Source organism: Cynocephalus volans, chromosome 9, assembly GCF_027409185.1.
Source record: "Cynocephalus volans isolate mCynVol1 chromosome 9, mCynVol1.pri, whole genome shotgun sequence".
Classification (NCBI taxonomy): domain Eukaryota; kingdom Metazoa; phylum Chordata; class Mammalia; order Dermoptera; family Cynocephalidae; genus Cynocephalus; species Cynocephalus volans.
In genome coordinates, this window is record NC_084468.1 from 147,143,672 (window position 1) to 147,215,760 (window position 72,089).

General features: G+C 44.7%; 1 protein-coding gene and 2 pseudogenes across 1 annotated transcript; all 3 read left to right on the top strand.

Moving 5' to 3' along the window:
- The first annotated feature begins 995 nt into the window (after positions 1–995).
- Positions 996–17,187, top strand: LOC134385827 (spastin-like; annotated as a pseudogene).
- A 34,699-nt stretch (positions 17,188–51,886) lies between these two features.
- Positions 51,887–54,205, top strand: LOC134385828 (putative tripartite motif-containing protein 61). Its single transcript, XM_063107506.1, has 2 exons — positions 51,887–52,399; positions 54,170–54,205. The coding sequence occupies exons 1-2, from the start codon at positions 51,887–51,889 to the stop codon at positions 54,203–54,205; spliced, it is 549 nt and encodes a 182-aa protein (XP_062963576.1).
- A 3,300-nt stretch (positions 54,206–57,505) lies between these two features.
- LOC134386737 (U2 spliceosomal RNA) lies at positions 57,506–57,624 on the top strand (annotated as a pseudogene).
- The last annotated feature ends 14,465 nt before the right edge of the window (positions 57,625–72,089 follow it).

A 72,089-nucleotide genomic window follows, 5' to 3' on the forward strand; every position in this document is an offset into this window, starting at 1 on the left:
TAGGGTTGTTGGTGGGATTAAATCAGATGGTATAAGTAAAAGTATTTTGTAAAATGGTAAAGTAGGATGCAAGTATAAGGGCTTATAGGTCTCCTGAACATTACTGCTTTTCTTTTTCACAGTTAAGAGATTACCAATGTAGAAACAGCCCTGGTGGTCCTCCAGGAGCAAAGAACAAAATGAAAACTGGCAGTGATCCTCATTCAGCCACATCTGGGGGGTGCCAGTTGCCTAAGGAGGTGAGTCTCAGCTGGTCAGACTCCTGGGAACGGGGCTCAAGAGACAGTAGAGGGTAATGGTAAGCATCATGGAAGAAGTGTCAGGGACTGGGTAAGAAGACTGGGTTTGAATCCTGCCTCTCTGCTAGGAATATGATTTAGGACTCTTTTCTGAGTCTTCTCCCTTGAAGCTACACACAAAAGACGGACCATGAGCTTGGCTATCTCACCGGATCCAGCTTCAGGAAGCACAGGATGATGTTGATAACACCAAGTTCCAGGGCTCAATCCCGGTACTGGCCACCACCAAAAAAAAAGTACAGGACAAGTGCTGCTCAGGAGTGGAGGGACAATAGGGGAGAGAGACGTTGAGAAGTGGGCACAAAGGGGCTACAGGAGGAGGGCCTGGTCCAGGTGAGGCAAGAAAGACACTTTTTTTTTTTTTTTTTTTTTTTTTGTCGTTTTTTCGTGACCGGCACTCAGCCAGTGAGTGTACCGGTCAGTCCTATATAGGATCCGAACCCGCGGCGGGAGGGTCGCCGCGCTCCCAGCGCAGCACGCTACCGAGTGCGCCACGGGCTCGGCCCAAGAAAGACACTTTTGCCAGCTGATGGGGAAGAAAGGACACCAGAGGGCTTAACCATTGGGGGGACAGAGCGTCCCCACATGCGCTCTAATCTCTTCTAGCCCACATCATACATCGGGGGGAGGCCTTTGTGGCATTAGTGGGGAAGCCTTTGTGACATCAGTGGGGAGGCCTTTGTGACATTAGTTTACATGAAGGAGCTGGAGGTACGTGCTCCTGCAGGCCAGTCTCTTGACCACCTCCCATGGTGGAGGCTGGGTGCCCTGCTGCCAGCTAAGACAGCCCCCACCCCTAATGATTGCTCTCTCTACCTCTCCCCCTAGACCTCCTCCAACTCCTCCTGTCTGCACACTCCTCAGAGCCCGTACCTAGATCTGGCAGTAGCCCGGTACTCCAGTTAGGTTGAAAACAAACATCAAAGGAACATGATCCAGGAATTAGTAAGAGTCCAGTGGGGCCCCCTGATTCCATGCTGCCAATCCTGGGCTCCAATTTCCCCTTGGGACTCTGAAGAAAAGGGCTGGGGGCCCCTGATGACAAAGGAGAATGGGGTGCTGGGGGGCCTAGGTCTCAGTGGGAGGGACCCCAGACCACACAGCATGGCTTTCTGTTGCTGCCCTGTCTGCCTATTCTCTCTTCTCCAGACACCCCTGCTTGAGTCCTCACCACACATGCCCTGGGCTCTCAACCTGCTGGAAACACTAGGCTGACTGTTGTCAGAAGCCCTGTGTTCCCACCCTGACTTAGTTCCTGCTTTGCTTTGTCTTTGGTTTTGGACAGGCCACCTCTCCTGCCTGGGCTTGAGTGTCCTGAGATAGAATTAGAGGGTGTTGAAGGTCCCTTTCAGCTCTAAGAATGAAAGATTTCTAGGCACACTTGAAACATCAGGGAGACAGGGATCTTGCCTGTCCTTTCCATTCCTGGATCCCTGCTATTAAGAACAGTCCCAGTCCCATAGTGTGTGGTTCATGGTGAATACATGCACCTTTGTGAATCATAAGCTGAGAGAAGAGTAGTCTTTCCTTTCTCAGCCTCCATTTCTAGAGGTTTCTGTGGCTGTCTTTTAAAGAGAATCCAGATTCAGATGTTCAGCTCTGTAGCTGTGAGTGAAAACCAACAAAGACCCAAATTCTCTTTCCTTGGGAGTTTGAGGAGAGTTTGTCAATTTCCGTCCCCATAGGGTATGTGAGCTTTTCCTTGAAAATCCATTCCTGTCTGCTGCCCACCACTCTGGTCTGGGGAATGGAGCTGAGGGGGACAACCTCGGTCACTTTCCTGTGATTCTCCACACAGAATAAACAGCACCAGGAAACTCTGGATGAACTGGAAAGAGGAACATGATTTCTTTGTTCACTCATTCTGTGTCTGGAGGGTTTGGGGAAAGACTCAGGTGGAGAGGCCACAGGCTTGTCTTGCCCACTCCCAACCTGGAGAAGGCTAACCCCTGCACCCCTCCCCCCCGCAGCCCCACAAGATCCCTGAGAATCTGGTCTCACTGGTGGGCCTGTCCTTGACCATTGGTGGCATTCCTGGGGCCTGTCCCTTGCTGTTGCATCTCTGCCTCCCCAGTAAGAGATGTTTCTTTCCTCTTCCTATAGCAGGAGAGTAGGTGTCAGCAGGTGAACTCCCCACAGGAACAAGTGCAGGTGAGTGGACTGTATGGCTTCCCTCATGTCCCCTAGAGAACCTTCCTTTCCCTCTCTCAGCACCAATTTGGCTTTTCTCCCAAAGGCTCAGATTCAGATCACTGATGTCTTAAGAGCCCAGGCCGATGCTCACCATGTGGTCTGGCAGAAAGCAGGTGTGAATCTGGGCACTCTTCCTCCCTCAACCTGGTGCCTTGGCAGGCCTTCGAGGGAGTCCTTTGGGCTCCATCTTGACCTCTGTCATTCCAGGGAAGTGTGAACATCTGGCGAGCTGCCTGTGCTCACGTGAGTGCAGATGAAAGAGCTGCAGTGGAGTCTGACCACTATCTCTGCACAACAGAAGGAGGCGGAGAGGGTGAGCCCAGCCATCTGCCCTCATGCTTGAGAATGGCCTGAGAGAATTAGATAGACCTGGATGTTCACATCCGATCTGTAAGTGTTGTTAGCACTTAACCTCTAATACTTTGTATTTCATCTACAAAATGCAGATAATAATAGTAACTCCCTCCTATGGTGGTTGTGAGGATTCAATGGATTGTTAGCATGGTGCCTGGTGACGTGCTCAGTACAGAGTCAAACAATGGTGATGACAGTCTTAACAATGGCAACATGACCTGATATCCCTGGGCCCCTGTCACCAGCTGTAAATCAGATCTCTTTCCCTGCCTCTTCCACCTTTACTGAGTTCTTAGTAAAACTAACTGAGAACATGGGATTGGAAATGCCTTGAAAAAGATGTCAAGTGTGAATCAGGGGGAGGAAATGTTACTGCTGAATAGTTGCTGTAGGTGTCAGTGTTAGCGTGCCCTGACTCCATCTTCTCCTTGCTGAATCCTGACTTCACCTTTCTGTATTTGCAGTCCTACTGTGACTTGAAGAAAGAGTGAGATGCTCTCCACCTGCACTTGGAAGACAACAGGTAGGAGGGGGACAGTGGAGGGCAGGTCTGGGGGGCTTCCACACAGGTGATGTGGTGGGAGATGGGAGGATACAGATGAGCATGATGAGGTGAACGCACAGGTTTCAACATGTGTAGAGCCAAGCTCTGGCCCCAGCTGTGCCAGTATCTCACTGTGTAGCCTCAGGCAATTCATGTCCACTCTCTGGACTATCACTTGTGACTCTTGGTTCCTGGGATCCCCTTCCCATGCCATGGTCCTCTGGTTGTGTGGCAAAATCAGTGCATTGGTCACCAAAGTGGTCTTTTCTGTTCTTCATTCTTTCTATTCTCCACCACCTCTGGCCACAGGAACAATGATGAGGACCACAAGTGTCGCCAGTCCCAACTGAAGAGGAAGTGTCAGGTCCTTGTGATAGAGAAAGCAGCCTTGAAGCTCCAGATGAAGAAGCTTGAGACATCCAGGTTCCTGCCACAACAAGTAAGCGGCTGCAGCACAGGGTTTTGGTTTTATGGGGGCGGGGGTAGAGAGGGAGGTGGCAGCCTGTCCTGTGGCCGCTTCCTCCATGGCTCATGCCCCTGTGCTCTGGGCAGGTGCACGCTTTGAGGGAGGAACAGGACCTGCATCAGGTCCAGGAGCTAGACACCTGCTTGGCTGATGTAAGCAGGCAGAAAGGTAAGCTGGGGCTGGTGTGGCCTAGGAGCAGGTGGGGGGAAGAGAAAGAGGTGTGCACCAGCAGATGGCAAGTCTGCTCATCTGAGCCTCAGTGTCCCCATCTGCAGAGGGGTGGGGTGCCCATTGTCAGCCACCCACAGTTGCCTTGAGCACAAGAATGAGCAGAACTCTATTTGAAAATGGTTTGAATGATTGACCATCATCTGGGCATGAGGAATGAGTAGACATTAAGCCATTATCTGGGGTGAGGCTGAATTAGGAGCTGTGCATCAAGAAAAGGGTTTTGTGCAACTCCAGAAACCAGAATCCCTTGTCATCTGATTCTCAGCTGAGCCTCCACCCACAGAGCCTCCAGCAGGGCCCAGTGAGGAAGAACAGCAGCTGCAGGTGGAGGCTGAGCAGTGGCAGAAGCAGCTGGAGAGCCTGGTGGGTCAGCTCTGGGCTCAGGTAGAGGACAATAAGGGTCTGAGCCACCTGAACTGGGAGCAGGAGGAGTGGCTGCTGGAGCTATGGTGGGCTGCTGGGCTCTGAGGCAAGCAGCACAGGCAGCTGCCAGAGGGCACACAGCACCACCATGCCACCACCAGCTGCATGCTGTCCTAGGCCCGTGAGGTCCAGGAGCAGCTAGCTAAGCTCTAGACTGGCTTCATCAGACTGGTGCTCCACCTGACCTGCCAGCCTGCCCTCCACACTCGACCCCTAGGCTTTTGTTTCCCCACCTGTAAACTGGGGTGGTGGAGATCTCATATAAAATGGTACCTGGGAAGGCACCCTGTGAGCCAGTGCCCTGTGCCCCCTTCCCTGTGTCATGGGTGTCCAGCTGCATCAGATGGCCACCGATTGCTTCTCTCCATCCAGACCAGTTGGAACATGGAGGTCACCAGTGTGCTGCAGTCAGGGCAGCATGTGAAGACAGAGCTGGCTGAGAAGTTGTGCCAGAAAAGAAAAGAACCAAAAGAAAAAAGGAAAAAAAAGAAGAAGAGTTAAACACCGAGAAGGAGAAAACACCCAAAAGGAGAAAATATCCCAAAGAACAAAACACCCATAAAAGGAATAAAACACCCAGAAGAAGAAGAAGACACCCAAAGGAAGAAGAAAACAGCCTAAAAAAGAAAACCCCAAGCAGAAGAAAACACACCAAATAAGAAAACACCCCAAAAAGGAAATCACCCAAAAGAGGAAAACACCTCAAAAATGAGGAAAACACCCCAAAGTAGAAAACACCCACAAGAAGAAGAAAACACCCAAAACAGAAAAACCCCAACAAAAAGAAGAGAACCACAACATAAAGAAGAAATCCCCACAAAAGAACCCCCAAAAGAAGACAACCCCTACAGAAAGAATGCCAAGAGAAGGAAGAAAGATCCCCCCAATACAAGAAAACACCAACAAAAAGAACATCCCCCCCAAAGAAAACTCTAACAAAAAGAAAACCCCCATAAAAAAAGAAAAAAAGAAAAACAAATAGAACAAAAGCCCAATGAAAAGAAAACTCCAGGGCTGGCCCATGACTCACTTGGGAGAGTGTGGTGCTGATAACACCAAGGCCATGGGTTTAGGTCCCTATATAGGAATGACTGGTTACCTCACTCAGGAGAGCATGGTGCTGACAACACCAAGTCAAGGGTTAAGATCCCCTTACTGGTCATCTTTTAAAAAAAGAAAAAACTCCAACAGAAAGAACAAAACCCCCCATGAAAAGAAGAAAAGCCCCCCCAAAAGAAAATTATACCCACATGAAAACAATAAAAATCCTCAAAAAGCCCCAAAAGAAGAAAACCTCCACAAAACAATACCCCAACAAAAAGACGAAAACCAAAAGAAGAGTGCCAAAAAAAGGAGAAAACAAACAAAAAAAAGAGGACAGAAAAATACAAATCAAAAAATACAAAAAAAAAAAAAAAACCTGAAAAAATACAACAAAGAAAAAAAGTAAGAAAAAACAAAACAAAACCAAAAACAAGCAAACAAACAAAAACCAGAGAGAAAAGCAAACAAGAAAAAAGAAAAAAAATCATAAAAGAGAAACCTAAATAAATAAATAAATAAATAAAACAAATATAAACAAACAAAAAAAGGGCTGGCCTGTGGCTCACTTGGGAGATCATGGTGCTGACAACACCGGGTCAAGGGTTAAGATCCCCTTACTGGTCATCTTTAAAGAAAAAGCAACAACAAAAAAAGAAAGTAGCAGGGTGCTGTTACCAGTAGTCCAGTCTCAGGGGCCCATAGAGGACGACCAGTACAATTGGTCCTTTCAGGCCAGGGGTGCCATTAGTGCCAGGGCCTTAGAGGCAGTCAGTCCAGACCAGGGGGGCCCTTAGCATGAATGCAGGACAAGGGGGCCATGGACAGACCAGTCAAGGGCATTTAGGGGTCCCCTTAGTGGAAGGGTGGTCCCTATGGCAGTGGTCCGCTAGGGGCAGGCCAGTAAAAGGGGGCCATGTGGCAGGCCAGGCCAGTGGGTCCTTAAGCATGACAGGCCAGGCTGGCTCTTAGCAGTAGGAGGCCCTTGGCAGCCTAGGAGCCAGGGCTGCCCTTATTGGGAGGCAAGGGCACAGGGGCCCTAGGGGCAGGCCAGCCATGGGAGCACTTAGTGAAAGGCAAGCCCAGGCAGGACAGAGGTGGCCCATAGTGTCAGGACAGGCAAGCAGGGCCCTGGTGACCGGCCAGGACAGGCCAGGGGGGTCCTTGGCTGTGGACCAGGCTGGGCCAGGTGGGCCCATAGTGCCAGGCCAGGCCAGGCCTGCAGGATCCTAAGGATAGGTCAGGTCAGGCCAGGGTGGCTCTGAGGCAGTGGGTCTCTGGTGCATGCCTGGCCAGGCCCACCCTTAGTGGCAGTGGGGCCATTAAAAGAAGGCCTGGCCAGGGAAGCCCTTAGTGGCAGGCCAGGAAATGCCAGAGGTGCCCTTAGTGGCAGGACAGGTGAGGCCAGGGGCTCTCCTAGAGGAAGGCCAGGCCAAGGGGGCCCTACGGGACTCTTTCTTTCTTTCTCTCTCCCTCTTTTTCTTTCTTTCTTCCTCCTTCCCTCCCTCCTCCCTTCACTAACCTTCCCTAACTTTCACTAGCCTTCCCTTAACTTTCCCTAAGTTTCTCTTAACCTTCCCTTAACCTCCTTTAACCCTTCCCTAACCTTCCCTTAACCTTCCCTAACCTTCCCTCCCCTCCTCTTTCCTTCCTTCTTTCCATCTTTATTTTGGGGCTCTTTCTTTCTTTCTTTCTTTGCTTCCTTCCTTTCTTTGCTTCCATCCTTTCCTTCCTTCCTTGTTTCTTTTTCTTTCCTTCCTTTTTCTTTCTTTCCTTGCTTCGTTCTTTTTCTTTCCTTCTTTCCTTGCTTTCTTCTTTTTCTTTCCTTCCTTCCTCCTTTCTATCTTTCTCTCTTTCTTGAGAGCCCAGGGGGACATCAGGCCAGGGGACCCCTTACTGGAAGTCCAGGCCAGGCCAGAACAGGGGGCTACTTAGAGGCAGGTCAGTCCAGGCCAGAGGGGGCCTAGGGGGGCTCTTTTCTTTCTTCCTTCCTTCCCTCCTTCCTTCCTTTGTTCCCTGCCTTCCTTCCTTCCCTTCCTGCCATCCCTTCCTCCCTTCCTTCCTGTCTTTCCTCCCTTCCATTTCTGCCTTTTCTTCTCTTCCCATCTTACCTTCCTGCCTCTCCTTCCCTTCCTCCTGCCTCTCCTTCCCTTCCTCCTGCCTTTCCTCCCTTCCTTCCTTTCCTCCCTTCCTTCCATTCCTGCCTTTTCTTCCTTTTCTTTCCTTCCTTCTTTCTTTTTTTCTTTGGGGGCTCTTTCTTTTCTTCTTTCCTTCCTTCTTTCTTTGGGGTCTCTCTCTCTTTTTCTCTCTCTCTCTCTCCTTCCTTTCCTTCTTTCTATGTTTCCTTCTTTCTTCTAGCCTACCTATGTTCCTCCTGGCCTACCCTGCCACTAACAGGCAGGAGGCCCTCGTCTGACCTCCCCTTGGGCCCCCAAGAAAGAAAGAAAGAGCCCCCAGGGCACCCCCAGCCTGGCCTGCCTCTAAGAGACCCCTGGGTTTACCTGGTCTGTCCTGCCACTAACAGTGCCCCTTGAATTTCCTGGCCTGCCACTAATGGTCCCTGGCCAGGCCTGCTAAGGGGCCCACTGCCACTATGGATGAGCCTGACCAGGAGTACAGAAGAGACCCACTGGTTGGGCCTGCCTCAGGTCTGCCATGGCCTGCCTCTAAGAGACCCCCAGGGCAGGGCAGGCCAGTCCAGGGGGTCTCTTACAGGCAGGCAAGGCCAGGGTGGCCATAGCACTAAGTACGCCAAGGGTGCCATGAGCCAGGCCATTCAAAAGGATCCTTAGTGGCAGGTAAATCCAGGCCAGATGATCTCTTAGAGGCAGGTCAAGGAGGCTCTTAGCACCAATACAGGCCAAGGGGGCCCAGGGACAGGCCAGTCAAGGGGGGCACTTAGTGGCAGGTGGCCTTATGGCTGTGGTCTGCTAGGTGCAGTCTAATAAAGGGGGGCCCTTTGGCAGAACAACCAGTGGATTCCTTGGGCAGGATAGGCCAGGCTGGCCCTTAGCAGTAGGAGGCCCTTCACAGCATGTCTGGCCAGGGCAGCCCTTAGTGGCAGGCGAGGGCACAGGGGCCCTAGGGGCAGGCCAAGCCATGGGTGCCCTTAGTGGCAGACCAGGCCAGGACAGAGGTGGTCCAAAGTGCTAGGCCAGGACAGGTCAGCAGGTCCATTGGGACAGCCCAGGAGAAGTCAGGGGGACCCTTGGCTCTGAGCCAGGCTTGGCCCAGCCATCAGTGTCTGAGGGACAGTCCAGGCCAGACTAGAGAAACCCTAGGGGCAGGCCAGGTAGGGCCAGGGCTTCCTTAGGAGCAGGCAATGCCAAGTTAGGGGGCACTTGGGGTAGGCCTGCCTGGCCAGGGGTGCCCTAGTGGCAGGCCAAGCCATTCTAGGGTGTCCACAGAGGCAGGCCATGGCAGAGGTCCCTAGGAACAGGCAAGGCCACTGGGGCTCTTAGTGCCAGGCAAGACTCTAGGGGCAGGTCAGCCAGGTGACCCTGTATAGTAGGCCTGGCCATGGAGGCCCTTAGTGCCAAGTATTCCGTTATAGCCACACAAAATGGACTAAAACAGAAAATTAGTACCAGGAGTGGGGTGTTGCTCATAATAAAAACTTGAAAATGTGGAAATGGCTTCGGAACAGGGTGTTAAGAGTTTGGAGGAGTTTGGAGGACTCAGAAGAAGACAAAAAGATGAGGGAAAGTTCGGAATGTCTAAGAGACCTATTAAATGGTGGTGAGCAGACTGCTTATGAAATATGGACACTAAATACCATTCAAAGGAGGTCTCGGATAGAAATAAGGAGTTTATTGGAAACTGGGGCAAAGATCACCCTTGCTGTGAACTGGCAAAGAACTTGGCTACATTGTGTCCATGCCCTAGGACTTTGTGGAAATTGGAACTTGAGTTGTGAACCAGAGTATTGGGTGGAAGAAATTTCTAAGCAGCAAAGCATTAAGGAAGCTGCATGACTACTTGTAAGAGCCTACTATGAGTTCTGGTGGCAAAGGCAGGACATAAAGCCAGAATTTAAAAGGGAAGCAGAGTGTAAAGATTTGGAAAATTTGGAGCCTGGCCATGTGGTAGAAAATCAGAGTGCATTTTCAGAAGGAAAATTCAATGGTGCTAAGATTAACACAAAAGAAAGGATCATCAAAAGGAGGAAAAGGTCCTTAAGGCATTGCAGAAGCCTCTGGAGCCACCTCTTCCATTTCAGGCCCAAAGATCTAGGGAGACAAAATGATCTTGGGGAACTGGACTGAGGAGCCCTCCATGGGCTCACTGTTCAGGGCCACATTGGGAACCTGTTTCCAGCACCAGCATCCTGGCTGCTTTGGCTGCTCCAGCTGTGGCTAAATTGGCCCGAGGTGTGGCTGGACCTGCAGCTTTGGAAAATACAAGCCAGAAGCCTTGGTGGAGTCCATGTGGTGTCAGGTCTTCAGGCTCACAGAATGTCTACGCTCAGAAGACTTGGGAGCCTCCACCCAGATTTCAAAGGATGTATGGAAAAGTCTGGGGGCCCAGGAAGAGATCTGTCACAGGAGCAGAGTCACTTCAGACATCCTTCACTAGACCAATCCCAAGTGGAAACATGGGGTCGAAGTTGCAGCAGAGAAACCCCATCAGCATCATGTCTAGTGGAGCCATGGGAGCAGGATCACCATGGAGACCCCGGACCTGTAGAGCTACAGAACGGAACGACAGCTTGGGATTGCTGAAGTGTGGCCTACAGCCAGTAAAACAATAGGAGCAGAGCTGCCCAAAGACTTGGGGACCTAATCCCCACACCAGCATGCAGAAGATGTGGAACATGGACTCAAGGAATATGATTCACCATCTTTGAGATTTAATGCCTGCCCTGCTGGATTTCAGACTTGCTTAGAACCCGATACCCCTTTCTTTTGGCCTATTCCTCCCTTTTGGAATGGGGTATGTACTCTATGTTTGTCCCACCACTGTATCTTGGAAGTAGATAAATTGTATTGATTTCACAGATGGGACTTTGAACTTTGGACTCTCGAGTTGAAACAAGTTAAGACTGTGGGGATGAAATGAATGTACTTGCATGTGAAAAGGACATGAGTTTTAGGGGACCAGGGGCAGACCATGCCAAATTGTATTGATTAAAATTGGTGGTCAGGTGTGTGATTCTGGGGGCTTTAAAAGAAGAGCACATGAGAGTCTCTCTGTCTCTGCTCTCCCTGATTCCAGCATCTTGCAATGTGTGACCCCTGGGTCACTGTTGCCACCACCAGATGGACTTTGTACTTCCTAGCCTCAGAAACTATAAGCAATAAATTTCATCTTTCTTTGTAAATTACCCAGTTCCAAGTATTTTGGCATAGCAACACAAAATGGACTAAAACAGGGGCCCTGAGGCAAGCCAGGCCAGTGGGCCTACTGTGTGGGTCTGGACAGGCCTGCCCTTAGTGTCAGTGGGGCCCTTAGCAGCAGACCTGGCCAGGGCAGCCCATAGTGGTAGGCCAGGAAAGGCCAGGGGTGCTCTTAATGGGGGGGGGCAGGCCAAGGGGCCCTGAGGCAAGCCATTTGAGGGAGGTCTTTAGTAGCAGGGCAGGCTAGGCCAGGCCAGGGTGTCTTTAGAGGTAGGCCAGGACAGGCCACAGGTCCCTTAGCACCATGCACACCAAGGGGGCCTTAGGGCAGGCCATTCAAGGAGGCCCCTTAGTGGCAGGTCAGGCCAATGCGGGGCACTTAGAAATGTTTTATCATTTATACTTGGCCAGAAATTTTTCTTTTTCATTAAAGTATCAAACTTATTTATGAAATGTCTATTTTAATAATTATCTTTATTTTTGTAGTTTCTTCAGAATCTACATTTATATTTTTTTCCACTCCCCCATTTGTGTATTTTTATTTGAGTCAAATTTAGTTCATTAAAATAAACACTGAAAGTTAATACATGGTTTTTGTTTGATTTTTATTATTCAAATAAACCAGCTTTCAGACTTATTAGTATGTCAATTCTGTCATTTTCCCCTCTCCTGATAATTTGGTTACATTTTTTTGTGTTTAGTATATCTATTCTCCTATGAATCTGAGGGGTTTTTTATTATTTGCTTATCTTCTTATGATGAACAAATAGTTTTAGAATATTTTGATATTTATTGTTTAATAATGACATGTAAGGGTGTGAATTTGCTTTAGAAAAGAAATTGGGGGCCGGCCCCATGGTTTACTCAGGAGAATGTGGTGCTGGGAGTGCTGAGGCCATGGGTTCAGATCCTATATAGGGATGGCTGGTGCGCTCACTGGTTGAGCATGGTGTGAACAACACCATGCGGAGGGTTGCGATCCCCTTATCGGTTAAAAAAAAAGAAAAGAAAAGAAAAGAAATTTGACTTTATATGCTTCGTTTTAGCAATTTAACTATGATGGAATTTAATATGATTTTCTCCTCTTTTCTTTTATATTCCCAGTTGGGGGTTGGTTCTTTAATCTGTGGACTGAATTATTATACCCATTTTAGAAAATCCTCAGCCATTACACCTTCAGTGACAGCTTTTGCCCCTTCTCTCTCCGCTCTCAGTCCCCCTCTGAGTCCAGTGACACATACGCAGTTGTAATGAGGCTCATCCATTTCTGTTTCTTCTGTCTTCCTCACGGAAGGCCCTTCAGGGACTTGGATGGAAATTCTAGTAGGTCACTGGTCAACCATGAAAGACTGTGGCAAATCCACTTGTGACCTTTGGAGGTTTCAGCTTGCTGCTTTAGCACCCACACCCTGCAGCTTTCAAATGTGGCAAAAATCTTGAGGGACCAATCAGTAGGCCCTGTTCTTCTGGGGTAACATTATCTCCGAAGCACTTTGATTCGGGTAGATTTTACTCTGACTTTTAGGGACACATGGCCTGGCTTCTCAATCCTCCATGTTCATCCCCAGAGCACAGAGAATGTCCTGTGGGAAACACCGACTGTGTCGGTGCTTCTTGAGTTGTGTGATCTCTCATGCCAGCACCAGCCCTGAGTGACCAATTAATACTTCCCCGGTTTCTCTGTCCCCCACCTGGGCCAAGTGTGATCATCAGTCCCTGCTGAGAATTAGCACAAGCCCTGCCCTAGAAGTCTCCTGCTCTGAAATTCCAATTCATATAATTCTTGTTTCCTCAACTCTATTATGCCCTCTGGTTTACACAAAGATACACGCTTTGCTTTTTTGTTCAATTTGACATCAGTGTTGAAGCTCTTTTCATTACCAATAGGTGACTTCCTTAATTTTTATAAAAGTTAATGGTATATGTTTATGTAACTGGCCATAGCCTGAGAGGCTCATAAACAGGTTACTGGTTGATATGTAAACATACTAGGAAATTTCTGTAAGAAGAGAATGTTTGCTAAAATCAAGCTTTTGTTGCAAATTGCATTATAGAATGTCACCTTGCTTTTCTTACTGAATGTAACCAGCTTCTATTGTTAAACTTGTTAAACTGTACTTAGCAAAAACCACCTATGTTCTCTTCCTGTAACTTCCTGGTCTGGAGAATAAATGCGTGAAGAGAACCTCAATTCGGGGTTAATTTCCCAAATGGAAGGAATGACTCACTCTTGAGGGTTCTGGGAGATTAACCCCTTTTTCAGGACTGCTCAGAAGAGATGGGCTTTGAGTAACCTTGGTGGCCCCGTCACACAGGGGAAAATGGGTGACAAATCTGTGGGAGGCAAAGCAACAGGGGAAAGCTTAGTGTCTTCAAAAATGACGCTAGGGGCTGGCCGCATGGCTCACTCAGGAGAGTGCGGTGCTGGTAGCGCCGAGGCGGTGGATTCGGATCCTACATAGGGATGGCCAGTGCACTCACTGGCTGAGCATGGTGCTGACCACAGCATGCTGAGGGTTGCGATCCCCTTACCAGTCCAAAAAAAAAAAAAATGACGCTGGGAAAAGTACATACCCACATGCAAAAAAATATAGTTGGACCTTTATTTTGCGTTGTATTTAAAATTTACTCAAAATAGATTAAACACTTAAACATAAGAATTTAATCTATAGGGCCACCCCATGGCTCACTCGGGAGAGTGTGGTCCTGATAACACCAAGGCCACAGGTTCAGATCCCATATAGGATGGCCGGTTAGCTCACTGGGTGAGCATAGTGCTGACACCACCAAGTCGAGTGTTAAGATCCCCTTACTGGCCATGTCAATAAAAAAAAAATTTATAAAACTCATAGAAGAAATTATAAGTGGAAAGCTTCACAAATTTGAGCAAATGACCAAAATAAACATTTTTCACAAAAAGATATACAAATGACCAACAGCTATACAAAAAAAAATGCCTAACATCACTAATCATCAGAAAAATGCAAAGCATGCAAACCGTGCAACCAACAGGGAATTAGTATCAAGAATACACAAGGAACTCAGACACCTTAACAGTAAAAAAAAGTAACCCAATCAAAACATGGGCAAAGGATTTGAATAGGCATTTCTCAAAGAAAGATATGCAAATGGCTAACAGACACATGAAAAAAGACTCAGTATCACTAAGCATCAGGAAAATGCAAATCAAAACCACATTGAGACATCATCTCACCCCAGTTAGACTGGCTTGTATCAAAAAGACAGAGGATGATAAATGCTGGCAAGGATGTGGAGAAAGGGAAACCCTCCTACACTGCTGGTGGGACTGTAAATTAGTGCAGCCATTGTGGAAAACAGTATGGAGGTTCTTCACACAACTACATATAGAACTGCTATACGATCCAGCAATCCCACTGCTGGATATATACCCAAAGGGATGAAAATCACTCCCATGTTTATCACAGCTCTATTTACAATAGCCAAGAGTTGGAACCAACCTAAATGTCCATTGTCAGATGACTGGATGAGGAAAACGTGGTAAATGTATACAAGGGAATACTACTGTGCCATAAAAAAGAATGAAGTTCTGCCATTTGCAGCAATAGGGATGAACTTAGAGAAAATTATCTTAACCCAGGCAGAAAGAGAAATACTGCATGCCCTCACTCATAAGTGGGAGATAAAATAAATAAATAAAATATAAAAAAGAAAGAGAGAGAGATACAACAATCACAATAACATGTTGAACTTTCAAAAGGAGAGAACATGTAAGGTTACCAGAGGTGGCAAAGACAAAGGCAGAGAGGGGATTTAGGGAGAAATTGGCAAAGGGCCACCAAAAAAAAAGATTACATTGTGTACTGTTGAGTACACAAGGATGAATTAACATATGAAAATGAATCAATAGAATACGTCACATTTACATAATAATGGGCGATAACTACATACACCTTAATTGATTTTTAAATGTATTTGACAAAACTCAACACTATTTAATAATAAAAACACTGAGCAAACTAGCAATAGCAAGAAACTGCCTAAACATAATAAAGACCGTGTATGAAAGAGCCACAGTGAACCTCTTCCTCACGGGTGACAGACTGAAAGGTTTTTCGTGAAAATCAAGGAAAAGGCAAAGCCGTCCTCTGTCACACTTCTACTCAACAGAACACTGGAAGTGCCAGCCGGAGCAACGAGGCAAGGAAACGGGGAAAGGCTTTAACTTGGGAAGAAAAAATTAAAATTACCACCATTCACAGATAATTCGATCTTCTAGGTAGAAAGACTTAAAATTTTCACAAAATAAATATCAGAACAAATAAACAAATTCACCAAAGTCGCAGGACATGCAGTCCACACACAAATCAGCTGCAATTCTACACACTCACGGGGAACAATCAGAAAGACAAGTACAAAAACAACCGCATTTACAATTGCACCAAAAAGAACAAACTGTTTGTCACCTTAGAGCGGGCGCGCGGGGTCTGTGGCCGCCGCCGTCGCTTGGTCGCCGTGGGTCTGCGGGCGGCGGCGGCGGCGGTCGCGAGGCTGTGAGCGAATTCTCCGGGCGAACGAGGGAAGAAGCGCAGCCCCCGGGTGGCGCCCGCTCCGCCCGCGTCGGGCCTCGGCGACAGCCGTGTGACGGCTCCTCCCGCGGTTCGCCGGCTTCGCGCTGCTGCGCTTGGTCGCCTTCCGCCGTGTGGCTCCGCCGGCGCTTCTGCGCGCCCCACGGCCGCCAGGAGGCGCTCTCGGGCTGCCCCGGCGCCGCTGCCCTGGAGGCCGAGCGCGTCCCAGCCTCCCCCGAACAGGCCCCGAGTCCATCTCCATTGCCCTGCGCGTCGCTGAGGACGAGAAAGCAGGACAGAAGGAGCGAGCTGTGCGCGGAGGGAGAAAGGTTCTGAAGAACTAGAGAAAGGAATAGCTGTCCTCATGACGGGACAAGGCCAGCAGCGTGCAAGAGCGAGACGCCTTCCAGCCAACACGATGATAACCACATTTGGTTCTAGAGAAGCTGCAAACGGTTTTGCAATTTTCCAAGTCACAAATGGACGTCTCTAATGACAGTGCTAACTTGACATGCCGCAGTGGACATGTCCAGTCAGAAAGTGGAGCTGTTCCGGAAAGAAAAGATCCCTTAACACACACTGGTCATTCACTGCCTCGTTCAAAACCAGTTATGAAACCTGGATCCAGAGGTCTCCAGGCCACCACAGAGCGCCCAATTGCAGTCGTTCATGCACGGCTTCTGGAGTGAGACGGGGCCTGGTCCTGCCACTGCCACTGCCACTGCCACTGCCACTGCCACTGCCACTCACAAGGGCACTCCCAAAACAAATAGAACAAATAAACCTGCTACCCCTACAACTGCCGTTCGTAAACAGAAAGACTTGCGGGATTTTAGGAATGTGGACAGCAACCTTGCTAACCTGATAATGAACGAAATTGTGCACAATGGAACAGCTCTTAAATTTGATGATATGGCTGCTCAAGAGACGGCAAAACAAGCGTTGCAAGAAATTGTTACTTGTGAAGGAATCGTTATTGTCTTCCTTCTCTGAGGCCTGAGTTGCTCACAGGGCTTAGGGCTCCTGCCAGACGATTGTCACCCTTTGGTCCACCGGGAAATGGGAAGACAATGGTGGCTAAAGCAGTCGCTGCAGAATCTAACGCAACCTTCTTTAACGTAAGTGCTGCAAGTCTGACTTCAAAATATGGGGGAGAAAGAGAGAAAGTGGTGAGAGCTCTTTTTGCTGTAGCTCGAGAACTTGAACCTTCTATAATTTTTATAGATGAAGTTGATGGCCTTTTGTGTGGAAGAAGAGAAGGGGAGCACGATGCTAGTCGACAACTAAAAACTGAATTTCTAGTAGAATTCGATGGCGCACGATCTGCTGCAGATGACAGAGTAGCTGTAACGGGTGCAACGAACGGGCGCAAGAGCTCGATGAGGCTGTACTTAGGCGTTTCATTCAACAGGAATATGTGTCTTCACCAAATGAGGAGACGAGATTACTTTTACTTAAACATCTGTTGTGTAAACAAGGAAGCCCATTGACCCCAAAAGAACTAGCACAACTTGCTAGAATGACTGATGAACACTCAGGAAGTGATCTAACAGCTTTGGCAAAAGATGCGGCGCCGGGTCCTGTCCAAGAACTGAAACCAGAACAGGTGAAGGATGTGTCTGCCAGTGAGATGAGAAATCACCGACTCTCTGACTTCACTGAGTCCTTGAAAATGATGAAACTCGGCATGAGCCCTCAGACCTTGGAAGCGCACATCAATTGGAACAAGGACTTTGGAGATGCCACCGTGTAAGGAAATACCTTTGTAAGCCTGCAGAACATTTTACTTTAACAAGAGCAAAACATGATCTTCAGTGTGTAGTTATAGCTACAGAAACTCAGCCTAAGTTTACAGGACATTGCAGAGTCTTACAGTTATTTGTACCAAATTTGAAGATGAACTAGAAAACAAATTTAAATAAAAGATACAGTAGGAATGGGGGGGGGGAGTATTACCTTAGCCAAGGAAGTAAAGAGCTTGTACAAGGAAAATTACAAAACATTGCTGAAAGAAATCAAAGAAGATTTAAACAAATGGAAAGACATCTTATGTTCATGAATTAAAGACTTAATAATGTTAAGATGTCAATACAACCCATAGTAATTTACAGATTTAATGCAATCCCTATCAAAATACCAACAGTTGTTTCTTTATAAATGTCAATAATAATAAATCTATCCTGAAATCCACAGAGAATCTTAAGGGACACTGAAGAGCCAAAATCATTTTGAAAAAGAAGAATAAAGTTGGAGAACTCACACTTCCTGATTTCAAAACTTATTGCAAAGCAACAGTAATCACAACAGTGTTGTCGCACTAGCATAAAGACAGACAGGTAAACCATTGGAAGGAATAGAGAGTCCAGAAATAAACGTCACATACATGGGCGAATCATTTTCACCAATTGTGCCAAGACCATTCAATAAAGAAAGAACAGTCTTTTCAACAAATGGTGCTAGGAAAATTGAATATCCACAGGCAAGAGTGAAAGTGGACTCTTACCTAACACTGTATACAAAAATTAATTCAAAGTGTATCAATGACCTCCTATGTAAGAATTAAAACAGTAATACTCTTAGAAGAAAACAGAGCAAAACCTTCAGGAGACTGGACTCACAATGATTGTTTGAATTTTTTTGTGTGTGTCAACAAACAAAAAATAGGTAAAATTACATAAAATTGAAAACTTTTGGACATGAAAAAACATTATCAACAGAGTATATTGGCCACCTATGGAATGGGGGCAGATGTTTACAAATCATATATCCAACAAGGGATATTATATCCAGAATATATAGAGAATTTTTGGAAATCAATAACAAAAAAGCAAACAACCTGATTCAAAAATGGGCAAAGTTCTTGATCAGACACTTCTCTGAAGAAAATATACAAATCACAATTAAGGACAAGAAAAAATGCTCCACAAAATTAGTTACTGAGAAAATAACAATTAAAATCACAATAAGATACCACCACATACCCATCAGAATGGCTACCATCGAAAAACACAAACAAAAAAAAAACAAAGAAAGAACAGAGAAAATATCGGTGAGGATATAGAGAAGTTAGAACACTTGTGCACTATTGGCGGGATGTAAAATGGTGCAGCCACTGTGGGAAACAGTATGACAGTTCATTAAAAAATCAAGTATAGAGTTTCCATAGCAGCAAATTTTCTTCTGGATATATTCTCAAAATGTTTCAATGCAGGTTATCAAAGAGATCGATAGTTGTGTGCCCATATTCAAAGCGGCATTATTCTCAGTGGCTAAAATGTAGGAAGCAACACATGTCTATTGAAGGACGGATGGATAAACAAAATGTGGCATAAATACGTGCAGTGGAATATTATTTAGCCATTAAAAGAAAGAAATTCTGACATATGCTACAATTTGAATGATCCTTGAGGACATTATGCTAAGTGAAATAAGCCATTCACACACTCATAAAGAAAACTCTGTTGTGTGACATTATTCTATGAGGTTTGTGGAGTAGACAAAATCACAGAGAAAGACAGTAGAATGGTGGTTGCCGGAGGCTGCAGAAAGGTGGGGCTGAGAATTGTTTAACGGGTAGAGAGTTCCAATTCTTCAAGATGAAAGAGTTCTAGAGATGAATGTTGGTAACGATTGCACAAGAACATGAATGTACTTTATACCACAGAAATACATACTTTACAATGATTAGGACAATAAATTCTATGTTGTTTGTATTTCACCACAATACAAACAAATAAGCAACAGGAAAAAATCACAGCACTGCTTCCAGGAAAGAAAAGATACAGAGCTTCCAGGTGTCCTCTCAGTGGACTTGTGAGGACAGTGCTCTCTTCTCCCAGCAGTGATGTGCGACAATACACGCTGAGTGCTGTGAACCAGGGAAAGTCACCAGAGCCTGAGGTCTAGAGATTTTATTGGACTTTGGTCACACGGACCTGGCTGACTGCTTTCATGGCTCCCCTTAGTTTCCAGATGCTCCAGAGGTCAAACTGATAACCTGTGGTCTAATGTCTTCAACATCAAGTGGCATTGTCACCCTAGGTTGTATAGATGGACCCAAGGCCCACAGGCCAACAAAGACACTATTATCAGGCAGGACATTCCAAGGGCTTTTTGGGGTTACCTCCCAGGAGTCAGAGGCAAAGGGTAAAGTGAATCCTTTACTGCACATCCACAACCCTAATTACCCCTCTTTTTTTAATTTCTAGTCTCCTATAATATCACTGAACTAGCCTATAAAAGTCGATCCAGGCCTGCCCCTAAACTGGTTCCCATTCTAGAGCAAGAAACCAAATCTCTTTATATCATGCACCTGTGTCCTTAAATGGTTGCTCCTCCCCTGTGTTACGTCAAATAAGCAGGAGGTCATTGATCGGAGGGTGTCTCTGTAACTAGGAGACAAAGTGCAACCTAACTTAGTACATAAACAAAGTGAAAACTTAACCCAGGAGTATAACAAAAAGCTGACTCCTGGCCAATCACAGGCAGCCAACCAGAAAAACCTAGCAGCAACCAGTCCCGCTATCTCTGTACTTTACTTACATTTTCTCACTCTAAATACTCACTGCCCAAAGTTGCTGAGCCAGTCTCTCTGAACCTCTTCTGGTTCTGAGTGCTGCCCAATTCGTAATTGTTTTTTGCTCAGATAAATGCTGCTAAAAGTACATTGTCTTAAATTTTTCTTTCACCACCTCAGAAGTCCTCTCTGACATCCCAGCATCGTCACTTTCCCCTCTGTGCTCTCTCAGGGAGCTGAGCACTTGGTGGTGTTGACCCGGGGGGTGGGGGCATCTTACATTCTGTGTGCATTATGACTGTGGACCTCATAAGAGACCCTCACTAAACAGTCATTGTCGCAAATTAAAGAGCTGGGCTCCTGGGTATGTGTTTAGGGTATGTTATCTTGGTATAAGTACGTGACTTCTCTGAGCCTCTGTCTGCTCATCTGCAGGTGCTGGTGTTGTTCTGACTCTCAACCCTAAAGCCAGATGATGAAGAAGGCCCTTGATAGCAATCGTGTCGTTCCATGGCCCCCGCCTGCCATTCCATGGAAAGAACAATGAGATCTGTGCTTCTCACACGGGTCTTCAGAAAATCTTTGGGGAATCTTTGTCAAAAACAGCTTCCTCCTGCATATGGGAATGGAAGCTGGTACAACCACCTTAGAAATCTTCGGCACTACCTGCTAAGTTGAATATACACACACCTTAGGGCTCAGCAATTCCATTTCTTTTCTTTTTTTTTCTTTTTTTTTTTTTTTTGTCGTTTTTTCATGACCGGCACTCAGCCAGTGAGTGCACCGGTCAGTCCTATATAGGATCCGAACCCGCGGCGGGAGCGTTGCCGCACTGCCAGCGCAGCACTCTACCAAGTGCGCCACGGGCTCGGCCCAGCAATTCCATTTCTAAACGTTGAGTACGTAGAAATATGTACAAATGTGCAGCAAAACACATGTGCAAGAATCACTGTAGCAGCATCACTCCAAATAGAAAAGTCTGAAAACAACTCAAATGTCTTCACTACTCAGACAGCAAAGTGCCATTCAGCAACAAAAGTGCTCTCGAATACAAAACAGTGGACGAGTCTCGCATTCATTATATTGAGCTAAGGAAGCCAGGACATAACGTGTAATCTCCTTTGAATAAAGGGCAAAAGCAGTTGGAACTAATCTGTAGTGTCAGAAGTCAGGGCAGTGGTTTTCCTTGGGGAGGAGTGTAGGGTCATGATGAACAGTGGCAGGAGGGGGTTTCTGGTGCTCGGCAAGGTCCTATTTTTTTTATTGGAGTCGTGGTTCGAGAGCTGTGTTCTTGTTGTGATGTCACTGAAGGGTGCACTAATGAACCCTACGAAGTTCTCTATGTGTATCAGACTTTCACGAAAATGGCATATTAAAAAAACACAAAAACACATCAGCAAAAGGCTTCTGTCATCTTTCCATATCTACTTGATAGTTGGTCCAGGTGAGATGTGTTCTAGAAGCTCCTAGGTGGTCATCATGGAGCCACTTCTCCGTTCATTACCTGGAAAAAAATCGAGTCAGCAGGAAGCAGACTGGAGATCATAACCGCACTCGACCAACTGAGCCACCTGCGGCCGGGGGCCTTGCACAGAGTAAGAGTTCAATAAGATATCACCTTCCTAAGGCTTCAGGCTGCAGAAGCCCTATGGCCATTCACCACACACTCTTCCAGTTTACCAGAACAGGAGGTTACAGAGTGTGCTTTGGATCCAGGCAGCCTGGATTTGACACCTGGCTTTACCAGTGACTAGCTCTGACCTTAAATGAGTGAATCCTTTAACCTTTCTGTGCTGTGGTAATAAGCGAGTTAAAATGAGCTCTTGGAGCAAAGAAAGTGCTACATATGTACCTTCTAGTATTATATAATCACATAATCATTATCATTTTTATTATTTGCAGAGAAAGCCAGTAGAACGCAGACTATGCTGCAAGTCACTAATTGATGTCAGTCAGGTCAAAGTATGTAAAAACACTCATACCACACGTTCATCCAAACATACAGACTCAGAAAGAACACATACACACACACACAGAGGCGTGATCAGAAGTAGAACTGCCCCTCCCTGTGACTATTGCTTTCTCCCTGAAGACGCTACTGGGGAAATGGCAGGAGTGGGTACAATTGCTGGGTGAAAATGCAGAGTAAAGAAAGTGTGCTTCTGCAGGTGTAACACCGGGGGACAGTTGCCCAGTTATTGTAGGACACGATTTGCAGAAATGATGCCATTTAATCTCTATTGCATTCTCACTGCTTTCTTGGCATTAGGTACAGAGTAGAGAAGTGAGTAAGAACCATGTTGAAAACCCAGATCTTTAACTGCAGACCTGGAATGCTCTTTCCAGCACATTCACTGCCTCCCAAATGGTGATGCTTCAAAGGATGGATAGCAATGGCCGCTACTGGCCAGGTGCTAGACTTAGTAGACACACACACAATGTTTAAGTCTCTGATTGCCCTTTTTTCCCTTTTCTCCACATGGGAGATGTTTCCCCAGAAATACAATGAAGATTGAACATTGAACATGCAGTGGGTCACCTCCCCCCATGTTTTTACATCTACACATATATTTCCTGCTCACATCCACATAGCCATCCTTACCCAGCGTGGCTTTATTCCCTACAGGAAGTTCATTTTGCATGGGGGAGACAGATTTTCCACCCTCAGGGATGAAAACAGACCCAAAAAAATCCATTCAATTGTTCCACTTTAAGTATATCTCCTGGACTGCACCCCTTTAAGGGTTATAATCATCATCCCTCCTTCACACGGCCACCAGAAACTCTCTCTTTCCATCTTTCATTCCCACCATCCCACTCATACTGCTCTCCATGGTGTTTCCCCAAGTCCCAAAGACACTCCAACTAAGTGCTCAGCAATATGACTTCATCCACCAGCCCGTTTGCTCATTCCGTCTGTTTTCTGTTTTCCTTCCTCTTCCACACACTCTCCCACGCCTGCAGTCCCTCAGATTCTGTCCTTGATATCTTCTCACTTTACACGAGCCTGCATGGGGATCTTTTGCAGCAGAGCACAAAACTGTAATATTCCTCATTCCTCTGCTCTGATTCAGAGTGAAAGGGTCTGGGGTGGTAAGAAGGAAAAGTGCAGAGGCCGCTATAGAGCACGGGAAAGCAAGTTGAGGAAGATGGACACGTTGCTTAAAAAAGAAAGAAGGCTCAGAATCACTGCTCTGACTTGGTCCCTTTATAACTTTGTTCTCAGTCCATGGCCGCAGCCACGTAAGGATACCGTGCGGACAACTGCCCTTCTGATCTGTCTCCTGCACGTCTCATCCTTCCTTCCTTCCTTCATTCATTCAAGGAACATGTTCTGAGTCTTTCTGCTGTGAGGACAGTGATAGCTTCCTCTTCTTTTTATGTCTGGTATAAAAGCAGAAGTTATACTTACAGTTTTAATATATTAGTGAAATTTATTAATAAAAATCTCTTTTAGATGGAGATAAATACACTAATGTATGACATCAATAAGAAGTCACCTGTAATTCCCACTTCACTGTCCAAACCTCTCCCATGGATTTGTGCATAAAGTTTCCCTATATAAGAATTTATACTTTATTCTTATACATTTGTAAGCCTATACCAGCATATATTACTTTAATTTAGTAATGTCTGGTGATGTATTTAGGAAAAACAAAAAGGTACAAAGTATAATATAACCATAACCCACATCTACATGTTCACCACCCAATTTAAGAGACAAGAAACTACCAGTGTAGTTGGAGGAACGACCATCCTGACGTTGGTGTTCATTCCTACGTACTCAGTGCGATGCTCATACCGAGGTATTAATACTGTAACGTTTTTAATACAGAATGTACTTTTCTGCAAAAAAAAAAAAAATTATTGGAACACTATTGATTATACATATCTGTGGGGTACACAGCTGATTATGTTTTTATCCAACATTATATGGGCAAGATTTATCTGTAAATATATCGCAGTTGATCCAGTAGGGACGATTTATCCATTGTAGATATTTTCTAGCTGTGATTCTTTCTTCCTTTTTCTTTTTTTCCCGTTACAAGTGATGCCTCTGTGACATCCTTCGGCAGCTATCTTTATGCAGGCAGGTAAGATTTCTCTTTGGTATATCTGTAGAGGCCGAGTCAGAGAGTAGGGAAATCTACTGTTTTGTTTTTTTGGTTTTTTCTTCTTTTTGATGATTGGTACAGGGGTCAAACCTTTGATCTTGGAGTTATTAACACCACGCTCTAACCAACTGACCTAACTAGTGAACTCAAACCATATTTTCGTATTTGTTAACCAACCTCTTCCTCCTTCCCCCTCTTCTAAACATGTTTAACCACAATGCATACTCTCCACACTCCTTGTCATGGCTGTGACGCAAACCTCTCCACTGACTCCCCATGCAATCTTCAACAGAGTCTACTGTCCTCAGGAATGGGATGTGTACAAGTAGATTTACCTTGAAGAATTCAAAGAGGTGATGAGTTTCATTTTTGGCAACACACAGAGAAAGTACATGTGGAATCAGAATCTTAGTAGGGAAGTAAAGGAGGCCTGAGAACAGGCTTTTATAACTCCTTACAAATTTGTAGAAATCTTGATTAGGGACAATATAACTGGCAGAGGTTCAAGAGAATTTTCTCAGCTCTTCATTTTCAAGGAAACTCCTGACTAATGTCAAAAGACAAACTCATAACAAATTTAGTTTCAAGATCTCATTTGGCAACACTCCATTCCATAAAACAAAATAGCCATTCCCAAGAGTAGGAAAATCTTCAACTTACGTAGATATGGCCATACTGTTCTCCAATATAGATGTACCAATGTGCACTGTAAAGAGCAGCATGGAAGTAGCCTCACTGTTTTCTGTGAATGAGCAACAATATGTGTATTCCACCTTTTAAAAATTTTTGCCAGGTTCCGGTCAAGATGGCAGAATGGATGGTCCCCAGCATCTCTCTCACGAATCAAGCAATTTACAACTATGAAAATGTAGCAATAGCCAAGCTGGGGCCGCTGGAGCTCAGGGGAAGAGGAGGAGAGACCTATGGAGTTCATGAAGGCAGAGAAGCCACGACGAGAGAAAGAAAAAACTGCTTAGAGCATTTTGGGCCATGGCTGCTTTAAGGCTGGAACTGCAGAGTGCATGGAGCAGGAGCCAGCAGAAGCTACAGCGAGCCCCTCCAGAAGGAGTTGCTTGGAGGCGGCAGGGGAGAAGAGGGCCTTGGTGGCCCCCAGGACAGCAAGACCACTAATAAGGTTCCCATGGACCCACACAGGATCAAGGAGCCAGAACAGCTGAAAATGGGGAGCCATTCAGAGGCCAGTGATTTGTCACAAGGGACCAACACAGGGCCCGTCCCATGGGAAGAGTTTGGAGTATAGGTGGTGGGAGAGACGGGCCCAACCAGAAAACACTGGGGCACAGCAAGGACAGCCAATCCACTCCCCAATCAGCACAGGACCACTCAGAGGAGACTGGTCAGGAATACAGAATTGCATGGAGTGCAGTTTGATGAAAACATTCAGGCCCAGATCAGAGTTTCTACGCAACTCAGGTGCACCTGGCCTTCCAGAGCCAGAAGTACCTACAATATCAACCATTAAACCCTGAGCTGCACAAAAAGTCTTCCCTAGAAGCAGCAAAACAGCAATTTAGCTCAACAACACAGCTCAAGTACTGGTTCTCACAAGACGTTCCCCCATTTTAGAAGTAAGCAAAGGACAAGAAATTACTTCCAGCCCAGGTACACCACCAGCACCTCAGGGCCCATCAGAGGACCCAAGGTATGGAGCTGAGGACCGAACACCACTCCCACATCCAGGCAAACCACCAGCACTTCAGGAGTCTGCCCGGGAACCTGGGGCTTGGAGCCGAGGACCGGACCCCCACCCACATCCAGGCACACAGCCAGCACCATGGGGCCCAGGGCATCAAGCTGGGGACTGGACACCCCCACCCACAACCAAGCACACCACCAATGCCAAGGAGGATGCCAAAAACATCACCTCCATGTGGGTGACCCAGCATAGCCACCACAGTAACCTCAGCTGCCGTGAAAGTGGCAAGACATCATAACCACCACACAGATGGTCCGTCAGGCACTTTAGTGCATTGACGCAAGGAGAGTCACTAGCACAGTCTAAAGAAAAGGAAAGGATGTCTCTCTCCACAAAGCCCATGCCAGAGTAACAGAACAAACATCTGCTCTATGATAATACCAGGGGACATTAACATACTTTTAAGCATTGGACAGATCATCTAGGCAACAAATCAAAAGAGTAACCATTACTCTTTCAGAGGGAGAGAAGAACTCTAGAGATATCAGTGCTGGGAGGGGGGAGGGAGAAGGGGATGGGGAGAGACTGAACAAGGGGCAAAAAGAATAAGTAGAATTTGTAACAATATGCATACTAGTAATATTGATTTGATCAACATATGCCAACATTGAATCCCCAAAATATGTATAATCAACTATGCTTCTATAAATAAATACATAATAAATAATAAAAATTTGGCCAGGCTATGGACTGTGAAATATTATCTTGTAATCTCATTGGTACTTTAACTAGCAGTTAATTTTTATTGGCATTTGTCTTCCCTCTGCTGCGAAGTTTCTTTTCAATGCTGTTTGTCCATTTTTCTTGATTATTTGCTTTTTCTCATTAATGTGTAAAATTTATTATATATGCTAGATGTAAATACTGTATATTAGTATGTTCTATTTGTAACAAATATTTTTTGCACTGTATTTCCTGTCTTCTCTAGGACACATTGCTACTGCTGGGCACAGCTGAACTGCTTTGGATTGAATGTCCCCCAAAAGCTTGACCCCCACGGTGACAGTGTTAAGAGGGTGGGAAATGCTACTGTGGTAGTTGAAAGGTGGGGCCTTGAGGAGGTGATTGCATGATGAGGACCACCGTGCCCTTGTGAATAGATTGATCCATTCTTGGAATTGTGGGCGTGGCTGCGAGGGCTGTAGAAGGAGAGAGCGTGGAGACTTAGTTACCACTCTGATCCTGCCTTTCCTGAAATGTGATACCTTGAGTCAGAAGCAAAGCAGCAGCGCACCAGATGTGTTCCCTGGACTTTGAAATTCCCAGCCTCCAAAACTGTAGGCAATAAACTTAATTTCCTTTACAAAGTACCCACTTGCAAGTAATTCGTTATGAGCAACAGAAATGGACGAACCCATGAACCCATCTGTAGATCTATTTGCCACTGTTCCCCATCTCACTTCATTACCTCTTTCCATTTGGTTTCTGCTTACACTTTTTTTACCCACTAAAATAGTGCTGACATGAATATTATTCATTTCTTCATTTTTAATGCAACACAAGGATGTGTATATTTTCAAACACAGAATTACCAAAAAAAAAAGAAAAAAAAATACCATCAACGTCTAGATATACAGGTGTTTTGACAGAGTACAGGGAAAGACATAGGTGCTCTGAGAGCACAGAGAAGATGCTATATAAGTTGGTGAAGAGAGGGTCAGTGGATTCACGACGTGAAACATTCTGTCAATGTCGAGTACAGTTGAAGATTTGTGTACTTAGCACCACAGTATTAAGGAGAAAAGTGAAATGATATGATTGGCTTTCTAAAAGGTTATCCTCATTGTGGAGTGGAGCACAGGTAGTAAGAGGGTGGGATGAGGTGTGGAGACCCGTGACAGCTACTGCTGTATTTTATGTAGGAAATTAGGTGGCTTGGACGGACGATGCACAGTGGCAGTGGTGCGATCGGTTCCCACATAAAGAAGCATATGTACTCTGGGGTCTACAACTCGTTTCGGAGACACGTCTATTTCTGGGACAATAAGCAAGATTTCATAATAAGTCTTGACATCTTCTACAGAAAATCTGCCATCTGTACCTGTTCTTTCATTAGAATTACCTGAAGTCTTCCAGGACAGTCCCTTTCCCAGAGAGGCTCAGAAACCAGACCACTTATTCAATTAGAGGAGTTCCACTGGACAAGCAATAGAATGAGAACAGATGCCCTGAGTCACATCTTCTAGGGTCTCATCCCCTCAGCCCCTCCCATCCCGCCGTGGGTGCAGCAGATGCAATCAGAGAGGAAGCTGGGAGTGTGGTCAGGAGCCTGTTATTGGAGACCTGCTGATTGCATCCACAGTCCGTCCAATAGGACAAAAGAAAGGAACATCCCTCTGGCTTATAAGGCTGATGGGGCCAGATTCGGCCATTACAGTGAAAGGAGGAGCTGACCAGGTCAACTCGGATGGCGGAAGTCACGTCTTCACTGCATGGACAGGAACCCTCAGTCCTGAAAGCACAGTGCCGGCTGCACCACCCAGGCCTGGGGACACACCTGCAGCTCCCCCAAAAGTGCAAAGCCAAGAGCAGAGCAGGGCGTGGGTGAGTCTGGTCATTCAGATACAGCCCGAGCCCCAGGTGGCATCAAACAGCAGAGGCCACATCCCCGAGACTGGGAGTGAACTGGCCAGGTGAGACGCCTCTGCGTGGTGTTGCTGGTGGGTAAAGGGGAACTGAGCTCACAGGGATGTCTGGGAAGCCTCCCTGAGGAGGAGAAGTGCTGACCAGATTCACTGTGGAGAGACTGTCACTAACACATGTAGTTTGGGGGGAGGTGATTGGTGCAGGTCTTGCTGTGCATGTGACCCCTAGATCTTAGTGTGTCCGCTGGTCACCTGGAGTAGACGTGAAAGACTTGAAAAATGCAAATATTTTAGGGAATTCCTGAATCTCTGCCATAACATATCCCTATCATCTTAACCAAAAGTTCTCATGAGATTTGTATTCGTATTTATGTTCTCAACAATCTAAAAACAAGTCGGGTGGGGTGGGGTGTCTAGTAGTTATTCTTGTGGAAGATCAGCCCCAATAAGACAGGGGGTTGAGCAGGCTGGACTCTTCATGGCTGCTCTATATTTAATAGGTCATAGGACTCTGTTTCTTGGTCAGATTTTAGGTCAAAAATTATTTTCAGTAAATTTCCCTGAAAGACACTATATTAGCCTCCCATCAGATCATCTATAATGCCTGTTTTTCTCTCTTTTTGTCATGTTAGTGCCATTGGTGGTCATTGCCTAAATTGAATTCAAAATGGTGATAGCGTTAATTTCTAGACCCTTTCAAAAATATTCTCCTGATAAACTACTTGGGAATTCGAGGTGCTCTTCCTATAAGAAAGAAACAATAAACATCTGATTAAGTTTCCTTTTAACGTGACAGTATCTCTTGTTCACAGAAATCACGTAGCGCCCTGGAGCTGTTGGTCTTTCCTTACCCAAGAGACGCCACAGCCAACGTCCCATTCTGGTGGAGAGCTGACGACCGCAGGAGAAGGGGGCAGGCGCAGTGAGAATTGGCTGGGTCCGTGGATCTTCTGCAAAGCCTCTTCAGAGACTGCAGGGAGGAGGCAGAAGACTCTTGAGGAGCCCGTGTCTCCCGAGGTGCTGACGTCCAGGAAGGAGGGTAGGAGCTGAGGACGTATCTGCTTCTCACTTTCCCTGGCCCCAGGACGATCAGACCTTTCTGAAGAGTCTCACACAGAAACCATCCCCACACGATGGCCTTAGCAGCCTTCCTAGCCGAGCTCCAGGCAGAGGCCAGCTGCCCCATGTGCCTGGACTACCTGAGGGACCCAGTGACCACTGACTGTGGGCACAACTTCTGTGGCTCCTGCATCCGCCAGTGCTGGGAAGACCTGCAGGACGTCTTCCCCTGTCCCGTCTGCCTCCACCACTGCCCTGACAACAGCCTCAAGAGGAACCCCCAGCTGTGCCACATGAGTGACATTGTTAAGCAGCTTCCCACCACGAGGAGCAAGAGGAGGCGGCAGGAAGAGAAAGCCCTGTGTGAGCAGCACAGTCAGGTGCTGGACCTGTTCTGTGAGAAGGACCTGGAGCTCTTGTGTCCCCAGTGCAGGGTCACAACTGAGCACCGGGATCACCTCCTCATGCCCATTGAGCAAGCTGCAGCTTCTCTCAGAAAGAGGCTGAAAAGCTACATCGAGCCCCTGAGGAAGCAAACAGAAGATGCTGAGATGGGGAGAGATGCCCAACTCTCAACCTCCATTGCGTTGAGGACAAAGGTGGAAAACTGGAGGGGGGAGTTGCACTCTCAATGGGAACAGCTCAGGCAGCTACTGGCAAAGAAGCAAGAGGCCGATTTTTTGGATTTACTGATGGAAGAGAAGGATGTTACAGAAAAACTAAGTAAAAACAGCACTGTACTTTCTCAACATATTTCTACACTAAGAAGTCTTCTAAGTGAAATGAGCGAAAGGTGTGCACAGTCTGACATGGAGTTACTGACAGGTATTGAGACCATTTACAGCAGATATGAAAACCTGAAAAGCCCAGCCATGATTCCATGTGAATTAAAGACCCCGAGCAGCTGTCTCCCTCCACAGTACATCGGCCTGCAGAAAGTGATCGACGCGTTTAAGGCGGAGTTGACACTAGATCCTGAGACTGCCCATCCCAATCTGATCATCTCAGAAGACAGAAAAGGTGTCGCCTATGGAAAGAGAACACAGAGCATTCCTTCCAATCCCAGGAGATTTACGTCCTACCCCGCTGTCCTGAGTGCTGAAGGATTTGCCGCAGGCAGGCATTACTGGCAGGTAGAAGTCAGGAGCACAGGTGACTGGGCTCTAGGTGTGTGCAAGGAATCATTCCTCGGTAATGCTGTCACTTCAGCACGGCCCAAGGATGGCTGCTGGCAAATTGAGCACTGGACTAGTCCAGGTGGCACCCGGGACAAAGGAAGACTCCTACGGATTGGCATTTTTCTGGATTATGACTTGGGAGAGCTTTCCTTTTACAATATGAGTAGCAGATCTCATATTTATACCTTCACTGATGCTTTTACAGAAAAACTTTGGCCTTATTTCTCTACCAGGCCTACTTCAAGCTCTCTTACAATCTGTGACATCACAGATGAATGCTGAGTGACCTGCAAGACTCTTTGCACTGTTTTATTTTTATTCTGAGTTCATGGAAGTGTTTTAGAATATTGTTTTATTCTAGTTTAATTGTTGCCATCAATGCCTTTGCAAGAATTTGAGTGATATATATATATATTTATATATATATATATATATATATATTGGAATAAGCAGAAGAAGCTCATTTCTTTGTTCTTCTGTTTCAAAAAAAAAAATTATCACTTGAGTAATTTCTGTTTTACAGGGATAATGAGGGAACAGATTACAAAATACTTTTAGCACTTCCAAAGGGGAGGGCTTCAGAATTATCATTCTTTTCTATCAATATTGTTTCCTCCAGAGAAGAAATGTATTCCATCATATTTCCCAATTTTACATTGTCATGTGTCCTCTAAGTTTACATTTCTGGAGCTTCTTCTGAAGCGAATGCTTACGAGTAGTTGGAAGACATGTATTTAGCAAGAGTCCTTGTACCTCGTGTGCTCCTGCAAAAAGAAAATTAATGGAACAGTGTTGAGGGGGCATGTTCCTAAGACTAACCTCCGACTCAGTGATGTGCTGGCAGGACTCCCAGCACCTAGAGAAGCTGATGCACTTCCAGTGATGAAAGGACAGTGATTAACATCAGCAATGGAGAGAAGGACACAGGGCAGAGCCCAGGAGAGAGCACCACAAGCTTCCAGTTGTCTTCCTCCATAACATGCAGCAAGAGGAGATAACAGCTAAGGCGGTGTATGTGCAGAGCAATCCTGTGTGACAGACACACGCGTACAGGACACACCTGTGAGGATGGAACGAGGAATGTAAAACTAAGTGTGGGACGATGGGTGTAGTGGGTTGAATCATGTCCCCCAAACTCCCTGAAGCTTGAATTATATTCCCAAGTTTTCTGTGTTGGAAACCTGGTCCCCACTCTGACTGTGAAATGGGTGGGAAATCCTGTCATGGTCATTGAAAAGGGGGACCTTGGAAAGGTTATTAGATTGGGGGAGTGTGCCATGGTAAATGGATTAAAAACGGTGGTCATGGGTGTGGTTCTGAGGACATTAGAAGGACAGTGCCTGACGAACTGTCTCTCTCTGCTCCACCACGTTCACAATGTGATACCCTGCCGTCACTGTCCCCACCCCCAAGAACTTCACCCGCTCTGTTCCCTGGACTTTGGACATCCCAGCCTCTGGAACTGTAAGCAATAAATTTTGTTTTCCTTCTAAATTACCCAGTTCTAAGTATTTTGTTATAAGCAACAGAAATAGACTGATACAATGGGCAATGTTGGGGTTTTTTTTGTCCTTTCATTTGAATACTTTTCCGCAATGACCTCTTAATGATAATATTGTTGAAACTCCTAGAATGAGTATTTTCTACGTGCTGAACTAAGTGTTTCTGTGCATTCTGGTGGAATTCTCATAGGACCGAGGCCCGCGTTCTCAGCAGGAGGCTGTCTCTGTAGTAGACGGGAGAGAGTCGGGACGGGTAAGGGATGTCCTCAAGAGGCACAGCTGGTGAATGTGAAGAGTTCAATTTTGTACCTATACTATATATATGTATATGTACAAGTTACTTGAAGACAAATGTACAGCCGAGGTTATGGATAAATTCTGTGTGTCCCCAAAATTCATGCATTGAAGCCCTCACTCCCAGTGTGATGGTATCAGGAGATGGGGACTTCAGGAAGTAATTGGGTGGAGTCCCCAGCACAGAACTAGTGCCCTTCTAAGATGACAAAGAGACACCAGAGTTTCTCTGCAACCTTGGAGGATACAGCAGGAAGTCAGCCTGTGAGGCAGGAAGGGGACCTTCACCAGAACCCAAACATGCTGCCACCCAGATTGTGGAATTCCCACCCTCCAGAACTGTCAGAAATAAATGTCTGTTGTTTAAACCACCCAGAGTATGGTACATATTTGTTATTGCAACACAAGCTAAGCAAAACACTAGGGAAAGTATATGAGCATCAGGCTGGGTGTCTAGTAGGTGCCACCTAAAAGATCATTGGTATTAAGTTATCTTCCCACTCTTTCTACCCATGATTTCCACTGGTCCAGCTAATATCAGTTTTACCTTCACCACTGGTACACAGCATTCAGAATTTTGCAGTTTAGAAAATATGTATGGTAAGTAGACCAAGTATTACGTAAACAGCCTGTTTGGGGTTCCTGAGACCACCCTCCGGTGGGATGATTCATTAGATGAACTCAAAGAACAGGCATATTGGGTGAAAGCCAGTAGAAAACAGCCCAACCTGCTCCTCTCACAGGCATCCCACCTACAGCTCTTCATACCCCCAGCAAGGATGTGTGAACCAGGCCAATTGCGACCACCTGGGAAGCTCACCTGAGACTTGGTGTCCAGGGTATTATCAGGGGGTCAGTTATAGGCATGGAGCCCAGCATGACTGACCTTAGCTACTCACTCTCTAGCCCCCTCGAGGTCACGTTGATACAGCATGGTTCGAGGCCTCAGGAATACACACACATTTTAATCAGGCAAGATATTCCAAGGCTACAGAAGGCATCACCCAGGATCCAGTCAAGGCCGGGACTCTGAAGATACACCTTTCTGGGTAAGCAGGCCGGCTGCCTACGTTATGGAAGGTGAAGTCCCCATAGGGCTGGATTACCAGAGATATGGAGTCCACCACCTCCAATCTCTCCACTCCCGACTTACACACAATCTGTCCCTCACAGGGACATCGTGGAAGACGTTCCACACTTGCCATCAGAGCAGCACCTCTGGGAACTTAGTCACACACACATAATAATTAACCCGCTTTCTTGACCCTTTAGGACAGCGTGGAATCTGGATATCTGTGTTTTTTGCAAATATATCAGCCGATTCTGGACAAGGCTCTTTGAGGGACTGGAAACCGTAATAAAGGACATGTGTTTTGAAATGAGCCAAACCCCAGTTTGGATTTCCTAGCGATGTGTGATTCCCACTGACCACACAGCAAGCGGGTCTCAGGGGCCAGTCCTCCACCCACCGAAGCCTGCAGGTGTCTCCTGCAAGTGGGATGGGCAGGGGAAGAACATATGGGGCTGGGGGAGCTGTTCTGCCGTCACTACAGTAAGCACCACGGTATCTTTGCCTTGATCTCAGAACTGTGGAGTTGTCCTCAGAATAACCAGTAGGGCAGGTTCTGTAGTTATTCGCTCTTTTTAGATGAACCAACTAAGCAACACAGGTGGAGAAAGACAAAAGATTTCCACCTGGAGCCTGCAGGTCGGCTACCTGCTGAAAGATCTTTCTTCCAGAGATGAATGCTGAGGGTGCCCAAACTAGCTCTTGCCCATAGATGCATCGTGAGTTCGTTTTATTCCATTTGTATAGGTGACTGGCAGGTAAGGGGATCTGAACCCTTGACCTTGGTGCTATAACATTTTGCTGTAAACAGCTTAGCAAACCAGCCAGCCCTGCTTCCTTGTTTTATATAAAATGTGTGGAAGAATAATGTCAGTACTTTGTTTTTATCCAGTACACACACAAAGTAATTTTAAATTGGTTTTTAAGTTGGAATATTGATAATGATCGTCAATGATGGTTTCATGGCACTTTATTATCCTGTTGTTTCCACTTTTCAAAAGTTTTCAATTTTCCATCATAAAATGTAAAAAAAGAATTAATTGAGAAAAAAATGTGAAACCATTACTGTGCTCATGTGAATCCCATATACTGTATACTGGATTCTTCTAGGGAATAATAACTTGTAGATATGTGGTATTCTTCTGCAAATCTGATAAAATGAATCACTAAAATGACATATATTGTTATTGGTGAATCCTGGTAGGTTGTAGGCAACAAGATACACACACTGACAATTAAGGTAGTGATACCACTCATGCGACAGTGTAAAAGCAAAGATCAATACCATATTGAACACTACGAAGTAAAAAGCAAGAACTGTTTGGCCCAGTTGGTTAGAGAGTGTTACAATACCAAGGTCAAGGGTTCAGATCCACAGCACTGGTCAGCAGCTGAAGGAAAAAGACAGAAAATAAACGCAAAAAAAGATCCGATAAGATATTACGGTTAAGAATTCCTAAGACCAAAATAACCTATCAGTAAATTAAACAGACTTACATCCAAGTTCTTAGTTTACAAAACTGCATCCTTAACTAAAGACAAATGAAATGGGTTTAAGTGGGTGCGATCTGGGGGCAGAGCTTGGGAATGGGATCAAGGATGAGGAGCAAATGTTTAAACACCAAGAGCACGGTCTTGCGTGAAATAATGGCAACGTGGTCTGCACTGAGCCATAGATCAAGTCAAGCATCTCACTGAAGGCTGCCAATCACCTCGCAGTTGCAACTTTAAGTACATGTCATTCTGTCTCATTTCTAAACCCGTGGGAAGATCTTATGCATTATTGTTTAGCCAGTTTCTTTCTAATAGATCCGTAAGCAGGTCTTTCTGGAGTGTCCCTGTAGGGCCTAGAAACAGAATTCCTGGGTCAAATATGCGACAGTTTTACTGAGAAATATTGACAAATATCTGTATTAAATGTTGGTGTCATGTTGCATGTGGGAATAGTCACTTTTTTCCTCTTTCAAAATTAATTTAAAGTTTTTATTTTGGTAAAAAATACATAACATGATGTTTCCCATTTTACCATTTTTAAACATAGAATTCCATGGAGATAATTACATTCCCAGTGCTATGTGCCTGTTACCTCTATGTCCAAGTCTTTTTCGTCATCTTAAACATAAGCTGTTCACCCATGAAGCAGCAACTTACCGTGATTCCTTTCCCTAGTTTCTGGTAAGCCCTACTCTACTTCTGTCTCTGAATTTATTTGCTTTCTAGTTTATTTTGTCTTAATTGACACATGATAATTGTATATACTTATGTAGTACAATGTGATATTTAGGTACATTTATACATTAATAAAAAGATGCAATTCTGCCTTTTGCAGGAACATTAATGAGGTTGCAGAAAATTGTGTTCAGTGAAATAAGCCAGGTACAGAAAGAGAAATACCACATGTCCTCACTCATACATGGAATAGTTGATGTCATAGAAGGAGAGAGTAGCACAGTGGTCACTAGAGACTGGGAAGGGAGGGGGAGGGGGCAACCAGAGAGGGTGGTCAGTGGATCCAAAATCATAGTGAGATAGGAAGAATAAGGCCTCGCGTTCCACAGCAAGGTAGAAAGACTAGAAACAGCAAAGTACTGTTCCTGAGACTCCAACGTCGGTTTGCTGGCTGCTCAATAGCCAGTAATTGAGAGACGACAGCCAGTGCCAGGACAGGTAACCTGTAATCAGGAAGCCGGCAGCCTGGGGAAATGGTGTGCTTACGTCTCAAGGACCATCTCCATCTCTCCCTGGTTTGCCAAAGGGTCTTATAGGGGTCTGTGGAGGACAGCTGATTCATGGTGACCAAGCAGGGACGAGCAGACACGCATGAGTGTTTCAGATAATCATCAAGGAACTTCCCTGGTGGGAGCTGACCAGCGTCGTCCTTCATTCTCCATGGGTTCAGTTCCTCTTATTCTCAAGTAAGGTTAGGCTGGTTAGCTAGTAAAGAACAGCCATCTGGATTAATAGATTTTCTCTGGTTATTTGGTGGACAATGTGAGAGCGAGTGTCACTGCGTTCTGACAGTTAGCTGCAGACTATGTGGTTTGGGTTCCAGGAGACAGCAAGCTTTGAAATTCAAAGGTTTAACAAACTGGAGTCACTTCTGTTCAGCCTCTGACATGACTATCTAACTGAAGTAGCTGGTACAGAGGATTTTGAATGTACCCAAGACAGAGATGTCACAAGTGTTTGAGGTGATGGATATGCTGATTACCCTAATCCGATCAACAGTGACTTTTTAATTGCTTGTGAATTGAACTTTAATTTTTCACAACTTAAAAACAAAAGTCTGAGCCCACTCACATTTCCACTGACAGTGAATCCATCTTCTTCCCATCCTCACTTAGTGGATCATATGGTTTGTATGCAGACCAGTAATATAGATTTGATCAATATATGTCAACATTGAATCCCCAAAATATGTATAATCAAATATGGTTCAATAAATAAGTAAATGAATAAATAAATAATAAAAATAAAATTTTTTCCCAGGCTGTGGACTGTGAAATATTATCATCTGATCTCATTGGTACTTTAATTAGCAGATAATTTTATTGGCATTTGTCTTCCCTCTGCAGTGAATTTTCTTTTCAATGCTGCTTGTCCATTTTTCTTCATTATTTGCTTTTTCTCATTAATGTGTAAAATGTATTATATATGCTGGATGTTAATACTTTACATTAGTGTGTTATATTTGTAACAAACATTTTTTGCATTGTAATTCCTGTCTTCTCTAGGACACATTGCTACTGAAGGGCACACCTGAACTGCTTTGGATTGAATGTTCCCCCAAAGCTTGACCCCCACTGTGACAGTGTTAAGAGGGTGGGAAATGCTACTGTGGTAGTTGAAAGGTGGGGCCTTGAGGAGGTGATTGCATTATGAGGACCACCGTGCCCTTGTGAATAGATTGATCCATTCTTGGAATAGTGGGCGTGGCTGCGAGGGCTGTAGAAGGAGAGAGCGTGGAGACTTAGTTATCCCTCGGATCCTGCCTTTCCTGAAATGCGATACCTTGAGTCAGCACCAAAGAAGCAGCACACCAGATGTGTTCCCTGGACTTTGAAATTCCCAGCCTCCAAAACTGGAGGCAATAAATTTAATTTCCTTTACAAAGTACCCACTCGCAAGTAATTTGTTATGAGCAACAGAAATGGATGAATACACGGACTCATCTGTAGATCTGTTTGAGACTGTTCCCCATCTCACTTCATTAACTCTTTCTCCTCTGTTTCTGTTTACACTTTTTTTATCCACTAAAATAGGGCTGACATGAATATTATTCATTTCTTTATTTTTAATGCAACACAAGTATATGTATATTTTCAAACACAGAATTACCAAAAAAAAAAAGGAAAAAAAAGAAAAAAAAATACCGTCAACATCTAGATATACAGGTGTTTTGACAGAGTACAGAGAAAGACATAGGTGCTCTGAGAACACAGAGAAGATGCCATATAAGTTGGTGAAGAGAGGGTCAGTGGATTCACGACGTGAAACATTCTGTCAATGTCGAGTACAGTTGAAGATTTGTGTACTTAGCACCACAGTGTTAAGGAGAAAAGTGAAATGATATGATTTGCTGTCTAAAAGGTTATCCTCATTGTGGAGTGGAGCACAGGTTGTAAGAGGGTGGGATGAGGTGTGGAGACCCGTGACAGCTACTGCTGTATTTTATGTAGGAAATTAGGTGGCTTGGACGGACGATGCACGGTGGCAGTGGTGCGATCGATTCCCACATAAAGAAGCATATGTACTCTGGGGTCCACAACTCGTTTCGGAGACACGTCTATTTCTGGGCCAATAAGCAAGATTTCATAATAAGTCTTGACATCTTCTACAGAAAATCTGCCATCTGTACCTGTTCTTTCATCAGAATTACCTGAAGTCTTCCAGGACAGTCACTTTCCCAGAGAGGCTCAGAAACCAGTCCACTTATTCAATTAGAGGAGTTCCACTGGACAAGCAATAGAATGAGATCAGATGCCCTGAGTCACATCTTCTAGGGTCTCGTCCCCTCAGCCCCTCCCATCCCGCCGTGGGTGCAGCAGATGCAATCAGAGAGGAAGCTGGGAGTGTGGTCAGGAGCCTGTTATTGGAGACCTGCTGATTGCATCCACAGTCCGTCCAATAGGACAAAAGAAAGGAACATCCCTCTGGCTTATAAGGCTGATGGGGCCAGATTCGGCCATTACAGTGAAAGGAGGAGCTGACCAGGTCAACTCGGATGGCGGAAGTCACGTCTTCACTGCATGGACAGGAACCCTCAGTCCTGAAAGCACAGTGCCGGCGGCACCACTCAGGCTTGGGGACACACCTGCAGCTCCCCCAAAAGTGCAAAGCCAAGAGCAGAGCAGGGCGTGGGTGAGTCTGGTCATTCAGATACAGCCCGAGCCCCAGGAGGCATCAAACAGCAGAGGCCACATCCCCGAGACAGGGAGTGCACTGGCCAGGTGAGGCGCCTCTCCGTGGTGTTGCTGGTGGGTAAAGGGGAACTGGGCTCACAGGGATGTCTGGGAAGCCTCCCTGAGGAGGAGAAGTGCTGACCAGATTCACTGTGGAGAGACTGTCACTAACACATGTAGTTGGGGAGGGGGAGATTGGTGCAAGTCTTGCTGTGCATGTGACCCCTAGATCTTGGTGTGTCCGCTGGTCACCTGGAGTAGACGTGAAAGACTTGAAAAATGCAAATATTTTAGGGAATTCTTGAATCTCTGCCATAACTTATCCCTATCATCTTAACCAAAAGTTCTCATGAGATTTGTATTCGTATTTATGTTCTCAACAATCTAAAAACAAGTGGGGTGGGGTAGGGCGTCTAGTAGTTATTCTTGTGGATGATCAGCCCAACGAGACAGGGGGTTGAGCAGGCTGGACTCTTCATGGCTGCTCTATATTTAATAGGTCATAAGACTCTGTTTCTTGGTCAGATTTTAGGTCAAAAATTATTTTCAGTAAATTTCCCTGAAAGACACTATAATAGCCTCCCATCAGATCGTCTATAATGCCTGTTTTTCTCTCTTTTTGTCATGTTAGTGACATTGGTGGTCATTGCCTAAATTGAATTCAAAATGGTGATAGCGTTAATTTCTAGACCCTTTCAAAATATTCTCCTGATAAACTACTTGGGAATTCGGGGTGCTCTTCCTATAAGGGAGAAACAATAAACATCTGATTAAGTTTCCTTTTAACGTGACAGTATCTCTTGTTCACAGAAATTACGTAGTGCCCTGGAGCTGAAGGTCTTTCTGTACCCAAGAGACGCCACGGCCAACGTCCCATTCTGGTGAAGAGCTGACGACCGCAGGAGAAGGGGGCAGGCGCAGTGAGAATTGGCTGGGTCCGTGGATCTTCTGCAAAGCCTCTTCAGAGACTGCAGGGAGGAGGCAGAAGACTCTTGAGGAGCCCGTGTCTCCCGAGGTGCTGACGTCCAGGAAGGAGGGTAGGAGCTGAGGACGTATCTGCTTCTCACTTTCCCTGGCCCCAGGACCATCAGACCTCTCTGAAGACTCTCCTCACACAGAAACCATCCCCACACGATGGCCTTAGCAGCCTTCCTAGCCGAGCTCCAGGCAGAGGCCAGCTGCCCCATGTGCCTGGACTACCTGAGGGACCCAGTGACCACTGACTGTGGGCACAACTTCTGTGGCTCCTGCATCCTCCAGTGCTGGGAAGACCTGCAGGACGTCTTCCCCTGTCCCGTCTGCCTCCACCACTGCCCTGACAACAGCCTCAAGAGGAACCCCCAGCTGTGCCACATGAGTGACATTGTTAAGCAGCTTCCCATCACGAGGAGCAAGAGGAGGCGGCAGGAAGAGAAAGCCCTGTGTGAGCAGCACAGTCAGGTGCTGGACCTGTTCTGTGAGAAGGACCTGGAGCTCTTGTGTCCCCAGTGCAGGGTCACATCTGAGCACCGGGATCACCCCCTGATGCCCATTGAGCAAGCTGCAGCTTCTCTCAGAAAGAGGCTGAAAAGCTACATCGAGCCCCTGAGGAAGCAAACAGAAGATGCTGAGATGGGGAGAGATGCCCAACTCTCAACCTCCATTGCGTTGAGGACAGAGGTGGAAAACTGGAGGGGGGAGTTGCACTCTCAATCGGAACAGCTCAGGCAGCTACTGGCAAAGAAGCAAGAGGCCGATTTTTTGGATTTACTGATGGAAGAGAAGGATGTTACGGAAAAACTAAGTAAAAACAGCACTGTACTTTCTCAGCATATTTCTACACTAAGAAGTCTTCTAAGTGAAATGAACGAAAGGTGTGCACAGTCTGACATGGAGTTACTGACAGGTATTGAGACCATTTACAGCAGATATGAAAACCTGAAAAGCCCAGCCATGATTCCATGTGAATTAAAGACCCCGAGCAGCTGTCTCCCTCCACAGTACATCGGCCTGCAGAAAGTGATCGACGCGTTTAAGGCGGAGTTGACACTAGATCCTGAGACTGCCCATCCCAATCTGATCATCTCAGAAGACAGAAAAGGTGTCGCCTATGGAAAGAGAACACAGAATGTTCCTTCCAATCCCAGGAGATTTACGTCCTACCCCGCTGTCCTGAGTGCTGAAGGATTTGCCGCAGGCAGGCACTACTGGCAGGTAGAAGTCAGGAGCACAGGTGACTGGGCCCTAGGTGTGTGCAAGGAATCATTCCACGGTAACAATGTCACTTCAGCACGGCCCAAGGATGGCTGCTGGCAAATTGAGCACTGGACTAGTCCAGGCGGCACCCGGGACAAAGGAAGACTCCTACGGATTGGCATTTTTCTGGATTATGACTTGGGAGAGCTTTCCTTTTACAATATGAGTAGCAGATCTCATATTTATACCTTCACTGATGCTTTTACAGAAAAACTTTGGCCTTATTTCTCTACCGGGCCTACTTCAAGCTCTCTTACCATCTGTGACATCACAGATGAATGCTGAGTGACCTGCGAGACACTTTGCACTGTTTCTTTTTATTCTGAGTCCATGGAAGTGTTTTAGGACATTGTTTTATTCTAGTTTAATTGTTGCCATCAATGCCTTTGCAAGAATTTGAGTGATTTTTTTTTTTTTTTGGAATAATAAGAAGAAACTCATTTCTTTGTTCTTCTGTTTCAAAAAATAACTATCACTTGAATAATTTCGATTTTATAGGGATGATGAGGAAATCGATTACAAATCGATACTTTAGCCTTTTCAAAGGGGAGGGCTTCAGAATTATCATTCTTTTTTGTGAATATTGCTTCCTCCAGAGAAGAAATGTGTTTCATCATATTTCCCAATTTTACATTGTCCTGTGTCCTCTAAATTTACATTTCTGGAGCTTCTTCTGAAGCGAATGCTTACGAATAGTCAGAAGACATGTATTTAGCAAGAGTCCTTGTACCTCGTGTGCTCCTGCACAAAAGTTAATTAATTGAAAAGTGTTGAGGGGGCATGTTCCTAAGACTAACCTCACACTCAGTGATGTGCTGGCAGGACTCCCAGCACCTAGAGAAGCTGATGCACTTCCAGTGATGAAAGGACAGTGATTAACATCAGCAATGGAGAGAAGGACACAGGGCAGAGCCCAGGAGAGAGCACCACAAGCTTCCAGTTGTCTTCCTCCATAACATGCAGCGAGAGGAGATAACAGCTAAGGCGGTGTATGTGCAGAGCAATCCTGTGTGACAGACACACGCGTACAGGACACACCTGTGAGGATGGAACGAGGAATGTAAAACTAAGTGTGGGACGATGGGTGTAGTGGGTTGAATCATGTCCCCCAAACTCCCTGAAGCTTGAATTATGTTCCCAAGTTTTCTGTGTTGGAAACCTGGTCCCCACTCTGACTGTGAAATGGGTGGGAAATCCTGTCATGGTCATTGAAAAGGGGGACCTTGAAAAGGTTATTAGATTGGGGGAGTGTGCCATGGTAAATGGATTAAAAATGGTGGTCATGGGTGTGGCTCTGAGGACTTAGAAGGACAGTGCCTGAGGAACTGTCCCTCTCTGCTCCACCACGTTCACAATGTGATACCCTGCCGTCACTGTCCCCACCCCCAAGAACTTCACCAGCTGTGTTCCCTGGACTTTGGACTTCCGAGCCTCTGGAAATGTAAGCAATAAATTTTGTTTTCCTTCTAAATTACCCAGTTCTAGGTATTTTGTTATAAGCAACAGAAACAGACTGATACAATGGGCAATTTTGTTTTCTTTTTGTCCTTTCATTTATATAGTTTTCTGCAATGGTCTCTTAATGATAATATTGTTGAAACTCCTAGAATGATTGTTTTCTACGTGCTGAACTAAGTGTTTCTGTGCATTCTGGTGGAATTCTCATAGGACCGAGGCCCGCGTTCTCAGCAGGAGGCTGTCTCTGTAGTAGACGGGAGAGAGTCAGGACGGGTAAGGGATGTCCTCAAGAGGCACAGCTGGTGAATGTGAAGAGTTCAATTTTGTACCTATACTATATATATGTATATGTACATGTTACTTGAAGACAAAAGTACTGCTGGGTGTTATGGGTAAAATCTGTGTGTCCCCAAAATTCATACACTGAAGCCCTCACTCCCAGTGTGATGGTATCAGGAGATGGGGACTTCGGGAAGTAATTGGGTGGAGTCCCCAGCACAGAACTAGTGCCCTTCTAAGAAGACAAAGAGACACCAGAGCTTCTCTGCAACCTTGGAGGATACGGCAGGAAGTCAGCCTGCGAGGCCAGAAGGGGACCTTCACCAGAACCCAAACATGCTGCCACCCAGGTTGTGGAATTCCCACCCTCCAGAACTGTCAGAAATAAATGTCTGTTGTTTAAACCACCCAGAGTATGGTACATATTTGTTATTGCAACACAAGCTAAGCAGGACACTGGGGAACAAGTATGAGCATCAGGCTGGGTGTCTAGTAGGTGCCACCTAAAAGATTATTGGTATTAAGTTATCTTCCCACTCTTTCTACCCATGATTTGCACTGGTCCAGCTAATATCACTTTTACCTTCACCACTGATACACAGCATTCAGAATTTTGCATTTTAGAAAATGTGTATGGTAAGTAGACCAAGTGTTACATAAACACCCTGTGTTGGGGTTCCTGAGACCACCCTCTGGTGGGATGATTCATTAGATGAACTCAAAGAACAGGCATATTGGGTGAAAGCCAGTAGAAAACAGCCCAACCTGCTCCTCTCACCGGCATCCCACCTACAGCTCTTCATACCCCCAGCAAGGATGTGTGAACCAGGCCAATTGCAACCACCTGGGAAGCTCACCTGAGACTTGGTGTCCAGGGTATTATCAGGGGGTCAGTTATAGGCATGGAGCCCAGCATGACTGACCTTAGCCACTCACTCTCTAGCCCCTCGAGGTCACGTTGATACAACATGGTCCCAGGCCTCAGGAATACACACACATTTTAATCAGGCAAGATATTCCAAGGCTACAGAAGGCATCTCCCAGGATCCAGTCAAGGCCGGGACTCTGAAGATACACCTTTCTGGGTAAGCAGGCCTGCTGCCTACGTTATGGAAGGTGAAGTCCCCATAGGGCTGGATTACCAGAGATATGGAGTCCACCACCTCCAATCTCTCCACTCCCCACTTACACACAATCTGTCCCTCACAGGGACATCGTGGAAGACGTTCCACACTTGCCATCAGAGCAGCACCTCTGGGCACTTAGTCACACACACATAATAATTAACCCGCTTTCTTGACCCTTTAGGACAGCGTGGAATCTGGATATCTGTGTTTTTTGCAAATATATCAGGTGATTCTGGACAAGGCTCTTTGAGGGACTGGAAACCGAAATAAAGGACATGTGTTTTGAAATGAGCCAAACCCTAGTTTGGATTTCCTAGCGATGTGTGATGCCCACTGACCACACAGCAAGCGGGTCTCAGGGGCCAGTCCTCCACCCACCGAAGCCTGCAGGTGTCTCCTGCAAGTGGGATGGGCAGGGGAAGAACATGTGGGGCTGGGGGAGCTGTTCTGCCGTCACTACAGTAAGCACCACGGTATCTTTGCCTTGATCTCAGAACTGTGGAGTTGTCCTCAGAATAACCAAGTAGGGCAGGTTCTGTAGTTATTCGCTCTTTTTAGATGAACCAAGTAAGCAACACAGGTGGAGAAAGACAAAAGATTTCCACCTGGAGCCTGCAGCTGGGCTACCTGCTGAAAGGTCTTTCTTCCAGAGATGAATGCTGAGGGTGCCCAAACTAGCTCTTGCCCATAGATGCATCGTGAATTTGTTTTATTCCATTTGTTTAGGTGACTGGCAGGTAAGGGGATCTGAACCCTTGACCTTGGTGTTATAACACTTTGCTGTAAACAACTTAGCTAACCAGCGAGCCCTGCTTCCTCGTTTCATATGAAATGTTTGGAAAAATAATATCAGTACTTTGTTTTTATACAGTATACACACAAAGTAATTTTAAATTGGTTTTTAAGTTGGAATATTGATAAAAATCGTGGATGGTGGTTTCATGGCACTTTATTATCCTGTTCTTTCCACTTTTCATAAGTTTTCAATTTTCCATCATAAAATGTAAAAAAAGAATTAATTGAGAAAAAAATTTGAAAACATTTCTGTGTTCATGTGAATCACAAATAGTGTATACTGGATACTTCTAGGGAATAATAACTTGTAGATATGTGGTATTCTTCTGCAAATCTGATAAAATGAATCACTAAAAGGATATATATTGTTATTGGTGAATACTGGTAGGTTGTAGGCAACAAGATACACACACTGACAATTAAGGCAGTGATACCACTCATGCGACAGTGTAAAAGCAAAGATCAATACCATATTGAACACTACGAAGTAAAAAGCAAGAACTGTTTGGCCCACTTGGTTAGAGAGTGTTACAATACCAAGGACAAGGGTTTGGATCCACCGCACTGGCCAGCAGCTGAAGGAAAAAGAAAGAAAATTAATGTAATAAAAGATCCGATATGATACTACGGTTAAGAATTCCTACCAAGTATATACAGACAAAACTAACCTATCAGTAAATTAAACAGACTTACATCCAAGTTCTTAGTTTACAAAACTGTATCCTTATCTAAAGACAAATGAAATGGGTTTAAGTGGGTGCAATCTGGGGGCAGAGCTTGGGAATGGGATCAAGGATGAGGGGGAAATGTTTAAACACCAAGAGCACGGTCTTGCGTGAAATAATGGCAACGTGGTCTGCACTGAGCAGTAGATCAAGTCAAGCATCTCACTGAAGGCTGCCAATCACCTCGCAGTTGCAACTTTAAGTACATGTCATTCTGTCTCATTTCTAAACCTGTGGGAAGATCTTATGCATCATTGTTTAGCCAGTTTCTTTCTCATAGATACGTAACAGGTCTTTCTGAAGTGTCTCTGTAGGGCCTAGAAACAGAATTCCTGGGTCAAATATGTGACAGTTTTACTGAGAAATATTGACAAATATCTGTATTAAATGTCGGTGTCATGTTGCATGTGGGAATAGTCACTTTTTTCCTCTTTCACAATTAATCTAATGTTTGTATTGTGGTAAATTATACGTAACATGATATTTGCCATTTTACCATTTTAAAACATAGAATTCCATGGAGCTAATTACATTCCCAGTGCTATGTGCTTGTTACCTCTATGTCCAAGTTTTTTTTTGTCATGTTAAACATAAGTTGTTCACCCATGAAGCAGCAAATTCCCATCATTCCTTTCCCTAGTTTCTGGTAACGACTAATCTACTTCTGTCTTTGAATTTTTTTCTTTCTAATTTATTTTCTCTTAATTGACCCATGATAATTGTATCTATTTATGGAGTACAATGTGATATTTGGGTACATTTATACATTAAAAAAAAAGAATGCAATTCTGCCTTTGCTGGAATGGAAATGAAGTTGCAGAAAATTGTGTTCAGTGAGATAAGCCAGGTACAGAAAGAGAAATACCACATGTCCTCACTCACACATGCAATAGTTGATGTCAAAGAAGGAGAGAGTAGGACAGTGGTCACTAGAGACTGGGAAGGGAGTGGGAGGGGCAAGCAGAGAGGGTGGTCAGTGGATCCAAAATCGTAGCAAGATAGGAAGAATAAGGCCTCGTGTTCCACAGCAAGGTAGAAAGACTAGAAACAGCAAAGTACTGTTCCTGAGACCCCAACGTCGGTTTGCTGGCTGCTCAATAGCCAGTAATTGAGAGACGACAGCCAGTGCCAGGACAGGTAATCAGGAAGCCGGCAGCCTGGGGAAATGGTGGGCTTACATCTCAAGGACCATTTCCATCTCTCCCAGGTTTGCTAAAGGGTCTTATAGGGGTCTGTGGAGGAGAGCTGATTCATGGTGACCAAGCAGGGACGAGCAGACACGCATGAGTGTTTCAGATAATCGTCAAGGAACTTCCCTGGTGGGAGCTGACCAGCGTCGTCCTTCATTCTCCATGGGTTCAGTTCCTCTTATTCTCAAGTAAGGGTAGGTTGCTAAGCTAGTAAAGAACAGCCATCTGGATTAATAGATTTTCTCTGGTTATTTGGTGGACAATGTGAGAGCGAGTGTCACTGCGTTCTGACAGTTAGGCGCAGACTATGTGGTTTGGGTTCCAGGAGACAGCAAGCTTTGAAATTCACAGGTTTAACAAAATGGAGTCACTTCTGTTCAGCCTCTGACGTTACTACCTAACTGAAGTAGCTGGTACAGAGGATTTTGAATGTACCCAAGACAGAGACGTCACAAGTGTTTGAGGTGATGGATATGCCGATTACCCTAATATGATCAACGGTGACTTTTTAATTGCTTGCATATTGCACTTTAATTTTTCAAAACGTAAAAAAGAAAGTCTGAACCCACTAACATTTCCACTGACAGTGAATCCATCTTCTTCCCATCCTCGCGAAGTGGATCATATGGGTCTTTAATTTTCTCTGATCTGATGGGGAAATGGTCATTTGATTGGCTTGTTTTCTTGATCACTACTGAGTGTCAGTATGTGACTATTTGTTGATTAGTATACTATCACAGACTGTCTGGGGGCCTCTTTTCTCCTCTTTAACTTTCTTCCCTAGGTGCTTTTATTCCCTCTAAGCATTATTTAAGGAACCCTTAGAATGATGGTTCAGGATGACTCTTCCAGCCTGGCTTTTCCTGGCCATCAGTCTTCTGTTCGCAACTGTCTACTGGAGGCTTCCACGTGGATTTCTAGCTGGCATCTGCAGATTCATGAATCGGAAAGAGGAATCTTGATTTGTCCCCAACTCTCCCTGCCGAGAACCTGCCCCTCCCCAGTCTTCTCCATCTCAGTCTGTGGAACCTCCATGCTCCTGATACCTCAAGCAAGAAACCTCGAAGGCACCTTTGTTTTCTCTCACTCCTTTACTCCCCACTCAACCCAGCAGCAAGTCCTGTTGTCCTCCCTCCACATGGTGACTCTAGGTTCTGATGCACCCTCCTGGGGACACCTGGAATCCCGGCCCTTGAATGCTGGCCCATCCGCACTCATCCCCCTGTCACGGGATCACAGTGCTATCATGTGACACGCTACTTTGGGGAGTGTGTTTGGCTTCATGTGGGTCCAGTGCATGCAGAAAACACATGGAGAACCCCAGCCAAGGGGAGATCCTTGGGAAGCAGCAGTGAAGGAAGAGCCATCTGCCAAAGAGGCTGAGAGACACTGGCACAGGCCAGTCAGCTGCGTCACCTTCCTGACACATAAAGACAACAGGAAAAGCAGTGATGAATTAGTGGGAGCAAGTTCAGTGGAGTGGTAGGGGTCAAAGTCAGGGTGCCTCTGCTGGGAGATATGAAAGAGAAATACCACAGCATATGATGATTCCCTAAGAGTCAGTAAGAAAAAGAAACCAATTATGAAAATGGGTAGAGCGCAGAAGGAACCTCAGAAGAGGAGGAATAAATGGCTTATAGATATATAAAATGAATTTCAACACCATCAGTAACTAGTGAACTGAAAAAATTGTGAGATTCACTTCACACCGTTCAGACAGCTGCCATTAAAAGACTGACCATACCAAACATGGTCAAGGATGTGGAGCTGTGGGGTCCCCTATAACTCCTGAAGGGAGTGTGAAGGGGTTCAGCTACTTGCAGAACATCCTGTCCAGGTCCAGTGAAGGTGAAGACTGTGTAATGAGCACCCACCACGGCTTTAAGCAGAAAAGTGACATGATCTGATTTGCTTTCATAACATTATATCGTGTATTCCTAAACAGCTGGAAAACAGTATATTGACCATAATCACCACGAAGAAAAGCAAATGTTTAGGTCATGGGTACACTATGTACCCTAAGTGAATCATCAACCAACATAGGCATGTACTGAAACAACACACTGTGCTCCATGTATGTACACAGTTAGATGAAATTAGACATGTTCAGGGTTGGATGGCCATAGACAATATACGTACAAATAAAAATTTTTTTTAAGTTTTTAAAAAAAGGTGGCTCTGGTTGCTGTGTGAACAACATGCAGTGAGAGGGGAGGGTGGAAGTGGGAGCACTGTGCAGTACAGCAGTGTCTGAGTGAGGTCGTGTGCGGCTTGGATGGGGGACGTGGCGCGGAAGATGGTGACACAGGGTCCCAAATAAGCACGGATGTGGACTCTCGGCTCTACCTTTTTCAATCATTTATTTTTGTATTGTTGGGCCCAGATAAGATCTTATAATAAGTCTTGATATCAGCTAGGGAAACTACATCTCTCTATGTTATTCATTATTTAGAAAGGCTGAGGTGCCTCCTGGACAGTGACTTTTGCACAGGCATTTCAGCAGCAGAGTATCAGAGTCCTTGAAAACCTTTGTGGGGGGTTCGGGCAGCTGGCTGCTTAGCTCAGCTGGTTAGTGTGGTGCTGATAACACCAACGTCACCAAAAAATAAGTCAACAAACAAGTGAAACAAACAACATTGCAGATTAAATTTCTTTGAAAATACACATTTATCTATTAATTTGGAGTTGGCTGATCCCCTCAAGCTCAGAATCCCCACTGTTGATAAGTAATCAAGGCTGTGGGTCAACTTCACTGCTCGATCCTGGGCCGAGAGGCAGGGAACGGTGTCCCAGGCTCCAGTCACAGTGCGTGGGTCGCAAGCACTGGAGAAGGTTGGTGAAGGAACGTATGAGTGAATGAGCCGTCCGTAAAGGGATGTCAAATACACGATGTGTACATTTATACGAAGATTCAAGCACAGATGGGGTCGGGGGTGGAAACTGTCACTCTTGGGTAGTAGCTGAAACCATGCGCTGAGGATTAGATTCCCAAGGGACTCAAAAGATGCCAGAGTCACCAGGGGAGACTCACTTGCACTATATGCCCAGGTACCCCAGAGGCAACTTCTGGCTCATTGCACCCAGGGACGCCTGCTCCTACCTCGGTCTTGGCTCTGCCCAGGCCTGGTCCCCTTTCCTCTCCAGCACCCCAATAAGCCTCCTCCTGCCGCATGTGCGGTAAAAGGATAGATGTTGCTACTGTCACCTTGGCTGCTGTGTCTGAGCCTATGGAGGTTGAAAACTACTAAAATGACTTTTTAAATTTAGAAAACAGGCAAGGCCCAGTTCTGAAAAGAAATTCTTTAAGGGAAAGAAGGAATTAAAGCTGCCTGAGAAAGATCCGGCCAAGACTAGCCAGCGAATCCTGAGGAAACCAAGATGAGGACTTTTCACATATTCAATTAACTCGGAAAACAAATCACTGATGAAATTAAGGGCGTTTCAGTGGAGAAGAAACAGGAGGAGTCTAATCCTCCACACCCACCTCCTGTGCAGAAGATGCCATCAGAGAGGACGATGGGAAATGTCAGCAGGAGCCTGTCATCTCCCGAATGCTGATGGCATCTGGAGTCTGTCCAATAGGAAGACAGAAAAGACACACTCTACAGGCTCATAAGGCCTGAAGGGGCCAGATTCAGAACTTCACGGTGAAGCGACAGGTTGTGCTGGTGCCTGTTCTGGCCTGGACCGAGGAGGACACGCCCGATCTGCAAGGACGAGAGGAGCTGTCAGTCCGAGCTGCTGCCGAGGGAACCACCGCCCACGCTGGGGACAGAAGGGCAGCTCATATAGACGGGCAGAGCCGGACCCAGGGAGAGTGCAGGTGAGTTCACCTCGGACCACGTGAGCAGGTGGCCTGGGACCCAGTGAAGGGTCAGGAGTCTAGGGTGGAGCTGGGGGTCACTACCTTGCAGGTCCAGGATAGGCATGGGATGATCCTGCGAGGACACCTCACCCCAGTCCGTGAGGACAAAACTGGGGAAACTGCCCTAGCCAGGGTGGTATTGGAGGCCACTCAGAGGAAATGTGGACAAATCAGCTTGGAAGGGACCTGGCCAGCATCGCGGATGATGCAGGCGAGTTCACAGGATGTGGCTCTTGAGAGAAAGTAGGAAGTGCCAGCTGTGGTTGTGGGCAGTGACCCCATAACATTAGAAGATGGAACCCACGCTCTTGCTGCAAACGAATCCATCTCAATTTGGGAGATTTCTGTGGCGTTAGAGGAGTCAGGACTGGGAGGGACTTGCAGTGCAAGAAGAATGCCTGCAGATCTGTGTCAATTGTGAGAGGAGGAAAAGGACACACGACAAAGTGTAGAGCTTTGAAATGTAGCAAAAGTGAAAGAAGAGGCTCCCAGAAGAGAGTAAGAGAGAGGCTGTCTTGGCTTGGGGACAGTGACTCGTTACCAATAATGGTTACCCTTTCTAAGAATTTTTTTTTATTAGATAACATTTAAAGCAAATACACAGTACCATAATTAGAACTATAAACTCCATGTATCTATCTACAAAATTATGTCCCAATCCCTCTACTTCTCAAACTTAAGAAGCAAACAATAGACCATGTAGAATTTTACGTATAAATACTGTTGCTCTGAATGTCTCACTTAGAGAACCTTGTTTCAATACGTTTATAGTATCATAATCAGACGTGATAAGTAATGATTTTCTTATTATGAGATTTCCACCGTTTCAATTGTCATATATATTTTGTAACTCTTACAAATGTTTGTGTTTAAGTCAGGAAAAAAAATGAGGTAAGTCTTTTTGATTGATATATATGATCTTTACAGATGTAATGCACATTATTCTTTTTCCTTGTTTTGTATGTTAAAGATACCTGGTTTATTGTGGTGTCGAGTGTCCCACAGTCTGGAATTCCCTACGAGGTCGTTCATTTCCGTTGCTTCTTGAAGTTGTGTCTTTTTTAAAAAAAAAAAGACAACTAAATAGACAAGCTCGCATTTGAGTAAAGGTGGATCCAGTGGCAAGAGATCAGCAGGTGTCGTGGGACTATAGCTCTTACAGCTCAAAGGAAAGAATCAGACACAGGCTTGCGGGCTTATAAATTCCTAGGAACCCAGATAGGCTTCAGGCTCCCATTAGGAGAGAGAACACTGGGGAGTCCCAGCTTCCCACTTTTTGTACTTTCTGGAGAACCAGACCCACTGGAAGGAGATTCCCCAGATAGAAACTCTCAAGGCACAATGGCCTTTGCAACCTCTCTGGCCGAGCTCCAAGCAGAGGCCAGCTGCCCCATCTGCCTGGACTACCTGAGAGACCCAGTGACCACTGACTGTGGGCACAACTTCTGTCGCTCCTGCATCCACCAGTGCTGGGAAGACCTGCAGCACATCTTCCCTTGTCCTTTCTGCCTCCACTATTGCCCTGACAACAGCCTCAAGAGGAACACTCAGTTGTGCCACATGACTGACATTGTTAAGCAGCTTCCCACCATGAGGAGGAAGAGGAGGCGGCAGGAAGAGAAAGCCCTGTGTGAGCAGCACAGTCAGGTGCTGGACCTGTTCTGTGAGACGGACCTGGAGCTCTTGTGTCCCCAGTGCAGGGTCTCCTCCGACCACCAGGATCACCTCCTGATGCCCTTTGAGCAAGCTGCAGCGAGTCACAGGAGGACGCTCAAGAGCTACATTGAACCCCTGAGGGAGCAAGTGGAAGATGCAGAAATGAGATATGAAGTGCAAGAGTCAAAATCTTTTGAAGTGAGGTGGAAGATGGAGAATTGGAGGTTGAAATTACATCATGACTTTGAAGAACTTAAGTGTTTCTTGCAAAAGGAGCAAGGTGCAATTTATGCTCGGCTACTTACTGAAAGGAAGAATTGTGAAGAAAGATTAATGGAAAACCAAAGCCAGATTTCACACCATATATCCACGCTAAGTAATCGGTTACATGAAATAACGGAGAAATGTTTGCAAGCAGACCTAGATTTACTGAGAGATGTTAAATGTATTAACAACAGGTCTGAACACATAGACACCCCAGCAGTTCTTTCATATGAATTACAAAAAGAAAGTTGTAGTCTCCCTCCACACTATTTTGGCTTGCAAATCATGATTAGCACGTTTCAGGTAGATTTGACACTAGATCCTGAAACTGCCCACCCGAGTCTTGTTATCTCAAAAGACAGAAGAAGCGTGATGTTTAGTATGTTAAAATCAAACTTTCTTCACAATCCTCAAGCATCTCCTTTATATCCTGCAGTTCGGAGTTGTGAGAAATTTAATGCTGGGAGATATTTTTGGCAGGTAGAGGTAAGAGGCTCAGGTCAATGGTCCTTAGGTGTGTGTAAAGAATCTTTCCCTAGAAATGCTCTCATGTCACCATCCCCACACAACGGCTGCTGGCAAATTCAGCAGTCCCAAAGTCCACGTGCTACGTGGGATACAGTCCAGATCATGCAGACTGGCATTTTTCTGGACTGTGAGCTGGGAGAGGTTTCATTTTATAATTTAAATAACAGATCACATTTGTATGTTTTCACTGATGTGTTTGCACAAAAGCTTATGCCTTATTTCTCTATTACACCTTCTTCAAAATCTCTTACCATGAGTATCTTCAGAGATGAATGATTAACTACTTGGAGGACCATTTTGCATGTGGCTATATTTCCTTCTGGTGTTTGGGGGAGGACTTATAATAAAGATTGTGATTTTCTTTTTGACGTTTGAATGCTGAAATTTTTTTGGACTCACTTTTTAATATTCCTCTTCTGTCCAATATCTGGGCAAGATGATGAGAAAGCCTGGGTGCTTCCTCCTTTGTCACAGGTGAGACATTCAAACCAAGCAAGGCCCTGAGAGGGACCACACCCTCACACCAGCCCTACCCTGTAATCATTTTAGCAACCCCAGCCTTGTCTCTTTTCCCTGCTCTCTCAAGTCATTGTTAGAACCACTTAGTAACCACTCTGCTCTCCCCATAAACTTTATCATGTGAATAATAAATCATTTCATCCCCTCTTGGTATGTGGCATCCTCAGTATCAACACTGAAAAAAATGTATGTGGGTGGTGACCCTGGGTCTTTAAACTGACCCCAACAATTAGCATTGTGACCATGATTATGGAGAAGTTGGCTACCAGCATCAGGGGCTTCTCCTCTTGCTTTGGTTTGCTAATGGGCTCTGCTGCCCGATGGCAAGCCTGCACTTTCAGCTCGGCTGTTTTGTGCTTCGTTTACTGAGTTCTGCTGAGGGTCTGCTAGACACTTAAGTAACCTAAGTTAGAAGTTTTGATAAGGTGCTGGCCAGTTTGATCAGCTGAGTAGAGCATGATTACTGAAAACACCAAAGTCTAGGGTTCAATCCCTGTACTGACCAGCTGCCAAAAAAAAAAAAAAAAAAAAAGTTTTGAAAATTATTGGTGTGTTTATATAGCCTTAAAAGTATAAGGGAAAGGAGTTTAGATTCAGGTCATTCTTAATGTGGCTCTGGGTCTTGTGTCTCAGTCCAGGCCTATCTCTGTGTCTTAGAATGAATTTGTGTCTCGATTCAGGCATAAGCTGTGACTGATATAGGTTCAAGGGAGAAGACCCTAAACTGTGACAGATTGGTTGTGTGACTCAATCAGCCATTGGCCCCTGTTCTATCCAGCACTCAGAGGAAAGAACATTTGTGCCACTTATGGGTCCATTGGGTGGTCACTCATACAGTTCAAGAAAAGTTACTACTTGAAGGTCCATCAGTATTTGAAGATTTGAATTATTGATGTCTCATTTTGTATTATTCTGCTGTAACAGAAAACTTGAAACTAGCTAATTTATAAAGAACAGAAATTTATTTTTCACATTTCTGGAGGCTGGGGAGTCAAAGATCAAGGCACTGGCATGTTCCTTGTCTGGTAAGGGCTCAGTGTTCACTTCCAAGACAGCACCTTGAAGGCGGCATCCTCTCTAGAGAAGAGCAAGATTGTTTCTCCCATGACAGAACAGAAGGGCCAAAAAAAAATGCCGAATGCCCTTTTTATTGTACCATTAATCCATTCATAAGGGCTCTGCCTTCATGGCCTAAACACCTCCCGTTAGGCCCCACCTCCCAGCACTGTTACATTGGTGATTAAGCTTCCAACACATGAGTTTTGGGGGAACACACATTCAAATCATAGCAATCGAGGTCCACACTCCTAAAATCAGATGGCTAACTAGGACTCTACAGAACATCTTTGCTGCTTCTGCTGCTACTGCCTATGCCTTTGTTACAACAAAGACCCTGGTCCTCACCGTTATAGGGAGAGGTACTGAAGGCACCCCTGTGGTACAAGGCAGGGGTAACTCCAACCAGACTTAGGCCCAGGATTCATAAACTCAATAAACCTGTAGTGGCCACAGGACTCTCATGATACTCATGTGAGGTTCTCTGCAGTAAGAAAAAAAAAGAGAGAAAAGAAGGCAGAAAAAGGAAGGTAATGGAAAGAGAAACAAAGAAACAGAATCAGGGAGAGGACCAAAAAAAAAAACTAGAACAGAGTTTCCATTTCTAATTTCCAACTGCAAATCTAAAATTCACTAAAATTATCTACACAACAAAATCTGCAAAATAGAAGCAGGGTCCAAAAGATATAAGGGCTTTTCTGTTTCTATAATCCAGGTGATGATTGAACTTCAGTATCTGCTGTAATGCGGCAACTGGAAAACCTTCACGGACACAATCAATCTTTTACCTCAAATTAGGTAACCAGGAAACTCCTGTAAATTTAAACATTGTCATTACTGAATATAAAATAGAGGTCAAAGAGATATACATGATCTTAACCATCGGAAACATTGGCTTGAGAGTTCTAATCCCCATACCAGCTGGCCCCCTACTCCTACAAAGGGCTGGCCGGTTTGCTCAGTGGGTTAGTGTGGTACTGATAATACCAAGGTCCAGGGTTTGATCCTTGTACTGCCAGCTGCCAAAAAGAAAAGAAACACTGGCTTGCCTAAATTCCCTGTGGCAATAGCACACATTGCCCTGAAATATCTGAGAGAAAGCACGGATACATTGAACAACAAATTCAAATCCAAACATTCATATTTTTGATTGTAAGGAAAAGATTTATGGTGTTTCCAAGTTTTTCTACTTGTGGTTACCTCTGTCAGCAATTTCTTTTTGTGATCGTGTGTGTATTTAACTTTGAATTTCTTGTGTATCTTCAAGTTGTTTTAAGGCTATGTAAGCACGATCTTTTTTCTCACAAATCCTATGTGTTCCGCAACTTGCCTTTTTTTATCTAGTGATATATCTTACAAGTAATTTAATATCCGTGCATACTGATCTATCTCATTTTTGGTAAATATTTGCTCTGTACTTCCTTGCCTAAATGAGGTACGTAGATAGTGCATTGTTTAAAGACTCAACGTTGTATCTTTTTGTATTCATAGTGTTTCCCAGGGGGGTTTCCCAAAACCTTTCACAGTAAAATACAATATTGAGGACTTAGACACTTCAAAAATATTTTGAACATATTTTTCTTCCCCGCCACCCCATATTTTGAACATTTTCAAAATGTGATATGTATGTGATAGGGTGGTGTTTTGTATGTTGGGATTAGTCAGTTTTGCAGTGATGTGGGGTCGCCCTTAACAGACTTTGTACCAAGGCCATGGGGGCTTGGAGGGTTGGAGCTGTGGGAATGGACAAGAGAGAGCAAGTCTGCAAGCGTGCTGGGCTTCATGTGTCCCTGAGCAGGTGGGCTCCTGTCGGCCCTGCACTCCTGGGCAGGCTGCCAGGCTGGAAGGGGGCTGGAGGGATTTACACTCTTCAGACCGAGGCAAGCAGCTCACTCAGCCCAGCGGGAAGATGGGATCTGCTCGGAAGAGTAGCTGTCCTTGAGGTCCCCCAATGGGTCGGCCACCAGCCTGGGCGATGCAGGCCCTGGGGCCGGGGCTGTGGCGCTGGAGTCTGATGCGTTGCACTGAAGGAGACCACACTGCTGGTCGTGAGCTTATGTGAAGGGTGTGTCCAGTGTGTCCTGCGGTGGGTCCTGTTTACATGACTTATTTGTGTGGTTACATAGCCCTTCATTTAAAAGAGAAAAGTTCCTTTTACGAAGTTATTAAATTATATGTTTAAAGGCTAAATTAAAAGAGAATAAAATTTCTATTTTAGATTTGTAGACTGTTTAGATTTTAATCATATATTTTAATACATCTTTAATAATACGCATTTTCTTTCCCATTTTAGCATGACATATGATCTTCATGTTAATTTACATTTCATATGAAAAATGATTTCCTGTTATAAAGTAAAAAACGTTATGATGACATGTTAGATTGACGGTAAGAATAAAAATTAAGATGCATGCATTAAAATAGGTCATGGGTTGGCTAGTTACCTCGGTGAGAGCATGGTGCAGACAATGCCGAGGTGCAGGGTTCCATCTCTGGACAAGCCAGCCATGGAAAAGAAAGAAAGAAAGAAAATACATCACAACTCATCTGTGATGTCCTGATATTCAGTTTTTTATTTTTAAAAATAATTATTCGTGTTATTTTTAACATCCAGTTTATTTTTAATTAAAAACAGAAAATATCTTTTAGGATGCTATTTAAAAATTATTTTCAACATTAACGTAGTTTTGTTGTAAGGAATCATTCGAGACTACTATAAACAACTATATGCCAACAAATTTGAAAATCTGGAGGAAATGGATAAATTTCTGGACACACACAAGCTCCCAAAACTGAACCATGAAGATGTAGAAAATTTGAACAGACCAATAACAATAAAGGAGATTGAAGCTGTTATCAGAAGGCTCCCAACAAAGAAAAGCCCAGGACCAGATGGATTCACAGCAGAATTTTACCAAACATTCAAACAGGAATTGAATCGCTTCTCGGCCTTTTGGCTAAGATCAAGTGTAGTATCTGTTCTTATCAGTTTAATATCTGATACGTTCTCTATCCGAGTACAAACAGGAATTGACACCGATTCTTTACAAACTATTCCAAAAGATTGAAACAGACGCAAATCTCCCAAACTCATTCTATGAAGCAAACATCATCCTGATATCAAAACCAGGTAAAGATATAACCAAAAAAGAAAACTACAGGCCAATATCCTTGATGAATATAGATGCAGAAATCCTCACTAAAATACTAGCAAACAGAATACAGCAACACATACGTAAAATTATTCACCACGATCAAGTGGGATTCATCCCAGGGATGCAAGGTTGGTTCAACATATGCAAATCAATAAATGTGATACACCATATTAATAAAGTCAAACACAAGGACCATATGATCATCTCTATAGATGCTGAAAAAGCATTCGATAAAGTTCAGCACTCATTCATGACAAAGACCCTCTATAAGTTAGGTATAGAGGGAAAGTATCTCAACATAATTAAAGCCATATATGCCAAACCCACTGCCAATATCATCCTGAATGGGGAAAAGCTGAAAGCTTTTCCTTTAAGAACAGGAACTAGACAAGGATGCCCACTCTCACCACTCTTATTCAACATAGTGTTGGAAGTACTAGCCAGAGCAATCAGAGAAGAGAAGGAAATAAAGGGCATCCAGATTGGAAAAGATGAAGTCAAACTGTCCCTGTTTGCAGATGACATGATCCTAAAACCTCTACAAAAAAACTGTTGGAATTGATAAATGACTTCAGCACAGTAGCAGGATACAAAATCAACACACAAAAATCGTAGCATTTCTTTTCTCCAATAGTGAACATGCAGAACGAGAAATCAAGAAAGCCTGCCCATTTACAATAGCCACCAAAAAAATAAATACTTAGAAATTGAGTTAACCAAGGATGTGAAAAATCTCTATCATGAGAACTACAAACCACTGCTGAGAGATATTAGAGAGGATACAAGAAGATGGAAAGATAACCCATGCTCTTGGATTGGAAGAATCAACATAGTGAAAATGTCCATGCTACCCAAAGTGATATGCAAATTCAATGCAATCCCCATCAAAATTCCAAAGACATTTTTCTCAGAAATGGAAAAAACTATACAGACATTTATATGGAACAATAAAAGACCACGCATAGCCAAAGCAATGCTGAGCAAAAAAAATAAAGCTGGAGGCATAACACTACCTGACTTTAAGCTATACTACAAAGCTATAATAACCAAAACAGTATGGTACTGGCATAAAAACAGACACACTGACCAATGGAATAGAATAGAGAATCCAGAAATCAACCCACACACTTACTTCCATCTGATCTTCGACAAAGGCACCAAGCCTATGCACTGGGGAAGGGACTGCCTCTTCAGCAAATGGTGCTGGGATAACTGGATATCCATATGCAGGAGAATGAAACTAGACCCATAGCTCTCACCGTATACTAAAATCAACTCAAAATGGATTAAGGATTTAAATATACACCCTGAAACAATAAAACTTCTTAAAGAAAACATAGGAGAAACACTTCAGGAAATAGGACTGGACACAGACTTCATGAATACGACCCCAAAAGCACGGGCAACCAAAGGAAAAATAAACAAATGGGATTATATCAAACTAAAAAGCTTCTGCACAGCAAAAGAAACAATTAACAGAGTTAAAAGACAACCAACAGAGTGGGAGAAAATATTTGCAAAATATACATCTGACAAAGGATTAATATCCAGAATACATAAGGAACTCAAACAACTTTACAAGAAGAAAACAAGCAACCCAATTAAAAAATGGGCAAAAGAGCTAAGCAGGAATTTCTCTAAGGAAGATATACAAATGGCCAACAGACATATGAAAAAATGCTCAACATCACTCAGCTTCCGGGAAATGCAAATCAAAACCACACTGAGATACTATCTAACCCCAGTTAGGATGGCTAAAATCCAAAAGACCCTGAACGATAAATGCTGGCAAGGTTGCGGAGAAAAAGGAACTCTCATACATTGTTGGTGGGACTGCAAAATGGTCTAGCCTCTATGGAAAATGGTATGGAGGTTCCTCAAACAATTGCAGATAGATCTACAATACGACCCAACTATCCCACTGTTGGGAATGTACCCAGAGGAATGGAAATCATGAAGTCGAAGGTATACCTGTTCCCCAATGTTCATCGCAGCACTCCTTACTATAGCCAAGAGTTGGAACCAGCCCAAATGTCCATCATCAGATGAGTGGATACGGAAAATGTGGTACATCTACACAATGGAATACTACTCAGCTATAAAAACGAATGAAATACTGCCATTTGCAACAACATGGATGGACCTTGAGAGAATTATATTAAGTGAAACAAGTCAGGCACAGAAAGAGAAATACCACATGATCTCACTTATTGGTGGGAGCTAAAAATTAATATATAATTCACACACACACACACACACACACAAAAAAAAAAAAAACCGGGGGTGGGGGGGAAGAAGATATAACAACCACAATTACTTGAAGTTGATACGACAAGCAAACAGAAAGGACATTGTTGGGTGGGAGGGAGAAGGGAGGGAGGTATCGGTGATGGGCCACAATAATCAATCACATTGTATATCGACAAAATAAAAATTTTAAAAAATTATAAAATAAAATAAATAATTAAATAAAATAAAAAAATTTAAAAAAGAAGTTGAAAAAACTATATTGGACAAATAATAAGAAAGAAGAATAGATAGCCCCAGTTCTTAAAAAAACATTTATCATGTTTATGATTTTGCCCATTTAGAGACTTACCCAAGTTTGCAACCTATTTTAAAATAAAGTACGTATGTGCGTATGGATGTGAAAGTTTTCAGAATCAAAATGGGGCCACTTGTTTTAAAAATGCCCTGACCGGCTGAGCCCATGGCGCACTCGGGAGAGTGCGGCGCTGGGAGCGAGGCGACGCTCCCGCCGCGGGTTCGGATCCTATATAGGAATGGCCAGTGCACTCACTGGCTGAGTGCTGGTCGCGAAAAAGGCAAAAAAAAAAAAATGCCCTGACAAATAGAGCTGGAGAAAGGCCATGCAGGGGGAGAGTTCTCATGAATGGATTCCTGATAACAAGAATTATCACAAAGGACTCTGCAAAACCACAACTTTGCACAAAGGCCATCTCAACCTTACCCAAAAAATACCTCTGGGGGGACATCTGCTGAGTAACAGTCTGTCCAACCAGAGACTGGCATCAACCTTGTTATTGATCCTTGTAGTCAAGGATAATTATCCCAAAACCATTATGTAATCCTCCACCATTTTTCCTCCGAAATCCTTTGTTTTCCTTTAACTCTCTGAATACACACATAGTTTACTGTGACATAATTTACCATGACATTCCCATTGCAATGTCTTATTCCCAATTAAACTCCTTTTTAGAGAGTCTCTCTCTGTTATTCAAGCTATTATAAACAACCTCCAAGACGAAATATTGAAAGAAAAAGAAGTAGTTGCAGAACATACAGGGTACAATTATTTTTTTTAAATACATGTAGACATCCTCATCCAATATGTGGTCTCATATTCATAGGCTATTCAGGAAGTATGTGCAAGAAGATATTTGATAGAGATTCTAGACTCAAGAGAAGTGACAAGCCCACAGGAACTCTGTGGGAGCTTTGTCACATGAGAAGTGTTCCCATCAATTCAGTATATCATTGTCATTTTAAAGAATTTTCACAGCAGATGGTTCTGGAGTGGAGACGGTTGTGTTCCTGATTAAAGGAAAATCCTCCTCTCCCCTGAATGGAGCGTCACCCTCACAAAGCAGAGGTCAAACCCCTCATTTGTTTGCTCATCCTTCCCCCCTCTGCACTGAGGCTCTCTGATGGAAGGAATGCGCTGCTGTCGCCGTATTCCAGGCTGCTCTTCAGCAGCCACAGAATGCAAGCACTCAGCATGCTTGTTGACTGTATAAAGAAATAAACTTTCAATGAGTCGTAAATCAAGTTAACCTTGTATATATTAATATAAAGATCCTGAGAAAAACCCAGGTGTGGAGGTGTACATTCAGCAGTGCCATCCCACAGGTAGTAGTGGAAACCATGTGTTAGGATGAGATTACTGAGTCTAGTTAAGCACACTGTTTCTCAACACACACAACGCTGCTGACACCAGATGTGAGGTTTCCCCACACCACCAATTCTCTGACGCTAGGTAGGTGTCTTCAATGTGTTAAATAAAATTATCTGAGTCCATTGTTCTGGACTAAATTTCTGCAGGAGGCCCAGATAGACCAGATGAAACATTAAAATTGAGTCACACATGCTAAGTTCCATGTCACTTAGGTTGTATTTAGACCTTCCAAGAAGTCAGGAGAAAGAGATAACAGCCAGTTTCCCAAACAGGCCAGTTTTAATTTTTAATACGTATGATAATGAAGTTCCTTCTGCTTTAATCCTTGCACAAATCAGATAGCCTGAAGTAGCCTGATATTTTCTAGTCAGTTATTTTTCTATTGTCTTCTGTCCACACCTTACAAGGAAAGCAAATTTGAAGTGATCAATCCACTTTTTCCTCTTTGTTTCTGCTTTCTTCAGGCTTTTTCCATCTATAAAATCGACCTCCTTTGCTAAGCTCTAGGAAAATTTATTCTATTTTATGGAATAATGTGTTGCCCAATTCTAGAATCACAATAAAGTCAATTGAGATCTTTAAGTAAACCTGTCATTCGGTAACAAATATAATCCAATTCTCACACTACACACCTGGAGTCAGTGTTATATCCCACAAAGTCAGTGTTTTGCCCCACAAGTTAAAGGTCTCAGTCCCACAAGAGTGCCCACACTTAAGATGTCAGTCACCAGCTGGACCTCCCATGCTTCTGACCAACAGGTTGTGTATTGGGGGTTCCTATAACCTCCTCCTCAGTTTGGATAATTTGCTAGAATGGCTCAGAGAACTGACAGAATCACTTTACTTACATTCACTGGTTTATTATAAAGGAAAACACAAAGGAACAGTCAAATGGAAGCTATGTATAGGATAAGGTGTGGGGGGCCAGGGTGGGCATGGAGCTTCCACTCCCTCACAGGGTGGGCCACCCTCCAGCACCTCAATGTGTTCGCCAACCCAAAAGCTCATCAAATCTCACTGATGAAGAGTTTCTATAGAGCTTATTCCCCACTACCCCAGCCTCCTGGAAGTCTGTGGGTGGGGCGAAAACTACCAATCACTTGGTCTTTCTGTAGGGCAGCCCTATGTTGAGGTTATTTAGGGGCCCCACCCACCTCATTAGCATAAACTCAGGGGTGCTCAAAAGGGCCTCATTAGAATAATAAAAGAGAGTCTCCTATCACTAACAAAATTCCAAGGATTTGGGGAGCTCTGTGCCAGGAAAGAAGAATAAGACCCAATATATCTCTTCATATACCACACCCAGAGATTTATAAAATATCAGATTCACCATCGGGACTTGTTTAAACTACATGTACAGGGCCGGCCCAGGCCTCACTTGGGAGAGCATGGTGCTGACAACACCAAGTCAGGGGTTGAGATCCCTTTACCGGTCATCTTAAAAATAATAACAAATAAATAAATAAATACTACACGTCCAGTTTCTCCAGAAGTAAAATTCTGATAGATTATGCATAGGCAAGGGGGCTGGTACAGGTGCTTTGAAGCTGCTCAGTCACAGCCCCTCCCCTCTAACACACCTGCAGAGCTTGCACCTCAGCATGAGCGCAGAGGAACCAGTGATGTTTCTGCCGGGAGGCTGTCTGCTGCATGTGAGCCTGATGAGTTTGAGAATCCACAAAACAGAGTCAATGACCACCTCTGGAAAGAAGTCTTTTATTTATTTATTTATTTTTTATTTTTTATTTTTTTAAAGATGACTGGTAAGGGGATCTTAACCCTTGACTTGGTGTTGTCAGCACCACGCTCACCCAGTGAGCAACCGGCCATCCCTATATGGGATCCGAACCCACGGCCTTGGTGTTATCAGCACCACACTCTCCCAAGTGAGCCACGGGCTGGCCCTGGAAAGAAGTCTTTTAAAGGGCAAACTGTATTAAAGCAACCTCAGAAGGATCCAGGTAAGATCGGACAGCAAAGCAGCAGTTGGGAGAGAAAAATAAGGGGTGGACTTCTCAAAGCATTCAGCGCAACCTGAAAACAGATCCTTGATTAGATTAGAGAGAGGAGTTTCAGTTCACGAGTAGAAGGAGGTGGGAACCAGCAGCAATGAGTAAAATCTTCCATGCCGCTGCACAGAAAATGCCATCAGAGGAAGGTGGGAACTGTCCCGGGGGCCTGTCTTTCCCCCCCCCGGGCTGTTGCATCTGGAGACTGCACAATGGGACAAAGGAAAGGAAACACCCTAAAGGCTTTGAAGCCTGAATGCATTTTAATTTCACCATATTGGTGAACCAAGAAGTGGGACTGTATTGTGTCTTCTGATCTGGGTGGAGGAAGAAACATCTGCTCTACAAGGCCAACAGTTGAAAGTTCCCAATAACCCCTGACTGGTGGATACAGGGCAGCTCCCCACCCCAGACCAAGCTACCACTGAGAGCAGAATATCTGAGTGCTGGTCACACCAGGGGCCACAGATGAGCAAGACTCAGGGAACGGCCCGGAACCTTTGCCTGGACCTAAGCTGGGGTAGTAGCCACATGGGAAGGAACATTGCTTAGGTCATATATTTTATTTCTTTAACTATCAATCATTATTTTTAGAAACATATTTAAATATATATTTTTAAATGTTGTATATTTTTTTATATTTAATTATAATTAAATGTTTTTATTGTGATATATTAGTATATATGTATACATTATACATAATTATGGTATTAGTCTGTTTCTGCTGCTTATAACAAAATACTTGAAACTGGGTGATTTATAAAAAAAAAACAAAATTTATTGCTTGCAGTTTCTGAGGAGGGGAAGTCCAAAGTCCAGGGAACATAGCTGGTGAAGGTCTTGGTGGTGGTGACGGTGATGGCAGGGTATAACATTGTGAAATCGGCAGAGCAAAGAGCAGAGAGAGCAAGAGAGAGAGAAAGACAGACACTCCTCTTCTTTTAAGACCCTCAGAACCACACCCCTGACCACCATTTTTAATCCATTCACTACTGCAGGGTCCTACAATCTCACCACCTCTTTAAGGCTCCACCCTTCAATCACCATAACAAGATTTCCCACCCTCCTAACAGTCACAGTGAGGGCTAAGTTTCTAACACATAAAACTTGAGGGATACAGTTCAAGCTTCAGCGAGTTTTGGGGGGACATCATCCAATCCACTACAGTTATATTAATATATATGTATATATTACACATGATATTGTAGTACTCTCCTCACTCATGTGATTTACCTTTTACTCTTGTTGCTTTGCCTTCCACAGATTTGTGACCCCTTTTCCCCTGACTGACGGAGCCGCCAAAGATTACTCAAAGCCCATCTCTTTTGAGCAGTGAGATGCCCCAGAAAGGGGTTAATATCCCAGAACCTCAAGAGCAAGGCATTTCTTCCATTTGGGAAATTAACCATGAATTGGGCTTCTCTTCCTGCATTTATTCTCTAGCCCAGGAAGTTACAGGAAGAGACATCATTTTAACAAGTTTAACAATAGAAGATGGTAATATTTAGTAAAAGCAAGTCAGATGACATTCTGTTAGGCAATTAAGTGATCCCCTAACAAAAGCTTGATCTAGCAAACATCCTTTCTCCCTCCAGCAGCTTCTCAGTAACTTTACATATCAATCAGTAACCTGTCTGTCTTTGAGCCAGTAGCCTTGTGTTACAATTCTTATCTTACAACACAGACTAAATAGCCTGGGGAAAATTTCCTGGTTTTTTGTAAGGTCAATATTTGAAACTGCAAGGCTTTGGAAAACCAGGCCCTGTGAAGTACATTTGCTTTATGCCTACTCTACAACGCTTACATCTTATAAAGAGAAGTTCTTTTCTATATCATACAGCAAGCACAGAATTGTACTTGCAAGAGACCTCATATTGATTTGTCTTCATGCTATCTAATTATGTGCCAGGTATACTGCATAATCAGCATTTCTACACCTAGAGAGTCACAGGAGCAAGAGAAACATAAACCATCTTTAGAATACCTTGAGTTCTATTCCACACCAAGTGCCTATTGTTAAAAAACGTTCTCCAGGAAATATATCTATATTTGTGTTTTTCCTTCCACCAAATAAAAAGGGAAATTGAGGTTAGTGTTCCTTATTATTCGTAACCATGAAAGGGTGGGTAGGGATCAAGGAACCAGCCCCAGATGACTCAGGGGGTCTGAGACCAGGCCTGAGATCCAACCCACATGGCACAAACAGATGGAATCATAATGCCTGGCCTTGCACTTTCCTGTTAAATCAAACTAAATAAAATTGGCCTCAGAAAACCTCCATACTCTCATTGAGAGCTTCTACATACAAACCCACATGTAACTTAGTACATAAGCACAAGAGCAATTGAAAACCTCACTTAGAAGTGCGCATCTGTGATGATAGCTGAATGTCAGCCAATTGCAGGAAGTCAACTGTTCTGTACCTCCCTTCCTTTTTCTGTGCTGTCACTTCCCTTTTCCTGTCTGTAAATCTAGCTGACCATGCATTTTTGGCTGTAGTCCCTTTGTAGTCCCATCTGTTCTGACTCTAGGGGCTGCCCAATTCATGAGTCATTTTTATTTTTCTTTTCTTGCTCAAATTAAACTTTTTAAAATTTATTCTTTTAACATTCCTCAATCCTAATTTACATGTACTTGGCAGATTTTTATGTGATTAAGGGAGTGGAATCAGGGAAGAAGATGACATTGCCAGTGAAAATAGTATGGCAAGATTGGGGACAATTGTGAAGTAGAAGAGGAAAGGCAACAGAAGGGACCAGAGAGCTTTGAGATGGAGAAAGAGGGAGAAATGAGGCTCAAAGACAGGAGGAAGAGAAAGACTAGTGTGGCTGGAAGGAGGCACTGACACACTGTAGGGAAAGTGAAGAAAAATGGTCAGGACCCCTCAGATGTTCAGAATCTTGCCAAGCATTTGATATAAATATGCACGTGCACCCAGGTGTTCCTTGGCTATTGTCTGATGTAGATGCACATGGGCACCTAGGTGTTCCTCGGTTACCAGACTTGAGTATGAAGAACAAATGGCTCTGATCCACAGTGTCGCTGGCCACAGGGAGGCCGCTACTGCTGCTGGAGGCTGTTGCTGTTGCTGCTCCTGCTGGATCTGCTAGAGGCTACTGTAAGCTGCTGCTGCTGCTGCTGCTGCCGAGGCAGCTGAGGAATGACCTCATGTTATCTGCCAATGGCTCCCAGGATCTTTCCCAATTACCTAGGTCATGGACCTGCGTGTGAGGGGTCTGGTGACCCAGCTGGGCATATGAGGGGTTTGGTGACCCAGTCTGTATATGAGGGGCCTGTGACCCAGTCTGTACAACAGGTTTGACGAGTCTGTGAGCCCTAGCCCTAACAAGACACACATTGAAACAGAAATCAAAAGGTCAGCCTTTTGAAAGGTAACTTTTAAACTGTAGACTATTTCATGTATTCATAATAGTAGAGAGAACATTATTTTAAAAACCTGCATGTAATGAGAAACCAACCTCAATAATTTAAATGAATTGCTAATCTTCTTTATAACTCCATGAACTTCCCCTCCCTGTTATTTTGGAGTAAATCCTTAGACAACTTAGGACTTTTTTTTTTTGCAGCTGGCTGGTACAAGAATCTGATCACTTGACCTTGGTGTTATAACAGCATGCTCTAATCAAGTGAGTTAACCGGCCAGGCCTATCTTATGATTTCATCTCTAAATATTTCATTACTTATTTCCTAAATGATAATATTTGAATTATTGTATTATTGTAACTTAAAATAATCAGCAATAATTTTATTTATTTATTTATTTATTTTTAAAAGATGACCGGTAAGGGGATCTCAACCCTTAGCTTGGTGTAGTCAGCACCACACTCAGCCAGTGAGCGAACCGGCCATCCCTATATGGGATCCGAACCCGTGGCCTTGGTGTTATCATCACCGCACTCTCCCGAGTGAGCCACCGGCCGGCCCTTCAGCAGTAATTTTAGTATAACTGTCAGATACCTGCAGTGTTTGAAATGGGAACCAAATTAAGTAGATGTATTTGTAGTACGCCTTTTAACACTACATAGATCCCTAGTTCCTCCTGCGTGTTTTCATTGTCTTGCTTTTCTTTGCTGAAGAAACAGGCTGGGTTTTCCTGTGGCTTCCAAGACTTTGGATTTACTAATGGCATGCTGAGGTGGTCCTAACAATCTTTGTTGTTCCTGGATGTCTTGTAAATAGGTAGATGGACGTAGAGTCTTGAATAGATCTTAGTTTAGGTTTCTGGATTTTGTTTTTCTTTTTGACTGTTGTGTGCTCACTTCAGGAGGCCTATAATGTCTGAGTTTCTCACGTTTTGTGATGTTTGTAGATGTGGCAATAATTGCCTAGATCTGTTTATCAATTTGGAGTCACAGAATTGTGAAGTTCTTATCTTCTGACTCTAAATTTGGGGGGGAGGGGAGGTGGGCAGCTAGCCAGTGTGGAGATTCAAACCTACAACCTCAATGTTATAACACTGAGCTCTAACCAACTGAGCTAACTCGGGCCAGCACTAATTCTCTAAATTTTAGTGGAATATGTCTTTAGTAGTAACTTCTCTTATTATGTCAGGAACCTGGAATACTGTTCATCTCAGAAAGGAATAAGACTTTTTTATTTTTATTTATTTATTTATTTTTTTGGTGACCAGCCAGCACAGGGATCTGAACCCATTGACCTTGGTGTTATGAGAAATTCTTGACTGGACATTTTTTTAAAATGGGAATTATCTTCTTGTCCAAACAAAGAATGCACTACTTTTATGATTCTTTCCTGAACAAGATGACTTGTAGCTGCCTTCAATTCATGTGGGCCAGGAACACATGAGAAGGACACAGGAAGATCAGGAAGTAGCTGGAGAGCTGTGGCTCCTCTTGAAACCTTCCTCTGGAATTGAAAGAAAAGGAGACAGAAGGTCACTTGGGGGACTCTAGCTTCCTAGATACCAGCCTCCAGAAAAGTGAGAGAAGGTTGAAGAATCAACAGCTTCTCACTTTTCTTAGCTCCTGGAGGAGGCATTTCTAAAGGGCGATTACTCAGGGCCGGCTCGTGGCTCACTCGGGAGAGTGTGGTGCTGATAACACCAAGGCCATCGGTTTGGATCCCATGTAGGGATGGCTGGTTCACTCACTTTGGAGACTGTGGTGCTGACAACACCAAGTCAAGGGTTAAGATCCCCTAACCGGTCATCTTTAAAAAAATAAAATAAAATAAATAAAGGGAGATTACTCAGACAGAAACTCTCATGACACAATGGCCTCTGTAGCCTCCCTGTTCCAGCTCCAAGCAGAGACCAGCTGTCATCTGCCTGGATTACCTGAGGGACCCAATGACCACTGGCTGCAAGCACAACTTCTGTTGCTCCTGCATTCACCAGTGCTGGGAAGACCTGCAGGACGTCTTCCCCTATCCCATCTGCCTCCATCACTGCTCTGACAACAGTCTCAAGAGGAACAGCTAATTATGCCACATGACTGACATTGTTAAGCAGCTTCCCACCACGAGGAGCAAGAGGAGGTGACAGGAAGAGAAAGCCCTGTGTGAGCAGCATAGTCAGGCTCTGTTCTCTGAGAATGACCTAGAGCTCTTGTGTCCCCAGTTGTATTGCGAGTCTAGGCCTCATAGATCCTACAAACCCATTGTACAGACTGGGTCACAAACCCCTCACCTGCAGGTCACAAACCCCTCACCTGCAGGTCCCTGAATGATGGAGTTTGGGTGTGTTGTTCCCTCCAAAACTCATGTGGAAATTTGATCCCCAGTGCAGCAGTGTTGGAAACTGATTGAATCATGGGGGCGGATCCCTCATGAATGGATTAATGCTCTCCCTGGGGGAGGAGGGATAGTGAGTGAGTTCTTGCTCTGTTAGTTCCCATGAGAGCTGATTGTTTAAAAGACCTTGGCACCTCCTTTCTCTCTCTTACAGGATCCTCTCATTTGCTTCCTGTTTTAGTCAGTTTTGAATTGCTATAACAGAATACCTGAGACTGGGTAATTTATAAGGAAAAGAGGTTTATTTGGCTTACAATTCTGGGACAGTTACATCTGGCACAGGCCTCAGGCTGCTTCTACTCATGGCAGAAAGTGGCAGCAGCCAGCGGGTACAAGCAGATCACATGGCGAGAGGAAGCAAGAGAGAGAGAGAAGGTGCCAGGGTCTTTTTAAGCAACTGAGCTCTCGTGGGAACTAATAGAGCGAGAACTCACTCATTAATCCCCCCTCCCCCAGGGAGAGCATGAATCCATTCATGAGGGATCCACCCCCATGACTCAATCAGTTTCTAACACTGCCTCACTGGAGATCAAATTCCCACATGAGTTTTGGAGAGGACAACACATCCAAATTCCATCACTTCCTCTTGCCATGTGATCTGCTCAGACCCGCTGGCTGCCTGCCCCACTTTCCGCTGTGAGTAGAAGCAGCCCGAGGCCCATGCCAGATGCAGCTGTCCAAGAATCGTAAGCCAAATAAACTTCTCTTCTTTATAAATTACCCAGTCTCAAATATTCTGTTATAGCAACACAAAATGGACTAATACAATGAGCTATCTATAGGAAAAGATCCTGAGAGCCATGGAAAAAAAATCAATAGGCTTTATTCAGATTCAAGCTCAGGTAGCTAGCAGCAGCCGCCCTAGTAGCCTCCTCGGGCATCCAAAGGGCACTGTGGATCAGAACCATTCATCCTTTATACTTAAGTCCAATAACCCAAGACACCTAGGCACACATACGCAATTACATTAGACTATAACCAAGGAACACCTGGGCACATGTGCATATTAACATCAAATGCTTAGCAAGACTCCAAACCCCTCAAGGGACCCTGACTGTTTATATTTACTTTCCCTACAATACACCCCTTCAGGGTCCCTCACCATACAATCTACATGTTCAGAATCTTCCACAATGTTGCCGAGCAAGGATAAATGACCCTTCCATCCCTGTAATCTATTGTTTGTTCAATATGCCTTAAGGCTTGTCCCGCAGTTCTATCCTTTCAACTATTAGCCACGAAAACCCTTTCTGTACACGTCTGGTTAGTAGTCATCATTGGGAAAATCACGGGAATCCTGCGGCCACACTGATGGGAAGGGAAGCTCAGTGCATATTGAGCAAGCTGATACATTGGCCACACAAATGTATGTACGTGCCCAGTCGACTCTGATGCCTACAGCCACAACACTATGGGCAAAAAGACAAAATGGTTATTGGTACCAGTAGGGGGAGTTCTCGCGCCTCTGGTAGAACACATGCCAGTTTGCCATCCTGAGAAAGGATGGTCACAGGAATAGGTATCTTATCACGTTACCTTTACTTAGGGAGACCAGGTACTTGGCACCCAAGTTGAAACTCACAAGTCTTCTAACCCTTTCCCTCAAGGCTCTATTAGGCCTACCCAGCATATATGGAAGGCTTCTATTCCCAAGGCCATTCCCATTGTTCTGTCTGTCCTTGTTGCAAACAGGTTGAGGCTGGTAAGAGAATATTTCCATTCTCACCATATCCTGGTTTCAAGAGCTCATACTTAGTAGTAACTTGCAATTACATAGGTGCAGTAGTCCTATGCATTGGAGTGTCCACTGGAGAGGGCCCCCCCACCCTGCAGGGTCTCTCATTTAGAATCCTGTCGGCCATAACTGCCATGTCCACCTCTTCAGGGATGGGGGTTGGGCAGATTGGCATAGTACCTTTTTAAAAAAACCACTGTACCATTCAATCATTCCCGCTGCCTGGAGATGATATGGCGTGTGTAACTTCCACTGAATAGACAACTGGGAAGCCCACTTCTGTACCACATGTCCAGTAAAGTGGGTTCCATTATCAGTCACTACGACTAGAGGCTGGCCATACATGGCAGTAAGGCTATTCAATACCTTCACAGTGCTTACTTGGTCTGGGTCCTTTACAAGGCCACACAAACAGAAGACCAGTAGCTGTATCAACAGCTGTGAAGATGTGTCTGCAATTCTCTGACCTTGGCAGTGGTCCAACAAAATCCACTTGCCATCTCGTCAAGGGGACCCTTCCTCCAGTTATTTGCCCATCAGTATGGGCAACTGCCAAGGACGTAGACTCTCTTGAGCACATACTGGACAAACGCGACAGGTGTTAACTACATCTTCCCATTTTATAGGCAGGGCCCATCTTTGAGCCAGCATGCTGCATTCGTCGATGTAACCATTGGGCTACATCAGTGGCTGGGACTCTCTCCCACCATCTTACCTTAGCCAAAGCATCAGCTTCATCATTGCCCGGACTGGCTAAGGGGAAGCGTCCTGTGACATGGTAAAGAGTTACTTCCTTCTCATGTCCCAATTCCCATAACTCTTGCCACATGGCTTGTCCCCACAGGGGTTGGTGGCCTACCATCCACTGCTGAAATTTCCAGGGAGAGATCCAAAGGGAACCTCTGAACACAGCCCAGCTGTCAGTACAGATGGT

Coding starts and splice junctions, on each gene's coding strand:
- LOC134385828 (XM_063107506.1), top strand. CDS start 51,887: ATGGCCTTTGCAACCTCTCTGGCCGAGCTCCAAGCAGAGGCCAGCTGC. Junction 52,400..54,169: donor AAGAGTCAAAATCTTTTGAA/GTGAGGTGGAAG, acceptor TCTGTGTCTTAG/AATGAATTTGTGTCTCGATT.